This window comes from Haliotis rufescens, unplaced genomic scaffold, assembly GCF_023055435.1.
Source record: "Haliotis rufescens isolate VD_foot unplaced genomic scaffold, xgHalRufe1.0.p SCAF_14, whole genome shotgun sequence".
Lineage (NCBI taxonomy): Eukaryota > Metazoa > Mollusca > Gastropoda > Lepetellida > Haliotidae > Haliotis > Haliotis rufescens.
This window is the reverse complement of record NW_025963824.1, coordinates 16731661-16803749: the sequence shown is the minus strand read 5'-3', so window position 1 is coordinate 16803749 and position 72089 is coordinate 16731661. Positions and strand designations below refer to the sequence as shown.

At 39.0% G+C, this 72089-nt stretch overlaps 1 protein-coding gene and 1 long non-coding RNA gene across 2 annotated transcripts; both read right to left on the bottom strand.

Moving 5' to 3' along the window:
* Positions 1-14179: 14179 nt before the first annotated feature.
* On the bottom strand, positions 14180-29882 carry LOC124123074. The gene is made up of 29 exons (XM_048395436.1): positions 29295-29882; positions 28256-28457; positions 27960-28064; positions 27537-27739; positions 27224-27365; positions 26177-26830; positions 25830-25856; positions 25475-25537; positions 24419-24684; positions 23498-23777; positions 22684-22742; positions 22265-22447; positions 22131-22172; positions 21832-21918; positions 19765-19833; positions 19324-19406; positions 19034-19163; positions 18805-18837; positions 18626-18697; positions 18382-18435; positions 17517-17609; positions 17319-17347; positions 16999-17042; positions 16728-16834; positions 16282-16434; positions 15947-16008; positions 15677-15742; positions 15478-15554; positions 14180-14880 (listed from the first exon to the last, which is right to left on the bottom strand). The coding sequence occupies exons 1-29, from the start codon at positions 29880-29882 to the stop codon at positions 14873-14875; spliced, it is 3981 nt and encodes a 1326-aa protein (XP_048251393.1). The 3' UTR covers positions 14180-14872.
* A 320-nt stretch (positions 29883-30202) lies between these two features.
* Positions 30203-67760, bottom strand: LOC125379134. The gene is made up of 4 exons (XR_007220595.1): positions 67710-67760; positions 31420-31441; positions 31014-31179; positions 30203-30493 (listed from the first exon to the last, which is right to left on the bottom strand). It is a non-coding gene; the product is annotated as an uncharacterized LOC125379134 (long non-coding RNA).
* Positions 67761-72089: the final 4329 nt, after the last annotated feature.

The following is a 72089-nucleotide window of genomic DNA, read 5'->3' as shown; positions in this document are numbered from 1 at the left end:
GAACCTTACAAGATATTGAGCCAAAATGTTGTGGAGAGAACACTTGGTGACTGTAGTCCTCTCAGTTATCGGTTCATAGTAAAGGTCCAAGGTGAAGGTCAGCTACCATCAATAACGCGCATGTCCCCCGTTGGAAACGATAACGGCCTGACATTTCTTGCCCATGGAATAGACGAGTATGCGAATCACATCCTGGGGAATGGTAGCCCACTTGGCCAGCAACGCAAACATTACAGTTGGAACATGTTCAGCCATTTACTTACGTAAAATCAAGTAAGGTTCACAACCTAGCAGAGAAGTAAATACTGTAATTGTGTCCAATATTGACGTCAAGTCACGCCCAATAAGAATCCATAATTAAAATGAAGACTACATTGACATTGGCGATACGTCCGCCACCGGAACTTGCACACAGTCAGTGTGTATACATGCAATTATCAATGCCTTTAACTGATGATACAGTTATGTTTGCCTGGTCGAATATCATATTGCTAGTGTATGTGTTATTTAAAATGATAGGTCAGTAGAATCGGTTAAAGGCAAGGATTTATATTAACATCAGCAGGAACTTCGGTGTCAATTGTGACCAATATCCAGTAACGAGTAATAACCAAACTCACAGTTATGACAAAACTTTGGCTGTGACGCAACATTCAGCACTCAGACACTTATGATCCAACATTCAACAATGACCTGATATCCTTAAGGACCAGTGACATCATTCATAACAGTCAAGGCGTTGTTGAATACGCAGTAAGGTGAGGTGAAATGGGGATTAACGTCGCGTTTAAGATTACTGCCCTTATTCAGCGACGTGCATGCACGTGTGTGTGTGTGTGTGTGTGTGTGTGTGTGTGTGTGTGTGTGTGTGTGTGTGTGTGTGTGTGTGTGTGTGTGTGTGTGTGTGTGTGCTAGCTCGCTTTTACACCATGCCGCAGTTTAACATTAAAAGTCCCATCAGACACAGAATGCTGACTCCGAGGCGACCTGTCCTTGTTTTAGCCCTTTAATGCTGGGCGCCAGGCAGGGTACCAATACATGCCATCTTTTAACGTCTTTTCGCATTGCGCTCTCCGGAGCAGGCAGTAAGAGAAAATGAAGACATATTTATGTCGCTGAATATGACGGCTATGACCTTCTGTTTCAGCTGCAGATGGGGTTCCATGGGAGGGAAAAGGCGATGACTGAGGTTAGAAAATTCATTCTGATCCCTACTTGCTCTGGAATAAATCGGTCAACCGAGTTATATTTTGTTGTGCACGGCTCTTGAAGTTGTGGAATGTCGTTATGGATGTTGTTTCCCTGTTCAGCGGTAATGTCTTCGTGAGACGGGGCTAATAGATATTCTCCTTTCTCATTTAGCATGCCTTTAATGTTCGTCCGTGTAATTAGACAAGAATGTCACGATCGCTGATTCAATAACACCCCAGCTTTAGCAACTAACGATGCGTAGAAGGCAAAACGGTGATAACGTTAAGCAAAGAAATGGGTTCCCAGTTCCATGTGTGACACGTCCTTGACAACGACACACAACCGAACGGTTCAACAGACTCCCACAATATGGCTGATGCTGTCCTAAGTGTTATTGAAGGAATTAGCAACACCTGCCATGCTTACTAATAGCAAGAAGCAATCACATACTTTATCGCTGATTGTGCTTCAGATCAATATACTTACTATGTTATTAAATGTTCTTGTTAGCTCTAAGAACGTTGCAGTTGGGGGCGTTGGGCGTAGCCTTCTCATTAACCCTGCCAATGTGGCTCTACAGAAGATTTTAAAAAACATGTAATTGACAGATATTCACAGTGACAGTGATAGTGGCGTGATCCATCTCTCAGCATTATCTAAAAACATGACCGATCAATATAATCCACAAGAACTGATAATTCTTTTAGAAATTAAAGTTTCTTTTTGTAACTGCATTGAAGCCAATCCTAAAGTAAGGTGATTTATTCTACAATGTTTCTTTTGTTGTCATTTACAATTAATTATACTTCGTTGCCCCAGCAAAGTTTTAACCATTTAAGGACTCATTTGATATCTTCCAGTGTCATTTTGGAAGCAGTCATAGCAAACAAGCTTGAGAAAGGTACCATCTTCTGTGTCGAAACGTCACACTGCATGAATCGAAAAGTTGAAATACTGAAGTCAACTCTGTCTCCACTGAGACTAAATCAGTGTTAAAATGACATTTATTCTTAATGAAGATTTATCAAGTAAAGAGAGTTGGGCGTATTGCTGTCAACTGTTGATCAGGCTGTTCCATGTTTGATGTAACTATAATGTTTTATCCAGGGCATACTGGCTCAATTATTCTTTTACTCCCGAACGACGAAGCATAACAAAACGATTGAATCGTGATGGACGTAAGCATATATATTACGAATCCTTTAGCTGTGTGATTTACAACATTTGTCTCTGTGCGAGACGTGCATGGTGCAGTCGACTTGGTAACGTATTGGTATTCAATTAAAATCTCATTTGAACTGAGATAGATAATAAATGTCGTTTGGCAGCATGAGTGGGTGTTTATTGAACCAAATGCGAGCGTCGTTTTTCAACAGACCGTCATTCAACTTCCACCGAACAAGTTTGCATCTGTCTTCAATAAATATAACATTTATTTATGAAATTTTCAATTTTCGCCAGAAACACCAAATCAAAAAAAGGGAAAGAAGATTGTTTGATGGTTGCATCATCCGATTCGATGTTCAGGAAAACGGGAAATTATTGATGATATACATCCTACAATATGAAGTCAGTCATATTTTAAACTGACAGACGAAAGACAAAAACGGCTTTTCCGAAAAGAGATAAAAATATTCAAACCCAAGCAATTTCATTTAAAGGCACATTGTCACGTGTCATTTATACTTAAAGGGGCGGTCTGGTAGCCTAGTGGTTAAAGCGTTCGCTCGTCACGTTCAAGACCCGACACAGGCAAAAGTATGAAGGTGGGGTCAAGGGTTCAGCATTCGAGCAAGTAGACCTGTGAAGATCCGGGGAAGAATAGATCTTCAGCAAGTCATGCTTGCCGTAAAAGATTCTTTACAGACCGCCGTCATACAGCTTGTATATTGCTGAGAGCGGCCTTAAACAACAAATAAACAAATCATACACAATAAAGTCACCTTGTAGAGCAGGGATAACAGAGGTGCGTCAATGACGCATATGTCCTCCATTTGCACGAAAACATGCTATGGAACTGATAATGTCAGAAATGTGATGATGGCTTCTGGACACCGACGCTGTTTGCCTCTGTTTGGTACCTGGTCGTCCTACAGAAGGGGTCATGTCGGGCGATATTGCACGTCAGGGCAAGGCGTTGACGTTATTGACATGCTGACAATAAACATGGTCGAAATTATTGCCGTGAGTGGTCTGGCATTTTCTTGTTGGAATAGGTTCGTGTTTAGGTTCTGCTGCAGAAAGGAAGGACACAGTTCTATGTGATTATGAGGATTGAGAAATGCCTGTCTTTTTATAACGTTCATCTATTAGCAGTCGTATATCTGTCACCTTGGCTCTTCCTGTATGTTTTATAATAGGCTCCTACTACCCCGAACTTAGCAGACAAATACTGATCAAGTGGTTTCGATGAGCGACCACCCCTCATGTTACGTTGTCCATGGTGTTAATCACTGGTTGCCTTGCCCAAACTTCATAACTTACAGGGCGAAGCGAAAAACATGGAATTGTGTCGTGTGCGGCGTGAAACATCGTTCACATTACTAAACCAAAGTGTAAGGTTTATGTCAGTGAAGGTGACATAATGATGAAGTTACATGATTCTTGAAGAAAATGTTAATATCGTGTTGTACGACATTTCGTTCTAACGTTACTACCAATCTTTGCTATGAAACGTCACTACCAAACCTCCACGAAACACTGCTATTAAGCCTTTACGAACCGTTAATGTCACACGGTACTATAAGATGTCAATATTACAATTTACTAATAAGCGCCAAAATTAAACGTTATAAAGACATTTCACTATAAAAAAAATCACTATAAAACATGTATGGAACGTTGCTATCATACGTCGCTATCAAACGTCGCTGTCAAACTTTTTATGACACGTTACAATTAAATGTTACTATCAAAGCTTACTGTCTAACTCTACTTTGAAACGTTACTACACGACTCCAGTATTAAACGTTACTACTTAGCGTCAGTATGAATCATTTATGAAACGCTATTCTCAAACCCTACTATCAAAGTATATATGTGATCTTCAAATGTTATAACTATTAATTGCTATCACACGTTATTACTACCAAACATTGCTACCAAACATGAAGGACAAGCGTGAGGATGAAACATTACGTTCAAACGTTATCACCAAACGTTGGAATCAAATGTTTTCATAAACGGTTCATATTCAACTCCTACTGCAACACCTACATCGTGAGTTTAAGGGATGAAAGAAGAAATCAAACTCACTCATCTATATTCCCCCTTCTTAAAGCAATGACCGTATCTGTATTTAATGACCATATCTATCTGAAAACCGGTCAAGAAAATTGACCATTATACATCTATTTGAAGTATAGAACCGAGTTAAGAAAGACAGGCAACATCTGGCATTTACTGAAAGATGTCCTTGGTTCCACCATTACCCTAAGTAGATGAACTAATTATGTTAACTGACAACACAGAAAACCATATAACTTAACGGCTGGGAACAAACGTACCTCTGATAAATATTGTCTTTTGGAAGAAATATGTGTGAAACACCAAGTGAGAAATATTAAATTAAGGGTGCATTTGGGTCAGGGGACGACTGTAAACTAGTCATCTCTACTGTCAACAGTTAAACCATTTCCTTGCACCTTATATAAGGGAGTACTTCTTTGAACATCGTGAAAAGCAACATGTGTTGGCTGAAAACATTCCCCTTTGGAACCTGGGTTAGAATACATCTCCTGCATACGTTATTCGTAGTAACTAAAATTGAACAAGGCGGCAACGCGTTTTCATTAACAGGTCGTCAGTATGTATAACACAGCTGGAATTAAGCGGACTGCGGTCGTTTAAATATGGATTCGTGTTTATTATGCACTTTGAAATTATTGTTGTTTGTTTGTTTGTTGTTTTACGCCACACTCAGCAATATTCCAGCTATATGACGGCGGTCTGTCAATAATCGAGCCTGTACCAGACGATCAAGTGAATGAGAACATGAACATCGATCCACGTAATTGGGATCGATGATATGCATCAACCAAGTCAGCGAGCCTGACCACCCGATCCCGTTAGTCGCCTCTTACGACAAGCATAGTCGCCTTTTACGACAAACATGGGTTTGCTGAAGACCTATTCTACCCCGGTCTTCACGGGCCTGAAATTATTGAAAAGGCATTTGCCCGACGCGCAAACCAACACGCGGACAAGTCAGTGATGTAACGATAACAAATATGGGACTTTTTATTTCCATATGCCATGTTTTTGTTTGCTTGTTTGTTTGCTTAACACAGACAAAAAAATTAAACTCTGTGTGTCGTCTTTACCTGTGCAAGTGGAACATGTTCTCTGCCGCTGTTGCACGTGAGACCGCCTCCGTGGTCTTGTGGTAGAGCGTCCGCCCGGAGAGCGGAAGGTCCAGGGTTCGATCCCGGGCCGCGTCATACAAAAAGACGTTAAAAGATTGTACTTGTTGTTACCCTGTCTGGCGCTCGGCATTAAGGGGCTAAAACAAGGACTGGTCGGCTCGGAGTCAGTATACTGTGTCTGAGTGGGGTGTTCATGTTAAACTGCGGCATGGTATCTCAGTGAGCTAGCACTATAAATCGGCATCAGTCCGGACTAGTACAAGCAGCCACACTCATACACGTGCATGCACGTCGCTATATAAGTGCAATAATCTTGGACGCGACGTTAAACCCAATTGCACCTCACCTCACCTGTTGCACGTGAGCCAAGCTCCGTCGCAGGTTGATCTTCATTCACAATACATTGTACAAGGATCTTTACAATTTCGTAGAGTTCTAAACAGGTTTGTTTATTTGTTGTTGAACTCCACACTCAGTAATATTCCAGCTTTATGGCATATGTCTGTAAATAATCGAAAGAATAAAAAACTGACGACCAAATTGTCCATTCGTGAACAATTTCGGCATATTTAAACAACAGTGTGACGTCACAGTTGTGTTCTAACGTCAGACAAACATCGAAGTATGGCTTCCGGACAAAATCGCTCCACGTCACACGTCACACGGCAAAGAATATAATTATTGATAACTGTTCAATATGCGCTAGAGTCACTGGGGCATCCGTAAGAAAACGGTCTTAAAAGATCATTGAGCCAGCAGTTATTGACGACATCCTTTGTAAAACATGCTTTCATCTTCCTTCACTTACATATCCGAGCATATTAAAAGGCACAGGGTAATTTCCGAAATATTAGGGTTGTTGTCAAATGGATCGCGCCAATATCATTCCCCGTCATCTCATATCAATGCTTCATCAGTTCATGCTTCAGTTACATAGTTACAATGTTTGCTAATGTTACAAACTGTAGCATCACGTTTGCTGATTACCTTTGTTGTTTCTAACGTTGTCAGTTGTAGCGTCATGATATCCATGTTATTGTAAATAAAATGGCAAGCCCCACTGAGGTAAACGAAATGCCTCCTTGAAATACCGGAGCTATCCGATCAGCTTGGATAGCGTTTTCTGCTGTGTACATGCTGTTGGTGTGACGGCTGTTGGTATGACGGCTGTGGTGCGAAAGCTGTAGGTACTTCTGATGTTAAAGTGATATATCTCTGTTTATAATTACTAAGTCAAACACCGCGTCACTTTTAGTGGGGATGTTTGATTATATATTTTAGTGTGAAAGACTTATTTTTATGATTGAGAAATTGAAGGTGATAATTTCAATGCAGCGAACATAACACTTGATATTTCACTGCAGTGACCATAACACTTGATATTTCAGTGATGTGAACATAACACCTTTGACAGAACTATTGTCTTTCACAGAATTACCTCCCCGCCAATCAACTCCCTTTATCGTTAGTGTCTAGCCCGTACACAAACTGTTCACTGCCTATTTACGTTAGTTCCACATTGACATGGTAAAATAATGACAGATTCGTCTTTTATGGATTTAATATCGCTTATTGCCATTTGTTATTCTCCTGAAAATGTTTCGTTATAAACTGTCAATTTTTCATCCATAGGAAACTCGTCAATCGAGACTATTCGCTCGCAAAGCATCTTTTTGTGACTTTACCAGCGAGTATTATGTTGCTCCAAACGACGATCTCATATATTTCAAGAATATTTTTGTTAAGGACTTTGCAAACGTGGATCTACTTTTTATCTCACACTTAGATGTGGTGGTGAAACGTCCCTGTGTGTCAGGTAGGGATAATTTACGTTTCACGGTTTTACATTTGTTATAAACTAATTCAATTTTCCGGAAGACAACTGCACAAAAAGTATATAATAAATAGGTTATTAGCATGTGTCTCGTGAAATTATCCTTTTCCCCCGTCACTCGAGGAGAGGAACATGATATTTCACTCGCTCGGCACATGGAATATCCCCTGTCTCTTCACGAGGAATGCATGTTTATATGGCGCTACATGCGACTACAGCCCTTAAACGTTCACGTTAAAAGAAATTTCCTCAATGTGATATGGGCATAGAACTTATACGTTTTTAAAGCCAATACAATCTTTTTTTTCTACTTATCCATTCACAACACATCTATTGAACACATCATGTTTCCATAAGTGAAATCGATACTGAAAAAATCTATGAATATTAGCATTCATTTGTTGACCCATGGGACACGGGTGGCCCAGACTTTCCAATTCGATGTGCAGAGTTGCGTCCCTTGGGTACACCAGAAACCTATGATTGTGAGTTATAATCCTGGTTCGCCCTATTATGGGTTTGTCAGCACCATACTCTTGCTCGTGTATTTCACTAAAGTGGTAAACATCTGGGAATTGCATATCTTCGGGCTTTCCTCCCACAAGCTGACACGTCGCGTTATAAATGGAATAATGTTCAAAATGGCGATAAAACCAATTCAATCGCTCACGTATTCACCCATTCACTAAAAAAATTGGACACTGCATAGCATACCTTTAAATATATCACGATCGATTCCATTTATCAAGCATTTGCATCGCTGAGTAACAACTAGACGTTGTATGTGTATATTCCTTATGTTTGAAGTAAGTCATTGACTAACTGATTCCATGCAGACTTCAAAGATCTTGAAATTGGCAAAGTAAATCTATCGCAAAACACGATCTTTCCACTCGTTTGATCAAATTGAAGAGATTATTTCCCAAGATGACATCCTCCATGACGTCTTCGCAGAACAAGTTAAGCCTAACTATCATCAGATCAGGCCCTCACTTCTGGCAACACTACGCCCGCTCAGGCCTAACAGGTCAGGCCATGACTCCATGCAACATCGCTGCGCCCGCTCAGGCCTAACAGGTCAGGCCGTGACTCCATGCAACATCGCTGCGCCCGCTCAGGCCTAACAGGTCAGGCCATGACTCCATGCAACATCACTACGCCCGCTCAGGCCTAACAGGTCAGGCCATGACTCCATGCAACATCGCTGCGCCCGCTCAGGCCTAACAGGTCAGGCCGTGACTCCATGCAACATCGCTGCGCCCGCTCAGACCTAACAGGTCAGGCCGTGACTCCATGCAACATCGCTGCGCCCGCTCAGACCTAACAGGTCAGGCCATGACTCCATGCAACATCGCTGCGCCCGCTCAGGCCTAACAGGTCAGGCCATGACTCCATGCAACATCACTACGCCCGCTCAGGCCTAACAGGTCAGGCCGTGACTCCATGCAACATCACTACGCCCGCTCAGACCTAACAGGTCAGGCCGTGACTCCATGCAACATCACTACGCCCGCTCAGACCTAACAGGTCAGGCCATGACTCCATGCAACATCGCTGCGCCCGCTCAGGCCTAACAGGTCAGGCCGTGACTCCATGCAATATCGCTGCGCCCGCTCAGACCTAACAGGTCAGGCTATCACTCCATGCAACATCACTACGCCCGCTCAGGCCTAACAGGTCAGGCCATGACTCCATGCAACATCGCTGCGCCCGCTCAGACCTAACAGGTCAGGCCATGACTCCATGCAACATCGCTGCGCCCGCTCAGACCTAACAGGTCAGGCCGTGACTCCATGCAACATCGCTGCGCCCGCTCAGACCTAACAGGTCAGGCCGTGACTCCATGCAACATCGCTGCGCCCGCTCAGACCTAACAGGTCAGTTCGTGACTCCATGCAACATCACTACGCCCGCTCAGGCCTAACAGGTCAGGCCATGACTCCATGCAACATCGCTGCGCCCGCTCAGGCCTAACAGGTCAGACGATGACTCCATGCAACATCGCTGCGCCCGCTCAGGCCTAACAGGTCAGGCCATGACTCCAGGCAACATCGCTGCGCCCGCTCAGACCTAACAGGTCAGGCCATGACTCCATGCAACATCGCTGCGCCCGCTCAGACCTTACAGGTCAGACCATGACTCCATGCAACATCACTACGCCCGCTCAGACCTAACAGGTCAGGCCGTGACTCCATGCAACATCACTACGCCCGCTCAGACCTAACAGGTCAGGCCATGACTCCATGCAACATCGCTGCGCCCGCTCAGGCCTAACAGGTCAGGCCGTGACTCCATGCAATATCGCTGCGCCCGCTCAGACCTAACAGGTCAGGCCATCACTCCATGCAACATCACTACGCCCGCTCAGGCCTAACAGGTCAGGCCATGACTCCATGCAACATCGCTGCGCCCGCTCAGACCTAACAGGTCAGGCCATGACTCCATGCAACATCGCTGCGCCCGCTCAGACCTAACAGGTCAGGCCATGACTCCATGCAACATCGCTGCGCCCGCTCAGACCTAACAGGTCAGGCCGTGACTCCATGCAACATCGCTGCGCCCGCTCAGACCTAACAGGTCAGGCCGTGACTCCATGCAACATCGCTGCGCCCGCTCAGACCTAACAGGTCAGTTCGTGACTCCATGCAACATCACTACGCCCGCTCAGGCCTAACAGGTCAGGCCATGACTCCATGCAACATCGCTGCGCCCGCTCAGGCCTAACAGGTCAGACGATGACTCCATGCAACATCGCTGCGCCCGCTCAGGCCTAACAGGTCAGGCCATGACTCCAGGCAACATCGCTGCGCCCGCTCAGACCTAACAGGTCAGGCCATGACTCCATGCAACATCGCTGCGCCCGCTCAGACCTTACAGGTCAGACCATGACTCCATGGAACATCACTACGCCCGCTCAGACCTAACAGGTCAGACCATGACTCCATGCAACATCACTACGCCCGCTCAGACCTAACAGGTCAGACCATGACTCCATGCAACATCGCTGCGCCCGCTCAGGCCTAACAGGTCAGACCATGACTCCATGCAACATCGCTGCGCCCGCTCAGGCCTAACAGGTCAGGCCATGACTCCATGCAACATCGCTGCGCCCGCTCAGACCTAACAGGTCAGGCCATGACTCCATGCAACATCGCTGCGCCCGCTCAGACCTAACAGGTCAGGCCATGACTCCATGCAACATCGCTGCGCCCGCTCAGACCTAACAGGTCAGGCCATGACTCCATGCAACATCGCTGCGCCCGCTCAGACCTAACAGGTCAGGCCATGACTCCATGCAACATCGCTGCGCCCGCTCAGACCTAACAGGTCAGGCCGTGACTCCATGCAACATCGCTGCGCCCGCTCAGACCTAACAGGTCAGTTCGTGACTCCATGCAACATCGCTGCGCCCGCTCAGACCTAACAGGTCAGGCCATGACTCCTTGCAATATCGCTGCGCCCGCTTCCGTCAAAGCAGTTTTAAAGAAGGGGGCTCGTCTGGGAATCATGATAGTAGTAGCAAGTTTGATGTAAATGCACCTGCAGTTGTCCCTGACTAATAATATCCTACTCGGGACATCTGCTATACTGCGACTAGGACGATGGTTTAAAGGCGGACATTGTCATGGAATACTAATTTAGGATACAGTGACAAAAAGGGCTTTGGCTTCAATGACGCCGGCACACTTTTGATAGGCACTGTGGTCTAAAATCGGCAATCTCGACAAACGGACAATTCAACTTTATATTGATAAAAGAAATAAGCTTGATATTTTTTGTTGGAACTTAAATCTTTGTCTCAAAATAAATATTTTGAGAAAGCAGTTGTGAGTTGTGTTGTAATCCACATATAGCAATAACACTAGTCCACCCTTCACAGGGCAGCGGACACAGACAGGGCTTCAAGGAGAAGGTTTTATCCCCACTAAATCCTGAATAAGAAGTGTGACTGGATTAGCAAAGTGGATTGCTAGCAAACGTGTGAGTGCAGTAGACGAGAGTCTGTGTGTGCTCTGGGAAATGACAGTGTGTCAGCAAGGGAAATGTGTCGCTAACAGTTTCCGACAGGAGTAGGGGAAGGCTCCTATGTGCCGTGTGCCGGGAGCCACAAGGAAGTGCCAGTAAGCGTGAACCCAGGGGAGAGTTGGGTTACATAGACTGGCGGCAAGTCTCCCTCGCCAGATCCTTTATTACGAGGCTGTAGAAATACGGGACGCCCCTAACTCACATCCGTCTCCAGAACTCTCACGCCGACTTCTTGAGATAATTAAAATATTTTTTCAATGTTCTGCACTTTTTAATATAAATATAGTGTTTGTCAGAAAAGTTAGTTACATAGTTTACTTAATCAATTCTGGTTTATTTACGGTAGACGAATTTATATGACCATAGTGTTATTGCCAAACCCTTCAGTCAATTCTAATTGATCCAGACTGCACAATATCAGGGGAAATAATCATTACATCTCTGTAGTGTTTTGGTACCGTTAACAAAGGCGAAAATATTGCATTAGTGTGTCGCATCATGTATGACGAACAATACACAATAAATTACTAAAAATACAACATCTGGCCGATTCAAATAACGGGGATTGCTGATTGTAACAACCTGTAAATACCTCCCATGGTAGGTGAGACGCCGTTTATGCTCCTGATTAGAATCGGTCGTCAGCAACCCATGCATGTCGTAAAAGGCGATTAACAGGATCGGGTTGTCAGGCTCGCTGACTTAGTTGATGTATGTCATCTTATTCCAATTGCGTAGATAGATGCTCATGATGTTAATCACTGGATTGTCTGGTGCAGGTTCGATTATTTACAGACGCCGTCATATAGCTAGAATACTGCTGAGTGCGGCGTTAAACAACAAACAAATCATCATTTATCACCATGCATTTGGTGAAGTCTACCGTAAGGACGAGCGCAGGATTCTCTGGAATGCTGAGAACACCGCAATCTATGTGTACAAAGCTTTGGAATTCCCTTTGCCTCCAACATTTGAGAGAATTACCCTATCGCATCAGCATTGCAATTGCACATTCATCCAATGGGCTTTTGACGTTCAATGTGTATTGTGTAGTACAGTGGAATATCTGCTTCGGACTTCATTGCGTCATTGTTTTGACATCCAGGTGAAATGAACGTTTTACTTATTGTGGGGCCGAAAGTTAGTCTGATTTTTACAGAGGCCTGTGTTAGGAATATTATAGAAGTATTATTATGAATCATAGTATATTCGGCACCATTGATATCGCCTTGTATTACAAATGCTGATTAGTTAAAGTCCTGTCCCGACAGATTCCACTGTGCACGGTAATATTTGTAAATGTAATAGGTGTGAAGAAAATATGTCCATATTAGCGATAGGGTAGCTCAGTGTCTCAATCAACGCCTAAACTGTCGAGTTCGATTCCTTACATCGGGGTAATGTTTCGTTTGAAGCCCATTCCTGCAGCCCCCCGACGCCGTGATGTAGCCGTTGAAGCGTATAACACCATACACATGCATTAAGTGCACACAATGAACTCAAACTTTGGGGTACATGATAACAAAGACATTTATTCATAACAGAATAATAAACACATATAATATATCCATTGTAATAAAAAAGGTGTGTTAGGTATACCTGCTTCAAATAGCTTCACCAGCAAATATTAACACACTCGGGATACTGTGACACTCAATCAACCGAGTCACCGAGTCCGACCACCCAGTCCACGTAAGTCGCCGCTTACGACAAGCACAGGTTACTTGAGGCAACGCCTACTTCTTTAGGACTCCCCATAGGGTCACATCAACATTTAAGGCCATTAATACATTTATATTTGTTATTCAACGCCGCACTCAGCAATATTCCAGCTAATGACCACGGGTCTGTAAATAATCGAGTCTACACCAGACAATCCAGTGATTGACATCGTGAGCATCGATCACGCAAATGGTATACGATGATATGCATCCCGTTAGTCGTCTTTTACTACAAGCATGGGTTGCTGAAGACCAGTACATGTACTAACCCTCGCGTTCTTGGGGTCGTGATTACATAATTAAGAGAGTATTAGATATAAACACAGAGCAAGTAGTACAAATGACACAATTATTCAAATGAACAGTTCACTCATTCACGTTGCCCTAGCGACTGTCACTTCCGTCCATTACACATACGTATGGAAGTTCCTTCAGACGACACTGAACTGAACTTTATATACATTTGATGGCTAATGGTGGTATTAGACTAGATGTACAAACATATATCTACAAAATTGAAAATATGGAAAAGAGTAAACTAAGTGAAGAGCCTTTGACTTTAAGTGAAGTGATTCATGTATTAGGGGTGTTCTGTAAACGTCAGATCTGAGAATAAGTTTGTCGGCCTTTGACACAGTGCATGGGTTGTGTCTGTCTGGACTGCTTGAGTACTCAGCTCAATGATGCCCAGTTTGCCACTGGGTGCGTGAGTAGATCTCTTGTCCCCAACAATGATAACTCACCGGATGCCTTTTGTGTAAGTTCTATTCTTTGAATGACATTGTTATAAACTTGTCACAGCTGCTGCTGCTTAATAAACCGTAAGGTGCAATATATAGTTCTTTGTATTGTATTTATATTCAGGTTGGTATTTCTGCTATCCAAAGTGTGCAGTGAGGCCTTCTTATTCTTTATAGTAATTTTGGAGAAAAAAGTGCTAAGTTTATGAACACACAAATGTCATTTTAGAAAGTGGTCATATGTAACAAATGTTATATTTTGGATGACACCTCTTAGTAAAGTTCATAGCTTTCGGCCATGGGAGCTGTGCCAATTTACACTTGTCAGAACGGTACACAAAGTACGTGATCTAGACTACCAGTTGTCGTACTTCCATTTTTGCGTAAGCCTCGGTGGCTGAGTGGGTAATTAGATAGGGACTCAACCAAACAAAGTGCGAGAATTTGTACTTTACTAAGAAAGTGTTGTCCCAAATATGACACTTGTTACATATGACCACTTTCTGAAATAACATTTGTGTTTTAATGTGTTGTTTAGTTTCGGTTGTTTTGCTTGTACATTCCAGGAAGTGGGCAGTGTTCCCATATTTATAATGTATTGATTACAATCTAGTAGTAAATAGGGTTCATACACGACTTTTATATTTAATTTAGTCCCATGAATTGCACACTACATGTTCTTAATTTGCTGCAATTTCGCGTATTTGTTCATTGGAATATTTAGCTCTCTTTCACTTATCCAGCCTTGTAATAAGTGGATAATTTGTCAATTGCTTTACGCTAATTTCTATTAAACAAGTTTTCTATGGCCTTCCACTAAGCACAAACATCAAATATTCAATATTCAAACAACATATCTTCTTAATGTCACTCACTCATTCACTCCAGTATCAACCTTTCACTCACTCTTATATCAACCCGGTCCTCATTTTTTGTAATAGATATACTCTTATGTACTCATAACGCTTTCTCTTAAATAAGCGCATATCCAATCTGTCATGAATCTGAAAAAAAATAACGTACTAAAAGTTACATACATGACAACTGGACAAAATTGTAACTACATACGTGTATGAACAATTGGTTCAAAATCCATTTACAGCGTTGTTAGATGTGAGAAGAAATATACTACAAATAGGCCTATACATGCATGTATGTAGGAGAATTGCTCACAACTATGCGAGATGTTTATTTGCGCTTCTCAAAACTGTTAACGTGGCAAGCATTAAATATTTAAGTCAAATTTCGAGATAACGATATGTTATATCGTGTCTAATTAGACAGATGCGGGTAAATTTATATGTATTTGTATAGGCGGTCGCGACCACAGACAAGGTTCGACATATCGGTACATTCGACAAAACACGGTTCGAGTATACATGTTGAAAATGCAAAAGTAGTATATTTACACAAAATGGTTTCAACGAAGTGACAGTCATTTAAGGATTACATGACTTCGACCTACATGACTTCGACCTGCATGACCTCGGCATTTTCTCTCCTCTTTAATATGCTGACAAATCCTTTCATTTATTATTGGTATACTCATATCCACGAACATCACACTCACTCACTCACTCACCCACTCAAGAATTACATACCTGTGTGCCTTGTTTCGAAATGCTTTCTGGCATGGTAGAAAATGAAATCTTCCACCACTTTGAGGAAATAGTCGTTCCTGAAAAATATATGAATCGAGTGACAGCAATTTTTGTGATGGCTGAAGCCTCATGTTTCTGTCACCCGTACAACCATTAGGACAGAACTATGTATTACAACTTACAATCATCAGTCACATACCTTGGACGTCCAAATTGTAGTACAACATCGGGTAGTATCAGATTTCTTTTTGTGATGTCATAAAGTCTGAAAATGCAAATTAAATAAATCACTACATCATTTCTGTATATTTGTTGGTAGTGTATAGCGTAAAACTATCGGTCAGTTGTGGAAACAAAGCTTATTCGTTCTTAATACGCGCTTGATTCTTTTATAGTGATGACAAACAAACAGAAGCTTCTTGATGGAAAATTAAATATGTTCCTTAAGTTTATTTTATCCTATACTTACCTTGGACCTCTTGTCCTCGTCACCAAATGTGTCTCCATGGACTGCATCAGTATGGCATATCCCTGAAAGCAGTCATTCTATCATTAAGTCATGTCATGTACTCTCAGTATAAATTTACGTGTAAAAGTTTGGATCGAAAATATCTTCATATATGGGCATATCCGCTTTAGACAGAGGCCGGTTAGACAAATGTCACTGTAGTATGAACATATCTGTAAGCAAATTTAATATGTAACTCAGTATTTCTGTGTTGAGATGGTTATCAGTATTTCCAAACACTGGCAAATTAATAGGCGTTTTCAACATTCGTGAAGTCAAATTAGAGTAATATTTACAACAGCATTGAGGTGGGACATGGCCCTGCTCCTCTCCAGCTTCTTTCGTTGAAAATAAAGCACATGTCTCCTGAACTCTTCAGGTACTTCTTCTGTATCATTTGTTGGGTACCGGTACAGCCTGGGTACATCTTCATCAATTATCTTTTCCAACTAAAGGAACAAAACATTCCTAGTTATACCGTTCATCAAGTGTACACAGAAACATATTTATATAGTTACAAATCCAATGGAATAAAAACGTCATCAAAAATACGTTTTCATATTGTTATTCGTGACACATTTACTACAGTCTAGAGATTGGAAATTAACACTATCTATCTATCTATCTATCTATCTATCTATCTATCTATCTATCTATCTATCTATATTGAAACTCACAAGTTGTTATGCCAATATAATATTTACAACTGAAACTGTAGGTCAATATATATGAATGTTCATACCACATTTCGGAATTCTGATCGTTCCACAGTCCTCAGCTCCTCGAGATCATCAGCAAGTATGTTCACTTGTTGGTCACCATATTCCTTCATGTCTACTGCAGGAACCGCTATTTGTATTAAACAAACATATTCATACTTTGAGTTTATACCATGGGCATCTTTTTCTCTCTGTATGTTTGTCTGTGTGTGCATGTGTGTGCGTGCGTGTGCGTGCGTGCGTGCATGTGTGTCTTAATTCTTATATGAGGTTGGTTTCTAAACAAATACTCACGCATGGCTTTTCTTGTCACTGTCGTCTTTTCGACACATTTTGTGCTGCAATAATATGTAGTAAATTAATAATTATCTCTTGTATTCCCTCTTTCGCAACAGTAAATGCAATAAGTAATTATTCTTTCTCCAATATATTTTAATTGCTGTATGATAACTGCCTGCAAACTTATGTGACTAGTCGATGTGTATCAAGCGACACAAGTATAGAAATTTATTATTCACAAACTTATGATATCGTCTTAATCGTATCATGTTTCAAGCAAAGATTTATTATGATTATTAAAATGTTTTCATATATTATTGTCAAAAGTATCATACCTTTTAAGCTGCACCTCAGGATTCGGTTTCTAAATGAAATACAAACAATTCTATGGTCATTCACAAACCAATTTTTAACAAATGTATACTATTTATCAACCTAAGATACGAGCTGTACAACACTCTCGTAAGTTTTCTTGTGATGGAGCAAGAACAGAACATTCAGTTATTTCATGAATCAGATTTTACTTTCTGTACCTGTGTTTGGATCTTCATTGCCGCATATTCAGGTCTTCGTATTCGTTTCAATGGCAGAGGTTGGTCAGCACACCACGAATCCGAAAATCTCTTCTGATTCAGAAACATATAGAAATGTATTTGTGTCCTGAGTGTAGTAACAGAATTTCAGGAGCGAATAAATTTTATATGAAATTTTGAAACAGTGTACCATTATTACTAGTTATTATGTTTAATGAATTATAGTACGAATTAAATTACGTCAATTCTATATTACCTTATGAAACCAGAAAGTGCACGTGAATACAACATGTATATAGGGTCGCATCACTTCCATGCAAACTTATGGAGATAAATTCACTGAATAAAAGTCGGCAAGCACAGACCCCGTTTTTCCGAAAAGCATGGGTTGTTGAAGACCCTTTTCTGACCCGGATCTTCACGGGTGTATTTTAGGTATGAATCATAACAGTTTGTTGTCATGGGTACTTAATGCATTATGTGCATAACACATGCATGTGTACTAGTTGGTTGGTTGGTTTGTTGTTTAACGCCGCATTCAGCAATATTCCAGTTATATGACGGCTGTCTGTAAATAATCGAGTCTGGACCACTGGACCAGACAATCCAGTGATTAATATCATGAGCATCGATCCACGCAATTGGGATGGATGACATGCATCAACCAAGTCAGGGAGCTTGACCCCCAAATCCCGTTAGTCGCCTTTTACGACAAGCATAGTCGCCTTTTACGGCAAGCATGGGTTGCTGAAGACCTATTCTACCCGGATCTTCACGGGTCGCATGTATACTAAATGTATTTTCAGTACTACATGAAATGGAATCGACCATCTAGATGTATCAGTGAAACCTCATTATGTTTTACCACTGGAACTTGCTCCCGCAGTCCGTATTTGCTTCGTATTTCCTTTGTTGTATTCTGAAATGGAACGATGTTCCAAGTAGCACATATTTTATAAGTAGAATAGAATTGCATGTGAATTACTTATTGAATATTCGAAATACGGGGATATATTTGTGACACATACCTTTGGTTAGCTTACGAACAATAAACAGTAGCGTATATGCCCATTACTGTCACAATTATTCACAGTGCACAAATAAAGTACCTTTGGTTCCACATCCTTCACTGCATTCAAAATTTCTTTGGCTATGAAAGAACGGCAACTGCTCGGGTCACACTGCAAAATATGTCATGTTTTTATTTTAAAAATAATCATTGATACATATCGTCTGTAATATAACTGCTATACATTAGAACTTCAATACACCAAAAAAACGGTCGTACCTTCTTGTCCTTGCTGCATTCGTTCCACGCATACTGAAACACGAAATCATATTCAATGTGACCATTAAATCACTCACTATTCCAGGTATTCTTGAATTTACATAAATTTAAAAAAAATATTTTCTTCATAGTAACCGTGAATAAGTCAAAGTGTAATCAGTGGCGAGATAATATTTAATCGTTATTATTCAGTTTTGAACAACTCTTTCTAAGACCTTGCTGTACTCACTATGCATATGCAAACACCACAGCTTGTAGCATCCGTCTGTGTGGTGTACTCATGACTGACCTCTACGTTGAAGTTTGATAGGTCAATTGCATCATCTGGTACATTCTGAAGTCTGTATTCCATGTACTCCCTTTGAAGAAAAGTGCAAATGCAATGAGTTTGGACCGACAGGCAACGCAGCAGTTCATAGTAATAACGTAAGCAGCCATGTACTTGTAAGGCTATAAAACTACTTCATTTATTAATATAGATGTGGCCATATAGGGCATTTACTTATTCAGCAACCCTACCTTGTTGTGTTGACCACTTCTTCGTCTAATCTCCGGTTCAAGGGGTCATAGAAGCGCATTCGTTTGGCTTGTACATCCAACACCTGCGTCAGAAATAAGGAGTGACAGTAACTGTTGTACGTCTATATGTGACCTTCACATAAAGGTAAACTGAAAATCAAAGACGACGCCAGGTTTTTACGAAAGGGGTAAGCATGTCTCCCCAAATGGAAGCAACTGCCATTCACACAATTTGCACAAAAACGTATGTATTTGTTGCCATCCGACGTGGGCCTGTACACAAATCTGAGGATCAAGTGATCGACCCGAAATTCAGTCACACGATTGAAATCCAACACACGCCCACACACTTCGACGTGAGTCACACAACTACACACATACGATAGGCACCATTCATGTGTGGTCAATTTCTGTCTCAAATACCTAGGAAATACAACTTACCAGCAATGTCCAATGGCTTCCATGTCTGTGAATCGGTATAAACACTTTCTCTGCTTCCGAGAGTTTTTCCTGAAATACAACGAACATGGTCCTTTACATTCGGAACAATACTCAAATACCTACAATCTACAGTACAGGACTAAGGTTGTGCTGTCTCACGGCATTGTGTACTTAATCTCAGCCTACAAACGGTATCTCATGTCGTCCCTTGAACATCTCTGGTATCATATGTATTAACAGGCAATCGGTTGTTCACATATATTATTGAGGACATTAAATTTTGTTTTCTTTATTAGTGTAGCGAGTCTTTCACAGTAGCCTATGTTGTTGTGTTGTGGCAATTTTCAGTTAGCCATAAAATATTTCATTGAATAAAATATCACTGGTAAATTATATCTATGTTCATCTCATGTACATAGTTCGTTTCCATGTCATTATGTTAAAACATCAACCATCAAAAGAACTGCATCTATCTTCTATTAAAACGTTTCTTATGACATTCACTGCCCATATATATCTGACAACTGAAGACAGTATAACAACATGCATCCATCTTGAAAACATACCTTTTGTTTCATACCGTACCTCATATTATATTGTTAATCTAGAAGTAGTTCCAACAGTAGCATGTACATGATTAAAACGTCGCCATATACCTAGACTATTGTTTATTGTGGCATTACAACAACAAACAACATAATATCCCGTCTTAAGGTTTCATATATGTGCAACGATTAGACTTGATATGTATCCAGTTACCTGTTGCTACATTAAGGGAATGTTTGTCTTCATCAACTTTATTCAATTCATTCAATTCATTTCCTCAATATGTCGGCGTCTTTCGGCGGTTCAGAAACTCTTCCAGTGCATCTTATCTCACTTATGATACTGTCAATTTCAGAAAACGCTTTTTCTTGAAGATTTAATTTTCTTTTCTCAATAATGACAAGCCTTGCAAGGCTAGGCGATTCTTATTCACCAACCGACAGTGAATGATATCTTCTCCTCAACGTCATCTTCGAAATATTCTTCTCTTTACCCATTCCCACTTTATGACAAATAGAGAATACTAAACGAGCTCCTTTGTAATACTTATCGTATGAAACGAGTGAATAGTTCTGGTATCTCACGATCGAAAGGGAGTCCGATACAAGAAACTATTCACGAGTTTCATAAAAATGTTATTAAACAGGAGCGAGCTTAGTAATTTATTTATTACTTGCCGTTTATAACTTTTCTAAATATGTTACTGACCCACTTTTACAAATATGGAAATGTCATAGAACAAACCAGATGATGTCATACTTGGGTTTTGACTATTTGTTAGGATAGGGATAGGTGACGTCATGTTCAATAGTGACGTCATCTGGTTTGTTCTATGGCGTTTCCATATTTGTAAAAGCGGGTCAGTGACATTCGTGTTGATTGCAGTAAATGTTTCAAAACCGATATCGTTGAATCTTTTTATTTGATAACAAATTCCATCCTTTTTAGCTATTATAACGGTAACGCTATTTTTCAGGGCATTATCATTTGCAGAAACCCTCGGTCTTAATGGAAGATCTCGGGCTTCTGCAAATGATAATGCACTGAAAAATAGATTTACCCTTATAGTAACATAAACTTACGTCTGTCGTTGCTCTACTATCGACTTGTGGAACAGGATGCTGCATCAAAAAGATTACAACACGTCACAATACCCTCTGACGTAATATGTAGAATATTGTTACAAGATCCAACCACGAAACAATGTCATGTGACGTCAGCATAGCATCAGGGTTGAGAGGGTCATTGCGTGTGCACACCCTCTCAGTGATCTATCGTCACTACACGCAATGTCGTTGAATAAGCCCAGGGATGTTGGGCGTTTTCAATATTTGTTACTGAAACTTGTTCCCGCAGTATATAAGCACGCGCTTTGGTATTATACAACGTGTTATACAGCTGTATGTTTATTAAACGGGTGATCTCTTTACGGGCGAATAAAAAAAACTATATATTCCCTTGGCATATTTTGTCTTCAGTTTAAAATTGTAACTGCAGATATTTCTAAAAAGCAATTCTGACCTTTTGAACAAGTGGCGCCCGGCGTCTCCTTTTGGACTTGAAATGTTGCCATCCCTCTATAACTTGGCTTGATAAAGCTGCGTTTCTCTGCTTACCCCGAAACAAATAACATATTCTAAAATAGCAAGTGATATATTCAAGGACGAATATTGTTTTGGTATTTGCACACATTATCACAATTTGTAACAAAGTTGATTAATCTATTAATGAATGACATGGCATCTTGTAAACATATCTACATATCATTTTGTACATATCATATGTATATATCACGGTATGTTGAATATCCTGTCACTTACCCCCCACCTTTGACACAGCACATACAAGAAGACGTTTATTATCTGCAAAGAAACATAATATTATTAACGTTATTGTTCCACTTTATCACCGTTTAATAAATGTACTTCATGTGTATACAGTGGTGTACACATACCTGATCATTTAACCAGCCCACAGTCCATCTGGTCTCTTTGTAAATTTTCACTCTCAGCTGGTCTTCTGTTTCTTTCGGAAGTATTGGTGCTATTGTCAGAATATCCAATTTTGATATTCGGTAGGGACCTATCGTCACTACTATTTCGTCCAATCTTCTGTCATCATTACAGATATCTTGAAACTGAAAAACATACAACAAATTATATCTATATATCAAAGATATCATTGTATCCGCCAAGTTTATATTTCCTTTAAATATTGTAAGTGTACTTAGTTATAGGTTACAAGTAACAGTTAAAGTTAAACCGCCCTGTAATAATTAACATTATTACATGACTCTCTACCTTAAGGCAGTTCGTCCTGTATCGTAAGCATATTTGTAAAGACGAAAATATCAATATGTTTCATCACACTCACCACATCCTCCGCCGGCAATGGTGATGAATCTGCTTGCGCGGTGGAACATTCCACTTGTCCTAAAATAACAATGACGGATTGTTTCGGCAACAGCTTGCTAAAATGACATATACGTCATGTATACTTTTTTTATTACTTGTACTTATATACATTGCAAGTGATTCCATGGCATTTCATTGACTAACCAAGGAATTTTAGGCGGAAACAATTACCGAAAAATATTTAGGTCACTAACGAACAACTGTGTTATGATTGGCTTATGAAGTGTGTGCGCTGTTTTAGCTCGAAATGTTGGCTACAGTTGTGTGTTTAATGAACAGTCTGTGAAGTTACTATCGTTGACGTACTTATTTATGCTTATGTACACAGTGTGCAAACCGGTTTTTACCTTTATACCAACATAAAAGCAAAAGATATATATTGAAGTTAATTCTTAAATGTAACACGTCAACGACAGCGATTAACCAGTCTCGATAATCTGACGAAACAGATTCCACTGGGCGTAAAAGGCTCAATAGTGGTGATAGTTAAAGGAAATATTCCGCGTTGTATGCGGTTGTATTAGATTCTATACTTTGTATTTATTTAGAATAAGTCGCCAGCGCTTGTCTTAAGAGACGACTAAAATGTATCGGATGATAACACTTATTATGCCAACCACTGGCCCAGGTTCTTGAATTAGAAGAATTGATATAGAAGAACTGTTGGTGAAAGCAAATGTGTGGCAAAAGTGGGTACTTATTTCATATTTGATCTTTTAGTTACTTATACATGAAACCCGTATGAATGAAAATATTGAATATAGAATACTTACCAGCACGTTGGAAATCTAGACTTTGATAATGTGCTTCATGATAGTGACCTAACATAATAGCCGCTCCTGGTCCACCACATATCATTACAACATTGCTGTCGGACGCGGTTCCATCTTCGGAACTTGTGAAAACGGCAATGTCCTTTTTGAGAAACTGCGATGTTCTCTGTACTACAAGGTGATCAACGTATTCACCCGGTGTAGACATGGCCTCCAAGTAAAGGTTCCAGGTTTTGTGCCGTTGCACATCGACAAAATTGGATAGGTGTGTGCCTCCTTCCTATAGAAAACATGTATATATAATTGACGTTACACAAGCAGGTTTGGTAGAATTTTAATTAGTAATTCATCATATATCAATTTTAGGCACACTTGGGGTGTGGGCGTAGTATTGTGGCTGAAACGTTTGCTTGTCACGCCGCAAGCCATTGTTACATTTCCCACATGAGTACCATCTATGGATCTAATTTCTGAGGTCATCAACGGTTCCATTGACCGGCTAAAACCACGATCACTCTCTGAAATTAAACACCTACATGCGCCTTAAACTCTTATCATAGCGAGGTGAGGTTGAATGGGGCGAGGAACAAGGAGCTGTCATCTATTCGCTGTGCAGAGTTACGTCCATTAACCATGTTAGAAAATACCGACCATGTACACAGCTATAGAACTGACCTTATCCTCCACTTTAGTCGGCATGTTTTATGCCAGTCGTGGAACTGCCTTGTCCAGCGAAATTTCGTACCTCCACCTGAACCCCACTGAATACCTGTGTTATGAATTTGAATGATGTGCGCAGACATCCTGTATCATCTGTATTCACTTATCGAGTGTATCTGCACCCGAAGGGCAACCCCAGTACCCTCACCAGACCAATAACACGTAACATATGCACAAATATATGGTCCGGTGTGCACTTACATAAGGATACCTCCGTAGGCTGTCAACTACTGCCATCCTTAGTCCCCTGTGGTCAAACACTGATCTGGCATCGAGGCGTTGAAGCTGATCTACAACTGCGTGGAAAAAACAGTTGCCATCTCCGGGAGTTCTCCCTCTAAAACGCAGCCCGTGTTCGGTTACCGAGGCCAGAAGTCGTTCTGATGTCCCTTGGCAAAACGTTGTCACGTTTGATGGACTAGCCTTCTGCAGTGCTTCTTGCAGTTGTTTCAAGGTAACTTTGTGATCTGTATCATACAAAAGTACAATAAAAAGTAGGCAATATGTGTGTGTGTGTATATATATATATATATATATATGTGCGTGCGTGTGTGTGTGTGTGTGTGTGTGTGTGTGTGTGTGTGTGTGTGTGTGTGTGTGTGTGTGTGTGTGTGTGCGTGCGTGTGTGTGTGTGTGCACATGTATCAATCTAGGCACGGATCGAGTCTATAGTCTGTGTGTGCATATCTTTAAATATTATGTTCACTAGGATGAGTCGTAACGAGGATATTCCATCACTGCCATACAGTCAAACACTTGTATGCAGAAACCCTAAGTTCAAGATGAAAATGCCCAAATGATCAATACTGACACTTCTCAATTCTTCGTGATAGAGAATTCCCAGGAGTTTCCCATGGGGATGTGGAAGAAGTCCGCCATTGTTTACGACAATTTCTGAAATACAGTCTCATGAAGACATGCATCTAAATTTCAATGTGTGTTGTTCATACGCTTATAAACGTCAGTTTCGTGGTCATGTGACCGGCCTCTTGACATGATATGTGACTTCATGACATGTGAACTTCACATTAAAACATTATATTAATGTGTTAAAAAATACATGCAGGTCAACAGATTCATCAGTGAAATGACTAATATTTGATGCCGCTGTTAGCACTATTCTAGCAATATCCCATACAGGGACATAAGACATTTGCTTCATGCATTTCCCACGTGTGAAATCGGACATTGACCATCGGGAAGAACACCGACCTCTAGGGTACCACACTGCCCAACAGATACATAAATGTTACTTACATTTGAGCGATATTTTCTTGTGCTTCTGTGCGTCTTCAGTCCTCGTCCAAAGGTCTGTTTTCTCTGTAAATATGAAAGGTCAACACCAGAACGATTATCTCGATTATCCGACGAAGCAGATTCCATTGGTTGTAAAAGGAACAATAGCCTTGAAAATTATATGAATGGATCACTGAAAAACAACAGATAAAGTTTAACATACCATTGTAAAAGTTCAAATAAAATACAACAAGAGCCTTTATTATTTCTTGTCATCTAACTTATAATTAGACATGGCACGTAATGGATCTTAAATCATGCTGCATGTTTAGGTACATGTATGTCAACATGTTAGAAATAAATTGTATCAATTTACCTTCTTTTTCTGCTGCATTGTCCAAATCTGGAAGGTAAAATGTCACTTTGGAAATGAAATACGACGCTTGTGCGTGCTGATTGGCGTATATCGTCAAAATATTGTCAACCTATTATATTGTATTCAATTTCTTCATATGGACGGTGGAGTACCCTAGTGGTTAAAACGCTTGCTGGTCACGCTGAAGACCCGGGTTCGATTCCCACATGTGAAGCCTATTTCTGGTGTCCCTCGCCGCAATATTGCTGGAATATTGATGAAAGCGGCGTAAAACCATACTCACTCACTCGCTTCCCAATAAACGTCATATATGATCATGTCATAGAATGCCACTTATAAGTTCTTACCTGAAAGATGCAGGCGGCCAAACTTGTCATGACGTATTTCACCATACGAAATGTCTGTGTTCAGTTTTCCTTTGATTGCTTCTGTCATTTTCCTGTTTGTATGTTCATTGTGAAAATGTAGAAGCAATCGCAGGACAAACATGTAGTTACCCGGCGACATCGAATCTAGAAAGTAGTTGTTCCGGTTCATTTCCCTGTGCAGCTGCTCTTCAACTTGTGAATTTATTGAGCCCTTCATTTCGGGAACAAACGTTATACGCCTTAGGAGTTCCTCATCTGATTTTGTATTCCCTTCATGAAACCTATCCAGCAAACAGAACGTTTCATTTGAGGTTGGCAAATCATTGTCGGAGACTGGTGCTACTGTCACCCATTCCTTCATGCAAGGTATACTCTTTGAAAATACCCCCTCCTTAGCTTTTTTTATGTTGTCTGCAGTCGCTTCACCCAAGCGTCCTTCGTTGGGCGAGAACATGTTCTTCCGCCGCTTGTTACCATGGCGTGACATCATTGGGGCTACGTCACTAATGATGACTGGCGGTTGTCTTGACATAGATAGAATTATGTCGACATGGTCTCTGACACTTTCAGGCCTCAGAATAGCTTTGAACGCGTACACTATTCTATGGGGGCAGGACGCTGATACCCATCCACCTGAATGAACATTAACATAGTGATGGGACACATTTGGTTTAACCTTGCTTTTAATAGTATACTATATCCTCCAGTAGTCAGAATGTGCTCGGATCCGAGCAGAGATTGTGGAGTTTCAAGTTACAAAATGACATTCCATTAACAGACTCAGTGCTGGTTCTTATGCAGAGGGGGCTGGGGATGGCTTATCTTGAAGACATTTAACGAAAATAATATTACCAATCAAAAGCCACTGTGTTACAAAGTAAGTAGTTATTTTGCATCATTTGGTCTGGCACTTGAATGTGGGAACACACACAGCGTACACATACATTGAACAATACCCTAAATTGCATGTTTATATTAATAATATGTTTTATTCATCATTTTAAATGCAATAGTAGGCATAATTACCAGAATGGCCCCATATGCTTGAAAATAACTTGTTGAAGGTTGATTTGCTTTTCAACTTTTCCTTCAAGCTGTTGATCATCTCTAATTTGGTCCCTTTGGCGTCTACTTCCATCTTTGTACACCAGTGCCGTACATCCAGAACCTACATGATATGATATAGAAAATGTCGAAAACATGAGTGACTATGCTTATCATATCATATCATATCATATCTCAATTTGTAATATTACTACCTACGCATATCAAGATTGCAAGAATTATACAAATGTGCCTAGTTGATATCAATAAGGCCTTTCGATTATGTCATATTTACCTTCTTTTCACATAACATTTGGATCAGGAAATCTTCAGTCAGTTCCTTATCCCCTGTATCAAAATCTGTATCTTGAAGATGGGTTCTGAGAGATCGTAATTTTTCAGCTTCAGTGTTGAAAGCATTTTCATCTTTTCTGGCTAATCCAATGAAAGGAGCCCAGTTGTCATAACTAGGTGTAACACGCCCGACGTTGGCTGCTTCTGCCAGGGAATGAAATGATAAATACATTATAGTGTATATAAACAATATCCTTACAGTAAGTTTAATTTTAGTTCCCCCCCCTCTCTCTCTCTCTCTCTCTCTCTCTCTCTCTCTCTCTCTCTCTCTCTCTCTCTCTCTCTCTCTCTCTCTCTCTCTCTCTCTCACACACACACACACAGACAAGATGAGTCATTTATAATACAATATGAGGATTTGCACCTTTTCCAAAACCTCGAAGTAAAATAGACGCCTCCACCGTTTGGCTCCAAAACACATCCATGTTGATTCCATCTGTAGCTGTTTCTGTCCCTGGTACTTGTGACACTGTAAGCAATACATGTTTACCATAACAGACGAGAGAACAGGGATAAGGAAACATCATTATGCGATATTGTTTGTGACCAACCATGAGATAATGGACCTTACATTTTTGCTTTCCATTTTTATATTTTGAAACTACATCGTTAATGCGCTTATACATTTCTTAGACACTGGAAGTTATAAAATAGACTTACATGCTAATGGAAATGCACATTTCCTATTTGCATCTGTCACCAGGCAACATGGAAAACGGCCACAGATGTCACAGGTAAAGTTGTACTTGTGATCGCACATTGCCTCAAAGTGCAGATATCCCTGTAACATTTTGTCTCCGGGAAAATGTAAGCCGGAATCTTCTGATAAGATATCGGCAGCCCTTCCTACGGCTGTATGATTCTGAAACCATTAAGCAGGCGAAATTGATCACATTCATTATGCCGATATTTTAAACTAATCCTAAGTTAACAGTCAAAAGTGTTTAAAGTCCGAATGTCACCGGCCCACATCAAGTGCATATATCAAACAATGCGCCATACAACAATCAGATATCACGATCACATAAATATGCAAAGTGTTGTTTTGGAGAAGGGAGTCGTCCATAAACTAACTAAATTAGGTATAATGTACCTTCAAGTTAACTCTGAACCAGTGGCACAGGCGAACTGACAGGAACACGTGGTCGTCAAAATTGTGTATACCATCCCTGTGCTCTTGGTACCTGTAGAAGTGACCGCACGCTTTGCACTTCTTTATGAAAACAGCTACATCTGACAATGAAATAATGTAATTAAAACATTGTAGAGAAAAGTCATATTCAAAATCATACTATTATGATACACTATACAGACAATCGCAACCTTGTGTTTTTTATGCCAACTATATCAACACGGTTCAATAACAGTTTAAATCGCCATAGCTTGCCCAGTTTCGATGGTAGACAGATTAGTTATGCCATTAGATAGTTATGTTGTGACAACTTATGACGTCACAATAGTCTGGAAAGCATTATGATGCAGTTTCATTGAAGCAATATGTCCTAGGTAATATCGCATCATCTCACCCAAGCAATATCACCTGTCGTATTACAAATTACAGTCCACATTCATAAATTGGCTCTCATTTGCAAGGAAGTAATTTTCATTTGTTTGCATAAATTGTTGTAAGGTATTTACGGTCACCATACATACCTGTATACACATGACCTTTATCGTATATCTTCCCCTTTCTGGTTACCAGATACTGGTCAAGTTCTCCTCCATCTGCACACATTACACAATGTGTTTCGATAGGCGACAGGTTTTCTAGATGTCCTAATTGAGCATTTTCCGGAACTTTAAAATCTGGTGGTATTTTCTTCCTGGACATTAGATAATTGGCCATTAAACGTGCACCTTGTCCGGATGGTGGGTATGTCTTACAGAAGCTGCTTCCGGAATCTTGTAAGGTTCGGGTTTCAAAGGTGACCGATGTTGTTGGTTCCTCGCTACGATAATGTCCAACTGATACCCCTTCATTCTCACTACAGATGTAACCGCTTCCCTTGGAGCTAATGTGCAGCAACTCTGGGTGTTCCTGTGCCAAATACCATTTGACAAGAGTCTTGTGTACGCAAGATTTGGTGGTTTTACAGCAAACGCAATTCAGCTGTCCTTTGTCCTTGAAGAATGTGACTACAGCGCGACCGAGTTTAGCCCAGTATTCCTTCGTTCCATCATACACGGAGAAATAAACGCTGTTTACAGAGTGCTTCTGCTCCCATAAAACGACGACAGGTATTTTGCTTTGTTCTGCAGTGCCTACAAGCTTCTGGGCAACCTGCATGTTTGTAGAATGTATTACCTTCTGTTGACAAAGATTTTCAGCATGTTCTGACTGGAGGTGTACTTCTTTCGGGCATTCACTTGCAAACATAACTGATTGCAAATGGGGGCACTGATAAATACCTACATTGCCCCTTGCTGCAACACCCAAAGCTAAATTGCAATTTTCATGTTCACATTGTATCTGCTGTGTGACAGTGTTCATTTGTACATGAAGTGGGTAATCTGGACCGATACTGGACTTGCTGATCATGTAGAGACCGCGGTGTTTATCAACGCATATTCCACGTTGGTATGACTTGGTTTTCACTTTATCCCGTGCATTGTGTGTCTCAATATGTCTTTTAATGTTTTTCTTAGAGATCATTGCATTGCAGACAAAACATGTCTCTTTCGGAACTTGCTCTCTCTTCACTTTTTGGATGTTAGGGGACTCTGCTGAAGTTCTTTCCTCAGAAGCTGTCTGGTTTGTTGTCAGAACAAAAGGGCAAACCGTGGTCGTGTGTCGGACAAATGTGAACTTTCTCCGAAAGAGTTTACCACACGGGCAGTGGTAATGGCACCGGTCTTGTTTCGGAGTACAATCCAAAAAGCAGCTTAACACCCATAAATCTGCAAGGACACAAATACGGATTATTATACCGGACCGCCTCCGTGGTCTAGTGGTAGAACGTCCGCCCGGTGAGCGGAAGGTCCGGGGTTCGATCCCCGGCCGCGTCATACCAAAAGATGGTACTTGTTGTTAACATGTCTGGCGCTCGGCATTAAGGTGCTAAAACAAGGACTGGTCGGCTCGGAGTCAGTATGCTGTCTCTGTGTGGGGTATTCATGTTAAACTGAGGCATGGTATCTTAGTGAGCTAGCACTATAAAACGGCATCAGTCCGGACCAGTACAAGCAGCCACTCACACAAACACGTGCATGCACGTCACTAAATAGTGCAATAATCTTCGAGGCGACGTTAAACCCCATTTTACCTCACCTCACCTCACTATTATACCAGATAAAATGGTGCGTTGGGCTTGTGAGGTTGTGTAATGGACACCGTTTTACACGTATGCGTAATGCCACGTATACGCTAGGTACATACCACGCAATATTAGATTAATAACAAACACCAATTTATACATACCCCCAACTTTGACGGCATGTTGTGTGTGCTTGTTTATGTGTCCTTCCTTGACATTGTACCGCCGTGACGTTGATTCTGGACACAGTTTGCACTGGAATATTCCATCAACTTTAGCCAGTAAACTCTTACATGTGCCGAGCTCTTTTGTGTGCCATATGTCTTCATTCTGTAGACAAAGGTAGAAAGTGTAAAATCAACAAGTTTTCAAAAGAAGTCCTATTTTTCTATTGCTTGAGACTCCCGGACACTGAGTGGTGTAAAGCCACTTACATTTATGAGTACTAAATGAAACATAACGCGTCGATATCCATTATCTTCGCCGTGCATTTATGAAAACCTGTAACCAACTGAAGGTAGGGTGCTACAATGTCTAGGTTACATGGCCACTGTAGATAATAATACTCACGTTTGTTTCACAACGTCCATGCCTGGAAGAAATAAAATAATGACAATATATAAACATTTGAAGAAATGTGTACAACCATTAGAATTCTTAAATTTATGTTAACACTGTTACCAGTTTTTAGCACAAGGTGTAGGCAGTTTCAACTAGAACCAATGTCTTTATAACTAGGAATATATGCTCTTGGTTTATGTATATCACAATTCCATTAACGAGTTTCAGCCATCTCTTTCTATAACCATATATAGTACGAACAATATAGTTAACATATACCATTACTTTAATTTTCTTATTTGTGTGTTAGTGAGTGAATGAGTGCGTGCGTTCGTGTGTTCGTGTGTACGTGTGTGTGTCTATGCAAACGTCCCAATTGAAATAGCCTGAAAACTTAGTGGCACATCTGTGAGGCTCACATGTTTCGCATCGAAAAGGTTTAATATACGGGTTTGAAATATTATAAATATTATTATCTCTTTCCTTTACCATTTAGGCATAAAATAACTTTAAAACAGTCGCTCTATACCCCCTTTTAGAAACTATATTGCTTCCCTTTACTACATGGGGTTGTCAATGCAAACGTTCTTATGGAAATAGCCTGAAAACTGAGTGGCACATCTGGGAGCCTCGCATTTTTCGCATCGAAGTAGTTTAAAATACGTATTTGAAATACTATTTTCTCCTTCCTTAACTGTTTAGCATAAATAACGTAAATGTATTCGCTCTACATCCCGTTTGGAACGCTAAAATACGGGTTTAAAATAGTATTAGTTCTTTTCACATTCATTTAGGCATCAAATAACTTAAAAAGAGTTGTTTAAAAACGCACTTTGGGAAGATATATAGCTTCGCTTTGACACGATCATCGATCCCGATTGCGTGAAGAGATGCGCATCATATTAATTACTGGATTGTCTGGTCCAGACTCGATTATTTACAGACCGCCGTCAAATAGCTCGAATATTGCTGAGTGCAGCGTTAAACAACCAAACAACCAACCAACCCAACGAACACGAGGGGCTGTCTATGCAAATGTCCCTTTGGAAATGGCCTGAAAACGTAGTGGCACATCTGGGAGCCTCGCATTTCTTGCATGCAAATAGTTTACAATACGTGTTTGAAATACAATGTTCACCTTCCTTAACTAGTTAGGCATAAAAAAAAGTAAACGGAATCGTTCTGTGCCCCGTTTGGAAAACTATATTTGAAATACTATTTTCTCCTTCCTTAACTATTTAGGTATAAACAAACGTAAAAGGAGTCTCTCAATACCCCCTTTGGAACACTATATGGCTTTCCTTTAACACGGGGGAGATTATCTACACAACATCCCTTTGGAAATAGCCTGAAAACTTAGTGGCAAATCCAGGAGCATGGAAATAGTTTCAAATGCGGGTATGCAGCATTATTATCTCCTTCCTTCCATAAGAATGTTTAATGACATAACATAACATAACATAACATAACATAACATAACATAACATAACATAACATAACATGAGAAAAAGTAATATTCAAATGAATGTATTTTACATAAAAAGAACAATAGATACTCATTTCCACTGCGCATATGATAAAGTCAAACCTAAACGCCCTTCACCCTACCGTCATTCAATACGTATTGTCCCCGACATGAAAGATACGTGGAGTGCTCTTCTTTATGAAATTTTAATATTTTACGTTTCACATGCGAGCACATACTAATCGAAAACCATTTGAAACCCATTAAACAAAACTCTGGACATATTATACCCGCAAACATGGAGAAAAGAAACGCCTCTATTTTAATAAATTACTAAAAACTAACACGTGACAATGTACATGTTTCCCAAAGTGGCATTTTGAAAGCAAATCCTGCTTCCTATCCACGTTGCACGAAAATTTAAAAAAATAGTACGTACCTTGCAAGAAATATTTTTTTGGACATGATCCAGTCTTGAAAGTTACATAGCCCTGTTTTTGAGTTCTCAGCGCTCTGTAAATATCTGAGTCTTATTGAGAGTCTGTTGTGAGATGCCCTGGGTATGTTAAAGGCTGACCACGGCCTAAGTTTCAAACATCTGTAGCTAGCTGGTGTTAGCACTTTTATCATGAGGCAGGATGTTCCTTGTTTATATGTATCAGTTAGCCCTGTCAACTTCATGAACCTCATTCTTACAGAATGTCAACCGCATGCCCCATTCTGGGTTTCAGGTAGTATGTGCTTATCTTTTAGGATCTCACAGAAGCACTAAATGTGTTATCCAGTTATTGCTGTGACATCTCAAACTCCCTAGAAACTCCTCTGGGATCTGGAACTTGCCACAGAATGTATCACGTCACAATTAACAAACAAGTCCCCTAACAGACCCTAAAAGGAAAGAGTCTAGAGTGTCTAGACTTCTTGTTTCCAAAAATGAACATATTCATTCTGGATTAAGAAAGGGCTACCGAACATCAAGTAATGTATTTGTTCATAAAATATTTATTTAATAGTTTTAACAAAAAGTAAAAAGAAAAATGTATACACTTCCTTTGTAGACTTTCAAAAGGCCTCTGATTCAGTTGACAGAGCACTACCCCTAACAAAGCTATTTCAAATAAAATGTCAGGAAATAGTTCTTATAAAGTGAAAATTGACGGGGCATTTCACAACCCTTTAAATCCAACATCGGCATAAGACATGGGTGCATTTTGTCTCCCAGATTATTTAATATATTCCACAATGATCGTCCACCACATATCAAACAAGAAAATAACAAAATAACACTTAATGTTTTAAACATTTGTCATTTGTTGTTTGCCGATGACTTTGTACTTTTTGCCACTTCCAAAAATTTTGCACGAGTTATTTGATGGTCTAAGAGTATTTCGTGTAACAAATAACCTAAAGATTAAAGGTGAAAAAACAAATGTTGCAGTGTTTGGCAAATCAAGTAAAATAGAAGAAACGAATACTTGGACCTTGGTTGGTGCAAAAATTCTAGTTATGGATAGATATAATTATTTATGAATAACATTTGAAGCAAATGATAAACTTAATAATAGCGCCAAACCTCCCTTGAAATAGGGCCTAGGTACTACCATAAGCTTCAGTCTACCAATAATCTACCCAAATCTGGGGTATAGACGCAACACCCCTAGTCTGAACAACTTTGATTAATTAATCCCCGAGAAACTGCGGCGCCGATGTTGTGTATCCATGTTAGGTGTCAACAAAACAACACACAATTGGGCAAGGCGAGCAGAACTAGGATTCTATACTCTTATGTACACAGTACTAATATAAATTACGAATTGCTATCACTATGATGGTTCTTCAACATAGTGAAATTCTGCTTTACCTACTAGGCTACCCGACCGCCCCGTTCCATGTGATAGGAAAGCCCGAAGTGATGCAGGTGTCAGACGTTAACCACTTCGGTGAAACCCACGAGCACGGTTGTCGTACTGACCAAATCTAGAAACATAATCGGGGCGAACCGGGATTCGAACCCACGATCATAGATTTCTGGCGTGCCCAAGGGACGCGCTTTTCTGCACAGCGAATTGCTGCGCCTCAGACGACTCGGCCAACCGTGCCCCAAAAGGTGCAAGAAAAAACTGAGGACATTCAGGACAGTTAAAAATGAAATAAAATTAGAATCATATTTCAGTCACTGTAAAATAAGAAAATATCGAGTGCACTTTTCTAAACTAGGAGTAAGTAACCATAAATTAACTATAGAACTTGGAAGACATACAAAGCCACCCACCCCACTACATCAGAAACTATGCTCTACATGTTCAACCATTGATGAGGAAAGACACTACCTACTTTATTGTATCAAACACACGAAAGAAAGAAATATACTCTTTGGAAAAGTATCCACACAAAATGTAAATGTCCACAATAATGAAAACATATTATTTCACCACATCCTCTCAAATATTGAGCCATCAACATCAATTGCATATTTTTCAAATGGATGATGTCAAGCAATAGATTCCCGTGGATCAACCTATGACATTTTATGTATAATATCATCAAATCTGTACTGTTGATATTTTCTATGCATTAAATTATTTCTTTGTGTTTTCAGGTATGTATGTCTGTCTGTATATGTGTATGTATGAATTATGATGTGTTTTTTTCGGGAATGGAATGTTTTCTGCAATAAATATCCTTTCCAGATACAAATAAATCAGACATAATCCTATTGTACCTATGCTGTCATACAGATCATGAAACAAATATATCCATTACAGTCCCTTCCAAGCCTATGATATTTGGCAAGTCTAGATTACTGCAGTATCAGGGTCTGTACAAATCTGCTGAATTCACAGGCCTTGTAATCATCAGTTAATCTCCAGCTGGCATTAGTGACACCACACCAAGACCTCCTGCTCCTGCTCTTCCCCCTGCCACTCGAGCTCTGGCCAGACATGTGTGATGACATTGGAGACCTGGTGACATATACAACCTTTGTATTTGTTTTAGTTGTTTAATTGGTTGGCATTTCTGGTTAAAAAATAATAGGAACATTCACAAGTTGGCTTAAAGTATTGTCCACTCAAGTTGCCTCACCTAGACATGGTCGGGACACGTTATGTGAAGAACATTTTCGATGTACTGCTCTTTGAAAACTTTGCAGTCAGAAGAAATGTCTCTGTCTTAGTACTTCTAATAAAAACGTATAGTCTGTCATACAACAATCAAGTCTCGTTAATCCGACAATCGGCTTTATCCGACACTAATGATGGGAACCTATTTAGACCCGTTAATCCGACAGTCTAGCACTCCGACTCCGACACACCTAATTTGCAACGAATTACCGAAATCACTCATTAATCAGTCTCGTTAATCCGACACAGTGATCAGCGTACTCCGTGGTCATCTGCCCTTTACTTCTATTTTTTAGTGAAAGAATTAATAATTATCTAGAAAATATTGGTGCTTTGGACTATGGCAAAAATTAATAAAAACAAATGTACAAGGTAAACGTTTCGAGATCATATTTAACATGTATCAAGGCATAAAGTCGTGTGAAGATTCATCGTTTTTCTCTAGTAATATCGGAGTAAGACAGGGGGAAAATCTATCGCCAATCCTGTGTGCTCTGTACCTAAATGACCTTGAAGAATATCTACAACAGGAAATACGTAAAGGTATTGATGTTATATCGGAAGATGAAGTAGTTAGAATCTGTAAAAATATTATTGTTTTGCAATATGCAGATGATACTATTATACTTGCAGATAACCCCTGTGACCTAAGAGAAAAATAATATGAATGTTTTATTATGAATATTGAAAACAATGGAAGTTGAGTATTAATATTGATAAAACTAAGGTGGTTGTATTTGGATCAAGAAAGAACAATAATGTGTTTAGGATAGGCGATAATGTTGTTGAAGTAGTAGATCACTATAAGTACTTGGGTCTGGTTTTTAAACGAACTTGAAATTCCCTAGCAGCCAAGATGTCGTTAGTAGCTCAAGCTAGAAAAGCTTAGCACTTATATATATTAGAATACGTAATCTTGACTTGCCAATAGACTGCCAGCTATTATTATTTGATCAAACAATCGTGCCTATATTAACATATGGTTCCGAAATTTGGGGATTTGATAAACTAGATATGATAGAAAAGGTGTACACAGATTTCTTAATATATATACTAAGGGTAAAAAAAGCACACCCCACTATTTTTTATATGGAGAGCTGGGAAGAACCCCTTTTACGGATTTAATTAAACAAAGAATGTTGACATATTGGTCTAAGATAACTTATAATAAACCAACGTGTACTGTTATGTATAATGTATTATTTGCAGACTGCTGTAACCATAAATATGTTAAAGGACTATTTGATAGATTAGGCCTTAGTTTTATACGGACCCAACAATTCATGCCAAATATAAACGGATTAAAATGTGTTATTAAAGAATTATCTTTGATCAGTGTAGCCAGACGTGGACAAGTTATGTAAACAACTCTCCCAAGGCAGTATTTTACCGAATATTTAAACATAAACTCCAGTTAGAAAATCATCTGCTGTCGCTACCCTGAAGACTCGGTATCCCGATTACTAAAATAAGATCCACAAACCATAGATTACCAATAGAAAAGGGGCGATGGGAAAATATACCGCGGGAAGACAGAATTTGTAGTCATTGTAATAAACATGACTTAGCTGACGAATATCACTATCTACTAATATATCCTTTTCTGCATAACTTGCGTAAGTTATATCTTCAAAAGAAGTATTTTACAAGACCTAGTGCGATACCACTTGATATGTTACTCAATACTGAAAGTTTATCAGAACAAAGAAAACTAGCACAGTTTGTAAAAGAAATCCTCAAAATGCTTAATTAAATGTATGAGTTTGTTGCAGTTAAACGTATAGTCTCCTGCCTCGTGTCACCATATACGAAATATACGTTTGTTGTTGTTGCCCGCGAGTACACAGCCTTGTGTTTTGATGCGAGACGAGTCGGCGAGAAGCTGCATATTTCAACGGCTGCAGAGATAAACTTGCTCAACAATAAACAATTACTGCTTTAAATAAACAAAACAGGAATAATCACATGCCTAGATTACCTCAATCTCATAAAATCGGATTCAAGTTCTCGCTACCACTGAGGACATCCCATTACAAGTATAGTGCAAACAGAATCTTTAGATTTTGCAGAAATATTGAATAACTTTGAAATCGTTGTCGGATTTTTCGAGAGATTTCTGGACATTAGACTGACAGTGAGAGTGTGCGTGTTTGGGGAGAGGCAGTAGCGTCAGTAAATGATCCTGTCAGACACACTTTCAGTGGCCTGTCAGTGATGGGTGATAGCACGGACGTACATACATCTGTGTATACGTCTTTGGTGATAGCAATCTTTACGTGTGTTGAGAATTTCCAGGCAATTATAGCTCTACAGATTTGTTTAGTCCCTGAAAATGAAGAGAGTTTTATTATTAATATATTTCATAACTAATATTTAACAACTGTTTATATCTGTAAAATATGTTAATTTCAGAGAAAAGATGTTCGTCTAAAACATATCATGTCGTCATTGTTACGGTTTGTGGCTGTTTTAGTTTTGAGGCACACTCACCAAGAAAGGGTGATGACCAACAGTAACACACCCCGAGACACCAACCAATTCCAGATGTGAAACGCAGAGATTGTATAAGAAGATATGAAGATAAGATGGAGTAAAAGATATAGCAGAATCACTGCAAACCCCTCACCCCGACTCCTCACCTCCAACCCCCACCAGAGGGAAGCAATATAGTTTTCACCAGGTGGTATAGAGCGACTCTTTTTACGTTAGTTTATGCATGAAAGATTAAGGAATCAGAAAATATTATTTCAAAAACGTACTTAAAACAATTTCCATGCCAAAAAGCTAGGCTCACAGATGTGCCACTATGTTTTCAGGCTATAGTTTCAAAAAGGGGGTATAGAGCGACTGTTTTAAAGTTATTGTATGCCTAAATGGTTAAGGAAAGAGATAATAGTATTTCAAACCCGTATTTTACTCTATTTCATTGCGAAACATGCGAGGCTCCCAGATGTGCCACTAAGTTTTCAGGCTATTTCCATAGGGACGTTTTGTATAGACGACCCCCTGTGTTAAAGGGAAGGTATAAAGTTTCCAAAAGGGGATATAGAGCGACTGTTTTAAAGTTATTTAATGCCTAAATTGTTAAGGAAAGAGATAATAATATTTCAAACCCATGTTTTAAACTATTTCCATGCGAAAAATGCGAGGCTCCCAGATGTGCCACTAAGTTTTCAGGCTATATCCATTCGGACGTTTGTATAGACAACCCCTTGTAGTAAAGGGAAGCGATATAGTTTCCAAGAAAGGATATAGAGCGACTGTTTTAAAGTTATTGTATGCCTAAATGGTTAAGGAAAGAGATAATAGTATTTCAAACACGTATTTTACTCTATTTCCATGCGAAACATGCGAGGCTCCCAGATGTGCCACTAAGTTTTCAGGCTATTTCCATAGGGACGTTTGCATAGACAACCCCCTGTATTAAAGAGAAGCTATATTGTTTCCAAATGGGGGTATAGAGGGTCTGTTTTAGAGTTATTTTATGCCTCAGTGGTTCAGAAAAGAGAAAATAATATTTCAAACACTTATTTCAAACTATTTTCATGCGAAAAGTGCGAGGCTCCAAGATGTGCCACTAAGTTTTCAGGCTATTTCCATTCGGACGTTTGTATAGACAACCCCCCGTGGTAAAGGGAAGCTATATAGTTTTCACCAGGTGGTATAGAGCGACTTTTTTTAAAGTTATTTAATGCCTAAATGGTTAAGGAAAGAGATAATAATATTTCAAACCCGTATTTAAACTATTTCCATGCGAAAAATGCGAGGCTCCCAGATGTGCCACTAAGTTTTCAGACTTTTTCCATAGGGACGTTTGTATAGACGACCCCCTGTTTTAAAGAGAAGCGATATAGTTTCCGAGACAGGATATAGAGCTACACCTTTTACTTCATTTTATGCCTAAATGGTGAAGTAAAGATATAATAATATTTTAAACCCGTATTTTAAACTATTTCCATGCGAAAAATGCGAGGCTCCCAGATGTGCCACTAAGTTTTCAGGCTATTTCCATAGGGACGTTTGCATAGACAACGCCCTGTGTTAAAGTGAAGCAATATTGTTTCCAAATGGGGGTATAGAGGGTCTGTTTTAGAGTTATTGTATGCCTAAATGGTTAAGGAAAGAGAAAATAATATTTCAAACACGTATTTCAAACTATTTCCATGCGAAACATGCGAGGCTCCCAGATGTGCCACTAAGTTTTCAGACTATTTCCATTCGGACGATTGTATAGACGACCCTCTGTGTTAAAGGGAAGCTATAAAGTTTCCAAAAGGGGATATAGAGCGACTGTTTTAAAGTTATTGTATGCCTAAATGGTTAAGGAAAGAGATAAAAGTATTTCAAACCCGTATTTTACTCTATTTCATTGCGAAACATGCAAGGCTCCCAGATGTGCCACTAAGTTTTCAGGCTATTTCCATAGGGACGTTTTGTATAGACGACCCCCTGTGTTAAAGGGAAGGTATAAAGTTTCCAAAAGGGGATATAGAGCGACTGTTTTAAAGTTATTTAATGCCTAAATGGTTAAGGAAAGAGATAATAATATTTCAAACCCATATTTTAAACTATTTCCATGCGAAAAATGCGAGGCTCCCAGATGTGCCACTAAGTTTTCAGGCTATATCCATTCGGACGTTTGTATAGACAACCCCTTGTAGTAAAGGGAAGCGATATAGTTTCCAAGAAAGGATATAGAGCGACTGTTTTAAAGTTATTTAATGCCTAAATGGTTAAGGAAAGAGATAATAGTATTTCAAACACGTATTTTACTCTATTTCCATGCGAAACATGCGAGGCTCCCAGATGTGCCACTAAGTTTTCAGGCTATTTCCATAGGGACGTTTGCATAGACAACCCCCTGTATTAAAGAGAAGCTATATTGTTTCCAAATGGGGGTATAGAGGGTCTGTTTTAGAGTTATTTTATGCCTCAGTGTTCAGAAAAGAGAAAATAATATTTCAAACACTTATTTCAAACTATTTTCATGCGAAAAATGCGAGGCTCCAAGATGTGCCACTAAGTTTTCAGGCTATTTCCATTCGGACGTTTGTACAGACAACCCCCCGTGGTAAAGGGAAGCTATATTGTTTTCACCAGGTGGTATAGAGCGACTTTTTTAAAAGTTATTTAATGCCTAAATTGTTAAGGAAAGAGATAATAATATTTCAAACCCGTATTTAAACTATTTCCATGCGAAAAATGCGAGGCTCCCAGATGTGCCACTAAGTTTTCAGACTTTTTCCATAGGGACGTTTGTATAGACGACCCCCTGTGTTAAAGAGAAGCGATATAGTTTCCGAGACAGGATATAGAGCTACACCTTTTACTTCATTTTATGCCTAAATGGTGAAGTAAAGAGATAATAATATTTTAAACCCGTATTTTAAACTATTTCCATGCGAAAAATGCGAGGCTCCCAGATGTGCCACTAAGTTTTCAGGCTATTTCCATAGGGACGTTTGCATAGACAACGCCCTGTGTTAAAGTGAAGCAATATTGTTTCCAAATGGGGGTATAGAGGGTCTGTTTTAGAGTTATTGTATGCCTAAATGGTTCAGGAAAGAGAAAATAATATTTCAAACACGTATTTCAAACTATTTCCATGCGAAACATGCGAGGCTCCCAGATGTGCCACTAAGTTTTCAGACTATTTCCATTCGGACGTTTGTATAGACGACCCTCTGTGTTAAAGGGAAGCTATAAAGTTTCCAAAAGGGGATATAGACCGACTGTTTTAAAGTTATTGTATGCCTAAATGGTTAAGGAAAGAGATAAAAGTATTTCAAACCCGTATTTTACTCTATTTCATTGCGAAACATGCGAGGCTCCCAGATGTGCCACTAAGTTTTCAGGCTATTTCCATTCGGACGTTTGTATAGACAACCCCCAGTGGTAAAGGGAAGCTATATAGTTTTCACAAGGTGGTATAGAGCGACTGTTTTAAAGTTATTGTATGCCTAAATGGTTAAGGAAAGAGATAATAATATTTCAAACCCGTATTTTAAAATATTTCCATGCGAAAAATGCGAGGCTCCCAGATGTGCCACTAAGTTTTCAGGCTATATCCATAGGTACGTTTGTATAGACAACCCCTTGTAGTAAAGGGAAGCTATATAGTTTCCAAGAAAGGGTATAGAGCGACTGTTTTAAAGTTATTTAATGCCTAAATGGTTAAGGAAAGAGATAATAATATTTCAAACCCGTATTTTAAACTATTTCCATGCGAAAAATGCGAGGCTCCCAGATGTGCCACTAAGTTTGCAGGCTATATCCATAGGGACCTTTGTATAGACAACCCCTTGTAGTAAAGGGAAGCTATATAGTTTCCAAGAAAGGGTATAGAGCGACTGTTTTAAAGTTATTTAATGCCTAAATGGTTAAGGAAAGAGATAATAATATTTCAAACCCGTATTTTAAACTATTTCCATGCGAAAAATGCGAGGCTCCCAGATGTGCCACAAAGTTTTCAGGCTATTTCCATAGGGACGTTTGCATAGACAACGCCCTGTGTTAAAGTGAAGCAATATTGTTTCCAAATGGGGGTATAGAGGGTCTGTTTTAGAGTTATTGTATGCCTAAATGGTTCAGGAAAGAGAAAATAATATTTCAAACACGTATTTCAAACTATTTCCATGCGAAACATGCGAGGCTCCCAGATGTGCCACTAAGTTTTCAGACTATTTCCATTCGGACGTTTGTATAGACGACCCTCTGTGTTAAAGGGAAGCTATAAAGTTTCCAAAAGGGGATATAGACCGACTGTTTTAAAGTTATTGTATGCCTAAATGGTTAAGGAAAGAGATAAAAGTATTTCAAACCCGTATTTTACTCTATTTCATTGCGAAACATGCGAGGCTCCCAGATGTGCCACTAAGTTTTCAGACTATTTCCATTCGGACGTTTGTATAGACAACCCCCCGTGGTAAAGGGAAGCTATATTGTTTTCACCAGGGGGTATAGAGCGACTGTTTTAAAGTTATTGTATGCCTAAATGGTTAAGGAAAGAGATAATGATATTTCAAACACGTATTTTAAACTATTTCATTGCGAAAAATGCGAGGCTCCCAGATGTGCCACAAAGTTTTCAGGCTATTTCCATAGGGACGTTTGCATAGACAACGCCCTGTGTTAAAGTGAAGCAATATTGTTTCCAAATGGGGGTATAGAGGGTCTGTTTTAGAGTTATTGTATGCCTAAATGGTTCAGGAAAGAGATAATGATATTTCAAACACGTATTTTAAACTATTTCCATGCGAAAAATGCGAGGCTCCCAGATGTGCCACAAAGTTTGCAGGCTATATCCATAGGTACGTTTGTACAGACACCCCCTTGTAGTAAAGGGAAGCGATATAGTTTCCAAATGGGGGTATAGATGGTCTGTTTTAGAGTTATTTTATGCCTAAGTGGTTCAGAAAAGAGAAAATAATATTTCAAACACGTATTTCAAACTATTTCCATGCGAAACATGCGAGGCTCCCAGATGTGCCACTAAGTTTTCAGACTATTTCCATTCGGACGTTTGTATAGACGACCCCCTGTGTTAAAGGGAAGGTATAAAGTTTCCAAAAGGGGATATAGAGCGACTGTTTTAAAGTTATTTAATGCCTAAATTGTTAAGGAAAGAGATAATAATATTTCAAACCCATATTTTAAACTATTTCCATGCGAAAAATGCGAGGCTCCCAGATGTGCCACTAAGTTTTCAGGCTATATCCATAGGTACGTTTGTATAGACAACCCCTGTGTTAAAGTGAAGCAATATTGTTTCCAAATGGGGGTATAGAGGGTCTGTTTTAGAGTTATTTTATGCCTAAATGGTTCAGAAAAGAGAAAATAATATTTCAAACCCGTATTTCAAACTATTTCCATGCGAAAAATGCGAGGCTCCCAGATGTGCCACTAAGTTTTCAGGCTATATCCATAGGTACGTTTGTATAGACAACCCCTGTGTTAAAGTGAAGCAATATTGTTTCCAAATGGGGGTATAGAGGGTCTGTTTTAGAGTTATTTTATGCCTAAATGGTTCAGAAAAGAGAAAATAATATTTCAAACCCGTATTTCAAACTATTTCCATGCGAAACATGCGAGGCTCCCAGATGTGCCACTAAGTTTTCAGACTATTTCCATTCGGACGTTTGTATAGACGACCCCCTGTGTTAAAGGGAAGGTATAAAGTTTCCAAAAGGGGATATAGAGCGACTGTTTTAAAGTTATTTAATGCCTAAATTGTTAAGGAAAGAGATAATAATATTTCAAACCCATATTTTAAACTATTTCCATGCGAAAAATGCGAGGCTCCCAGATGTGCCACTAAGTTTTCAGGCTATATCCATTCGGACGTTTGTATAGACAACCCCTTGTAGTAAAGGGAAGCGATATAGTTTCCAAGAAAGGATATAGAGCGACTGTTTTAAAGTTATTGTATGCCTAAATGGTTCAGAAAAGAGATAATAGTATTTCAAACACGTATTTTACTCTATTTCCATGCGAAACATGCGAGGCTCCCAGATGTGCCACTAAGTTTTCAGACTATTTCCATTCGGACGTTTGTATAGACAACCCCCCGTGGTAAAGGGAAGCTATATTGTTTTCATCAGGTGGTATAGAGCGACTTTTTTTAAAGTTATTTAATGCCTAAATTGTTAAGGAAAGAGATAATAATATTTCAAACCCGTATTTAAACTATTTCCATGCGAAAAATGCGAGGCTCCCAGATGTGCCACTAAGTTTTCAGACTTTTTCCATAGGGACGTTTGTATAGACGACCCCCTGTGTTAAAGAGAAGCGATATAGTTTCCGAGACAGGATATAGAGCTACACCTTTTACTTCATTTTATGCCTAAATGGTGAAGTAAAGATATAATAATATTTTAAACCCGTATTTTAAACTATTTCCATGCGAAAAATGCGAGGCTCCCAGATGTGCCACTAAGTTTTCAGGCTATTTCCATAGGGACGTTTGCATAGACAACGCCCTGTGTTAAAGTGAAGCAATATTGTTTCCAAATGGGGGTATAGAGGGTCTGTTTTAGAGTTATTGTATGCCTAAATGGTTCAGGAAAGAGAAAATAATATTTCAAACACGTATTTCAAACTATTTCATTGCGAAACATGCGAGGCTCCCAGATGTGCCACAAAGTTTGCAGGCTATTTCCATAGGGACGTTTTGTATAGACGACCCCCTGTGTTAAAGGGAAGCTATAAAGTTTCCAAAAGGGGATATAGAGCGACTGTTTTAAAGTTATTTAATGCCTAAATTGTTAAGGAAAGAGATAATAATATTTCAAACCCGTATTTTAAACTATTTCCATGCGAAAAATGCGAGGCTCCCAGATGTGCCACTAAGTTTTCAGACTATTTCCATTCGGACGTTTGTATAGACAACCCCCCGTGGTAAAGGGAAGCTATATTGTTTTCACCAGGGGGTATAGAGCGACTGTTTTAAAGTTATTGTATGCCTAAATGGTTAAGGAAAGAGATAATAATATTTCAAACCCGTATTTTAAAATATTTCCATGCGAAAAATGCGAGGCTCCCAGATGTGCCACTAAGTTTGCAGGCTATATCCATAGGGACCTTTGTATAGACAACCCCTTGTAGTAAAGGGAAGCTATATAGTTTCCAAGAAAGGGTATAGAGCGACTGTTTTAAAGTTATTTAATGCCTAAATGGTTAAGGAAAGAGATAATAATATTTCAAACCCGTATTTTAAACTATTTCCATGCGAAAAATGCGAGGCTCCCAGATGTGCCACAAAGTTTTCAGGCTATTTCCATAGGGACGTTTTGTATAGACGACCCCCTGTGTTAAAGGGAAGCTATAAAGTTTCCAAAAGGGGATATAGAGCGACTGTTTTAAAGTTATTTAATGCCTAAATTGTTAAGGAAAGAGATAATAATATTTCAAACCCGTATTTTAAACTATTTCCATGCGAAAAATGCGAGGCTCCCAGATGTGCCACTAAGTTTTCAGACTATTTCCATTCGGACGTTTGTATAGACAACCCCCCGTGGTAAAGGGAAGCTATATTGTTTTCACCAGGGGGTATAGAGCGACTGTTTTAAAGTTATTGTATGCCTAAATGGTTAAGGAAAGAGATAATAATATTTCAAACCCGTATTTTAAAATATTTCCATGCGAAAAATGCGAGGCTCCCAGATGTGCCACTAAGTTTGCAGGCTATATCCATAGGGACCTTTGTATAGACAACCCCTTGTAGTAAAGGGAAGCTATATAGTTTCCAAGAAAGGGTATAGAGCGACTGTTTTAAAGTTATTTAATGCCTAAATGGTTAAGGAAAGAGATAATAATATTTCAAACCCGTATTTTAAACTATTTCCATGCGAAAAATGCGAGGCTCCCAGATGTGCCACAAAGTTTTCAGGCTATTTCCATAGGGACGTTTGTATAGACAACCCCCCGTGGTAAAGGGAAGCTATATTGTTTTCACCAGGGGGTATAGAGCGACTGTTTTAAAGTTATTGTATGCCTAAATGGTTAAGGAAAGAGATAATGATATTTCAAACACGTATTTTAAACTATTTCATTGCGAAAAATGCGAGGCTCCCAGATGTGCCACAAAGTTTGCAGGCTATATCCATAGGTACGTTTGTACAGACACCCCCTTGTAGTAAAGGGAAGCGATATAGTTTCCAAATGGGGGTATAGAGGGTCTGTTTTAGAGTTATTTTATGCCTAAGTGGTTCAGAAAAGAGAAAATAATATTTCAAACACGTATTTCAAACTATTTCCATGCGAAACATGCGAGGCTCCCAGATGTGCCACTAAGTTTTCAGACTATTTCCATTCGGACGTTTGTATAGACGACCCCCTGTGTTAAAGGGAAGGTATAAAGTTTCCAAAAGGGGATATAGAGCGACTGTTTTAAAGTTATTTAATGCCTAAATTGTTAAGGAAAGAGATAATAATATTTCAAACCCATATTTTAAACTATTTCCATGCGAAAAATGCGAGGCTCCCAGATGTGCCACTAAGTTTTCAGGCTATATCCATAGGTACGTTTGTGTAGACAACCCCTGTGTTAAAGTGAAGCAATATTGTTTCCAAATGGGGGTATAGAGGGTCTGTTTTAGAGTTATTTTATGCCTAAATGGTTCAGAAAAGAGAAAATAATATTTCAAACACGTATTTCAAACTATTTTCATGCGAAACATGCGAGGCTCCCAGATGTGCCACTAAGTTTTCAGACTATTTCCATTCGGACGTTTGTATTGACGACCCCCTGTGTTAAAGGGAAGGTATAAAGTTTCCAAAAGGGGATATAGAGCGACTGTTTTAAAGTTATTTAATGCCTAAATTGTTAAGGAAAGAGATAATAATATTTCAAACCCATATTTTAAACTATTTCCATGCGAAAAATGCGAGGCTCCCAGATGTGCCACTAAGTTTTCAGGCTATATCCATTCGGACGTTTGTATAGACAACCCCTTGTAGTAAAGGGAAGCGATATAGTTTCCAAGAAAGGATATAGAGCGACTGTTTTAAAGTTATTGTATGCCTAAATGGTTCAGGAAAGAGATAATAGTATTTCAAACCCGTATTTTAAACTATTTCCATGCGAAAAATGCGAGGCTCCCAGATGTGCCACAAAGTTTGCAGGCTATATCCATAGGTACGTTTGTACAGACACCCCCTTGTAGTAAAGGGAAGCGATATAGTTTCCAAATGGGGGTATAGAGGGTCTGTTTTAGAGTTATTTTATGCCTAAGTGGTTCAGAAAAGAGAAAATAATATTTCAAACACGTATTTCAAACTATTTCCATGCGAAACATGCGAGGCTCCCAGATGTGCCACTAAGTTTTCAGACTATTTCCATTCGGACGTTTGTATAGACGACCCCCTGTGTTAAAGGGAAGGTATAAAGTTTCCAAAAGGGGATATAGAGCGACTGTTTTAAAGTTATTTAATGCCTAAATTGTTAAGGAAAGAGATAATAATATTTCAAACCCATATTTTAAACTATTTCCATGCGAAAAATGCGAGGCTCCCAGATGTGCCACTAAGTTTTCAGGCTATATCCATAGGTACGTTTGTATAGACAACCCCTGTGTTAAAGTGAAGCAATATTGTTTCCAAATGGGGGTATAGAGGGTCTGTTTTAGAGTTATTTTATGCCTAAATGGTTCAGAAAAGAGAAAATAATATTTCAAACACGTATTTCAAACTATTTCCATGCGAAACATGCGAGGCTCCCAGATGTGCCACTAAGTTTTCAGACTATTTCCATTCGGACGTTTGTATAGACGACCCCCTGTGTTAAAGGGAAGGTATAAAGTTTCCAAAAGGGGATATAGAGCGACTGTTTTAAAGTTATTTAATGCCTAAATTGTTAAGGAAAGAGATAATAATATTTCAAACCCATATTTTAAACTATTTCCATGCGAAAAATGCGAGGCTCCCAGATGTGCCACTAAGTTTTCAGGCTATATCCATTCGGACGTTTGTATAGACAACCCCTTGTAGTAAAGGGAAGCGATATAGTTTCCAAGAAAGGATATAGAGCGACTGTTTTAAAGTTATTGTATGCCTAAATGGTTCAGAAAAGAGATAATAGTATTTCAAACACGTATTTTACTCTATTTCCATGCGAAACATGCGAGGCTCCCAGATGTGCCACTAAGTTTTCAGACTATTTCCATTCGGACGTTTGTATAGACAACCCCCCGTGGTAAAGGGAAGCTATATTGTTTTCATCAGGTGGTATAGAGCGACTTTTTTTAAAGTTATTTAATGCCTAAATTGTTAAGGAAAGAGATAATAATATTTCAAACCCGTATTTAAACTATTTCCATGCGAAAAATGCGAGGCTCCCAGATGTGCCACTAAGTTTTCAGACTTTTTCCATAGGGACGTTTGTATAGACGACCCCCTGTGTTAAAGAGAAGCGATATAGTTTCCGAGACAGGATATAGAGCTACACCTTTTACTTCATTTTATGCCTAAATGGTGAAGTAAAGATATAATAATATTTTAAACCCGTATTTTAAACTATTTCCATGCGAAAAATGCGAGGCTCCCAGATGTGCCACTAAGTTTTCAGGCTATTTCCATAGGGACGTTTGCATAGACAACGCCCTGTGTTAAAGTGAAGCAATATTGTTTCCAAATGGGGGTATAGAGGGTCTGTTTTAGAGTTATTGTATGCCTAAATGGTTCAGGAAAGAGAAAATAATATTTCAAACACGTATTTCAAACTATTTCCATGCGAAACATGCGAGGCTCCCAGATGTGCCACAAAGTTTGCAGGCTATTTCCATAGGGACGTTTTGTATAGACGACCCCCTGTGTTAAAGGGAAGCTATAAAGTTTCCAAAAGGGGATATAGAGCGACTGTTTTAAAGTTATTTAATGCCTAAATTGTTAAGGAAAGAGATAATAATATTTCAAACCCGTATTTTAAACTATTTCCATGCGAAAAATGCGAGGCTCCCAGATGTGCCACTAAGTTTTCAGACTATTTCCATTCGGACGTTTGTATAGACAACCCCCCGTGGTAAAGGGAAGCTATATTGTTTTCACCAGGGGGTATAGAGCGACTGTTTTAAAGTTATTGTATGCCTAAATGGTTAAGGAAAGAGATAATAATATTTCAAACCCGTATTTTAAACTATTTCCATGCGAAAAATGCGAGGCTCCCAGATGTGCCACTAAGTTTGCAGGCTATATCCATAGGGACGTTTGTATAGACAACCCCTTGTAGTAAAGGGAAGCTATATAGTTTCCAAGAAAGGGTATAGAGCGACTGTTTTAAAGTTATTTAATGCCTAAATGGTTAAGGAAAGAGATAATAATATTTCAAACCCGTATTTTAAACTATTTCCATGCGAAAAATGCGAGGCTCCCAGATGTGCCACAAAGTTTTCAGGCTATTTCCATAGGGACGTTTTGTATAGACGACCCCCTGTGTTAAAGGGAAGGTATAAAGTTTCCAAAAGGGGATATAGAGCGACTGTTTTAAAGTTATTTAATGCCTAAATTGTTAAGGAAAGAGATAATAATATTTCAAACCCGTATTTTAAACTATTTCCATGCGAAAAATGCGAGGCTCCCAGATGTGCCACTAAGTTTTCAGACTATTTCCATTCGGACGTTTGTATAGACAACCCCCCGTGGTAAAGGGAAGCTATATTGTTTTCACCAGGGGGTATAGAGCGACTGTTTTAAAGTTATTGTATGCCTAAATGGTTAAGGAAAGAGATAATGATATTTCAAACACGTATTTTAAACTATTTCATTGCGAAAAATGCGAGGCTCCCAGATGTGCCACAAAGTTTGCAGGCTATATCCATAGGTACGTTTGTACAGACACCCCCTTGTAGTAAAGGGAAGCGATATAGTTTCCAAATGGGGGTATAGAGGGTCTGTTTTAGAGTTATTTTATGCCTAAGTGGTTCAGAAAAGAGAAAATAATATTTCAAACACGTATTTCAAACTATTTCCATGCGAAACATGCGAGGCTCCCAGATGTGCCACTAAGTTTTCAGACTATTTCCATTCGGACGTTTGTATAGACGACCCCCTGTGTTAAAGGGAAGGTATAAAGTTTCCAAAAGGGGATATAGAGCGACTGTTTTAAAGTTATTTAATGCCTAAATTGTTAAGGAAAGAGATAATAATATTTCAAACCCATATTTTAAACTATTTCCATGCGAAAAATGCGAGGCTCCCAGATGTGCCACTAAGTTTTCAGGCTATATCCATAGGTACGTTTGTGTAGACAACCCCTGTGTTAAAGTGAAGCAATATTGTTTCCAAATGGGGGTATAGAGGGTCTGTTTTAGAGTTATTTTATGCCTAAATGGTTCAGAAAAGAGAAAATAATATTTCAAACACGTATTTCAAACTATTTTCATGCGAAACATGCGAGGCTCCCAGATGTGCCACTAAGTTTTCAGACTATTTCCATTCGGACGTTTGTATTGACGACCCCCTGTGTTAAAGGGAAGGTATAAAGTTTCCAAAAGGGGATATAGAGCGACTGTTTTAAAGTTATTTAATGCCTAAATTGTTAAGGAAAGAGATAATAATATTTCAAACCCATATTTTAAACTATTTCCATGCGAAAAATGCGAGGCTCCCAGATGTGCCACTAAGTTTTCAGGCTATATCCATTCGGACGTTTGTATAGACAACCCCTTGTAGTAAAGGGAAGCGATATAGTTTCCAAGAAAGGATATAGAGCGACTGTTTTAAAGTTATTGTATGCCTAAATGGTTCAGGAAAGAGATAATAGTATTTCAAACCCGTATTTTAAACTATTTCCATGCGAAAAATGCGAGGCTCCCAGATGTGCCACAAAGTTTGCAGGCTATATCCATAGGTACGTTTGTACAGACACCCCCTTGTAGTAAAGGGAAGCGATATAGTTTCCAAATGGGGGTATAGAGGGTCTGTTTTAGAGTTATTTTATGCCTAAGTGGTTCAGAAAAGAGAAAATAATATTTCAAACACGTATTTCAAACTATTTCCATGCGAAACATGCGAGGCTCCCAGATGTGCCACTAAGTTTTCAGACTATTTCCATTCGGACGTTTGTATAGACGACCCCCTGTGTTAAAGGGAAGGTATAAAGTTTCCAAAAGGGGATATAGAGCGACTGTTTTAAAGTTATTTAATGCCTAAATTGTTAAGGAAAGAGATAATAATATTTCAAACCCATATTTTAAACTATTTCCATGCGAAAAATGCGAGGCTCCCAGATGTGCCACTAAGTTTTCAGGCTATATCCATAGGTACGTTTGTATAGACAACCCCTGTGTTAAAGTGAAGCAATATTGTTTCCAAATGGGGGTATAGAGGGTCTGTTTTAGAGTTATTTTATGCCTAAATGGTTCAGAAAAGAGAAAATAATATTTCAAACACGTATTTCAAACTATTTCCATGCGAAACATGCGAGGCTCCCAGATGTGCCACTAAGTTTTCAGACTATTTCCATTCGGACGTTTGTATAGACGACCCCCTGTGTTAAAGGGAAGGTATAAAGTTTCCAAAAGGGGATATAGAGCGACTGTTTTAAAGTTATTTAATGCCTAAATTGTTAAGGAAAGAGATAATAATATTTCAAACCCATATTTTAAACTATTTCCATGCGAAAAATGCGAGGCTCCCAGATGTGCCACTAAGTTTTCAGGCTATATCCATTCGGACGTTTGTATAGACAACCCCTTGTAGTAAAGGGAAGCGATATAGTTTCCAAGAAAGGATATAGAGCGACTGTTTTAAAGTTATTGTATGCCTAAATGGTTCAGAAAAGAGATAATAGTATTTCAAACACGTATTTTACTCTATTTCCATGCGAAACATGCGAGGCTCCCAGATGTGCCACTAAGTTTTCAGACTATTTCCATTCGGACGTTTGTATAGACAACCCCCCGTGGTAAAGGGAAGCTATATTGTTTTCATCAGGTGGTATAGAGCGACTTTTTTTAAAGTTATTTAATGCCTAAATTGTTAAGGAAAGAGATAATAATATTTCAAACCCGTATTTAAACTATTTCCATGCGAAAAATGCGAGGCTCCCAGATGTGCCACTAAGTTTTCAGACTTTTTCCATAGGGACGTTTGTATAGACGACCCCCTGTGTTAAAGAGAAGCGATATAGTTTCCGAGACAGGATATAGAGCTACACCTTTTACTTCATTTTATGCCTAAATGGTGAAGTAAAGATATAATAATATTTTAAACCCGTATTTTAAACTATTTCCATGCGAAAAATGCGAGGCTCCCAGATGTGCCACTAAGTTTTCAGGCTATTTCCATAGGGACGTTTGCATAGACAACGCCCTGTGTTAAAGTGAAGCAATATTGTTTCCAAATGGGGGTATAGAGGGTCTGTTTTAGAGTTATTGTATGCCTAAATGGTTCAGGAAAGAGAAAATAATATTTCAAACACGTATTTCAAACTATTTCCATGCGAAACATGCGAGGCTCCCAGATGTGCCACAAAGTTTGCAGGCTATTTCCATAGGGACGTTTTGTATAGACGACCCCCTGTGTTAAAGGGAAGCTATAAAGTTTCCAAAAGGGGATATAGAGCGACTGTTTTAAAGTTATTTAATGCCTAAATTGTTAAGGAAAGAGATAATAATATTTCAAACCCGTATTTTAAACTATTTCCATGCGAAAAATGCGAGGCTCCCAGATGTGCCACTAAGTTTTCAGACTATTTCCATTCGGACGTTTGTATAGACAACCCCCCGTGGTAAAGGGAAGCTATATTGTTTTCACCAGGGGGTATAGAGCGACTGTTTTAAAGTTATTGTATGCCTAAATGGTTAAGGAAAGAGATAATAATATTTCAAACCCGTATTTTAAACTATTTCCATGCGAAAAATGCGAGGCTCCCAGATGTGCCACTAAGTTTGCAGGCTATATCCATAGGGACGTTTGTATAGACAACCCCTTGTAGTAAAGGGAAGCTATATAGTTTCCAAGAAAGGGTATAGAGCGACTGTTTTAAAGTTATTTAATGCCTAAATGGTTAAGGAAAGAGATAATAATATTTCAAACCCGTATTTTAAACTATTTCCATGCGAAAAATGCGAGGCTCCCAGATGTGCCACAAAGTTTTCAGGCTATTTCCATAGGGACGTTTTGTATAGACGACCCCCTGTGTTAAAGGGAAGGTATAAAGTTTCCAAAAGGGGATATAGAGCGACTGTTTTAAAGTTATTTAATGCCTAAATTGTTAAGGAAAGAGATAATAATATTTCAAACCCGTATTTTAAACTATTTCCATGCGAAAAATGCGAGGCTCCCAGATGTGCCACTAAGTTTTCAGACTATTTCCATTCGGACGTTTGTATAGACAACCCCCCGTGGTAAAGGGAAGCTATATTGTTTTCACCAGGGGGTATAGAGCGACTGTTTTAAAGTTATTGTATGCCTAAATGGTTAAGGAAAGAGATAATGATATTTCAAACACGTATTTTAAACTATTTCATTGCGAAAAATGCGAGGCTCCCAGATGTGCCACAAAGTTTGCAGGCTATATCCATAGGTACGTTTGTACAGACACCCCCTTGTAGTAAAGGGAAGCGATATAGTTTCCAAATGGGGGTATAGAGGGTCTGTTTTAGAGTTATTTTATGCCTAAGTGGTTCAGAAAAGAGAAAATAATATTTCAAACACGTATTTCAAACTATTTCCATGCGAAACATGCGAGGCTCCCAGATGTGCCACTAAGTTTTCAGACTATTTCCATTCGGACGTTTGTATAGACGACCCCCTGTGTTAAAGGGAAGGTATAAAGTTTCCAAAAGGGGATATAGAGCGACTGTTTTAAAGTTATTTAATGCCTAAATTGTTAAGGAAAGAGATAATAATATTTCAAACCCATATTTTAAACTATTTCCATGCGAAAAATGCGAGGCTCCCAGATGTGCCACTAAGTTTTCAGGCTATATCCATAGGTACGTTTGTGTAGACAACCCCTGTGTTAAAGTGAAGCAATATTGTTTCCAAATGGGGGTATAGAGGGTCTGTTTTAGAGTTATTTTATGCCTAAATGGTTCAGAAAAGAGAAAATAATATTTCAAACACGTATTTCAAACTATTTTCATGCGAAACATGCGAGGCTCCCAGATGTGCCACTAAGTTTTCAGACTATTTCCATTCGGACGTTTGTATAGACGACCCCCTGTGTTAAAGGGAAGGTATAAAGTTTCCAAAAGGGGATATAGAGCGACTGTTTTAAAGTTATTTAATGCCTAAATTGTTAAGGAAAGAGATAATAATCTTTCAAACCCATATTTTAAACTATTTCCATGCGAAAAATGCGAGGCTCCCAGATGTGCCACTAAGTTTTCAGGCTATATCCATTCGGACGTTTGTATAGACAACCCCTTGTAGTAAAGGGAAGCGATATAGTTTCCAAGAAAGGATATAGAGCGACTGTTTTAAAGTTATTGTATGCCTAAATGGTTCAGGAAAGAGATAATAGTATTTCAAACCCGTATTTTTCTCTATTTCCATGCGAAACATGCGAGGCTCCCAGATGTGCCACTAAGTTTTCAGACTATTTCCATTCGGACGTTTGTATAGACAACCCCCCGTGGTAAAGGGAAGCTATATTGTTTTCACCAGGGGGAATAGAGCGACTGTTTTAAAGTTATTGTATGCCTAAATGGTTAAGGAAAGAGATAATAATATTTCAAACCCGTATTTTAAACTATTTCATTGCGAAACATGCGAGGCTCCCAGATGTGCCACTAAGTTTTCAGGCTATTTCCATAGGGACGTTTTGTATAGACGACCCCCTGTGTTAAAGGGAAGGTATAAAGTTTCCAAAAGGGGATATAGAGCGACTGTTTTAAAGTTATTTAATGCCTAAATTGTTAAGGAAAGAGATAATAATATTTCAAACCCGTATTTTAAACTATTTCCATGCGAAAAATGCGAGGCTCCCAGATGTGCCACTAAGTTTTCAGGCTATATCCATTCGGACGTTTGTATAGACAACCCCTTGTAGTAAAGGGAAGCTATATAGTTTCCAAGAAAGGATATAGAGCGACTGTTTTAAAGTTATTGTATGCCTTAATGGTTAAGGAAAGAGATAATAGTATTTCAAACCCGTATTTTACTCTATTTCCATGCGAAACATGCGAGGCTCCCAGATGTGCCACTAAGTTTTCAGACTATTTCCATTCGGACGTTTGTATAGACAACCCCCCGTGGTAAAGGGAAGCTATATTGTTTTCACCAGGGGGTATAGAGCGACTGTTTTAAAGTTATTGTATGCCTAAATGGTTAAGGAAAGAGATAATAATATTTCAAACCCGTATTTTAAACTATTTCATTGCGAAACATGCGAGGCTCCCAGATGTGCCACTAAGTTTTCAGGCTATTTCCATAGGGACGTTTTGTATAGACGACCCCCTGTGTTAAAGGGAAGGTATAAAGTTTCCAAAAGGGGATATAGAGCGACTGTTTTATAGTTATTTAATGCCTAAATGGTTAAAGAAAGAGATAATAATATTTCAAACCCGTATTTTAAACTATTTCCATGCGAAAAATGCGAGGCTCCCAGATGTGCCACTAAGTTTTCAGGCTATATCCATAGGGACGTTTGTATAGACGACCCCTTGTAGTAAAGGGAAGCGATATAGTTTCCAAGAAAGGATATAGAGCGACTGTTTAAAAGTTATTTAATGCCTAAATGGTTAAGGAAAGAGATAATAATATTTCAAACCCGTATTTTAAACTATTTCCATGCAAAAAATGCGAGGCTCCCAGATGTGCCACTAAGTTTTCAGACTTTTTCCATAGGGACGTTTGTATAGACGACCCCTTGTAGTAAAGGGAAGCTATATAGTTTCCAAGAAAGGATATAGAGCGACTGTTTTAAAGTTATTGTATGCCTAAATGGTTAAGGAAAGAGATAATAATATTTCAAACCCGTATTTTAAACTATTTCCATGCGAAAAATGCGAGGCTCCCAGATGTGCCACAAAGTTTTCAGGCTATATCCATAGGGACCTTTGTATAGACAACCCCTTGTAGTAAAGGGAAGCTATATAGTTTCCAAGAAAGGATATAGAGCGACTGTTTTAAAGTTATTTAATGCCTAAATGGTTAAGGAAAGAGATAATAATATTTCAAACCCGTATTTTAAACTATTTCCATGCGAAAAATGCGAGGCTCCCAGATGTGCCACTAAGTTTTCAGGCTATATCCATTCGGACGTTTGTATAGACGACCCCTTGTAGTAAAGGGAAGCTATATAGTTTCCAAGAAAGGATATAGAGCGACTGTTTTAAAGTTATTTAATGCCTAAATGGTTAAGGAAAGAGATAATAATATTTCAAACCCGTATTTTAAACTATTTCCATGCGAAAAATGCGAGGCTCCCAGATGTGCCACTAAGTTTTCAGGCTATTTCCATAGGGACGTTTTGTATAGACGACCCCCTGTGTTAAAGGGAAGGTATAAAGTTTCCAAAAGGGGATATAGAGCGACTGTTTTAAAGTTATTTAATGCTTAAATTGTTAAGGAAAGAGATAATAATATTTCAAACCCGTATTTTAAACTATTTCCATGCGAAAAATGCGAGGCTCCCAGATGTGCCACTAAGTTTTCAGGCTATATCCATTCGGACGTTTGTATAGACAACCCCTTGTAGTAAAGGGAAGCTATATAGTTTCCAAGAAAGGATATAGAGCGACTGTTTTAAAGTTATTTAATGCCTAAATGGTTAAGGAAAGAGATAATAATATTTCAAACCCGTATTTTAAACTATTTCATTGCGAAACATGCGAGGCTCCCAGATGTGCCACTAAGTTTTCAGGCTATTTCCATAGGGACGTTTTGTATAGACGACCCCCTGTGTTAAAGGGAAGGTATAAAGTTTCCAAAAGGGGATATAGAGCGACTGTTTTATAGTTATTTAATGCCTAAATGGTTAAAGAAAGAGATAATAATATTTCAAACCCGTATTTTAAACTATTTCCATGCGAAAAATGCGAGGCTCCCAGATGTGCCACTAAGTTTTCAGGCTATATCCATAGGGACGTTTGTATAGACGACCCCTTGTAGTAAAGGGAAGCGATATAGTTTCCAAGAAAGGATATAGAGCGACTGTTTAAAAGTTATTTAATGCCTAAATGGTTAAGGAAAGAGATAATAATATTTCAAACCCGTATTTTAAACTATTTCCATGCAAAAAATGCGAGGCTCCCAGATGTGCCACTAAGTTTTCAGACTTTTTCCATAGGGACGTTTGTATAGACGACCCCTTGTAGTAAAGGGAAGCTATATAGTTTCCAAGAAAGGATATAGAGCGACTGTTTTAAAGTTATTGTATGCCTAAATGGTTAAGGAAAGAGATAATAATATTTCAAACCCGTATTTTAAACTATTTCCATGCGAAAAATGCGAGGCTCCCAGATGTGCCACAAAGTTTTCAGGCTATATCCATAGGGACCTTTGTATAGACAACCCCTTGTAGTAAAGGGAAGCTATATAGTTTCCAAGAAAGGATATAGAGCGACTGTTTTAAAGTTATTTAATGCCTAAATGGTTAAGGAAAGAGATAATAATATTTCAAACCCGTATTTTAAACTATTTCCATGCGAAAAATGCGAGGCTCCCAGATGTGCCACTAAGTTTTCAGGCTATATCCATTCGGACGTTTGTATAGACGACCCCTTGTAGTAAAGGGAAGCTATATAGTTTCCAAGAAAGGATATAGAGCGACTGTTTTAAAGTTATTTAATGCCTAAATGGTTAAGGAAAGAGATAATAATATTTCAAACCCGTATTTTAAACTATTTCCATGCGAAAAATGCGAGGCTCCCAGATGTGCCACTAAGTTTTCAGGCTATTTCCATAGGGACGTTTTGTATAGACGACCCCCTGTGTTAAAGGGAAGGTATAAAGTTTCCAAAAGGGGATATAGAGCGACTGTTTTAAAGTTATTTAATGCTTAAATTGTTAAGGAAAGAGATAATAATATTTCAAACCCGTATTTTAAACTATTTCCATGCGAAAAATGCGAGGCTCCCAGATGTGCCACTAAGTTTTCAGGCTATATCCATTCGGACGTTTGTATAGACAACCCCTTGTAGTAAAGGGAAGCTATATAGTTTCCAAGAAAGGATATAGAGCGACTGTTTTAAAGTTATTTAATGCCTAAATGGTTAAAGAAAGAGATAATAATATTTCAAACCCGTATTTTAAACTATTTCCATGCGAAAAATGCGAGGCTCCCAGATGTGCCACTAAGTTTTCAGGCTATATCCATAGGGACGTTTGTATAGACGACCCCTTGTAGTAAAGGGAAGCTATATAGTTTCCAAGAAAGGGTATAGAGCGACTGTTTAAAAGTTATTTAATGCCTAAATGGTTAAGGAAAGAGATAATAATATTTCAAACCCGTATTTTAAACTATTTCCATGCTAAAAATGCGAGGCTCCCAGATGTGCCACTAAGTTTTCAGACTTTTTCCATAGGGACGTTTGTATAGACGAACCCTTGTAGTAAAGGGAAGCTATATAGTTTCCAAGAAAGGATATAGAGCGACTGTTTTAAAGTTATTTAATGCCTAAATGGTTAAGGAAAGAGATAATAATATTTCAAACCCGTATTTTAAACTATTTCCATGCGAAAAATGCGAGGCTCCCAGATGTGCCACTAAGTTTTCAGGCTATATCCATAGGGACGTTTGTATAGACAACCCCTTGTAGTAAAGGGAAGCTATATAGTTTCCAAGAAAGGATATAGAGCGACTGTTTTAAAGTTATTTAATGCCTAAATGGTTAAGGAAAGAGATAATAATATTTCAAACCCGTATTTTAAACTATTTCCATGCGAAAAATGCGAGGCTCCCAGATGTGCCACTAAGTTTTCAGGCTATATCCATTCGGACGTTTGTATAGACGACCCCTTGTAGTAAAGGGAAGCTATATAGTTTCCAAGAAAGGATATAGAGCGACTGTTTTAAAGTTATTTAATGCCTAAATGGTTAAGGAAAGAGATAATAATATTTCAAACCCGTATTTTAAACTATTTCCATGCGAAAAATGCGAGGCTCCCAGATGTGCCACTAAGTTTTCAGGCTATTTCCATTCGGACGTTTGTATAGACAACCCCCCGTGGTAAAGGGAAGCTATATAGTTTTCACCAGGTGGTAGAGAGCGACTGTTTTAAAGTTATTTAATGCCTAAATGGTTAAGGAAAGAGATAATAATATTTCGAACCCGTATTTTAAACTATTTCCATGCGAAAAATGCGAGGCTCCCAGATGTGCCACTAAGTTTTCAGGCTATTTCCATAGGGACGTTTTGTATAGACGACCCCCTGTGTTAAAGGGAAGGTATAAAGTTTCCAAAAGGGGATATAGAGCGACTGTTTTAAAGTTATTTAATGCCTAAATGGTTAAGGAAAGAGATAATAATATTTCAAACCCGTATTTTAAACTATTTCCATGCGAAAAATGCGAGGCTCCCAGATGTGCCACTAAGTTTTCAGGCTATATCCATAGGGACGTTTGTATAGACAACCCCTTGTAGTAAAGGGAAGCTATATAGTTTCCAAGAAAGGATATAGAGCGACTGTTTTAAAGTTATTTAATGCCTAAATGGTTAAGGAAAGAGATAATAATATTTCAAACCCGTATTTTAAACTATTTCCATGCGAAAAATGCGAGGCTCCCAGATGTGCCACTAAGTTTTCAGACTATTTCCATAGGGACGTTTTGTATAGACGACCCCCTGTGTTAAAGGGAAGGTATAAAGTTTCCAAAAGGGGATATAGAGCGACTGTTTTAAAGTTATTTAATGCCTAAATTGTTAAGGAAAGAGATAATAATATTTCAAACCCGTATTTTAAACTATTTCCATGCGAAAAATGCGAGGCTCCCAGATGTGCCACTAAGTTTTCAGGCTATATCCATTCGGACGTTTGTATAGACAACCCCCCGTGGTAAAGGGAAGACATATAGTTTTCACCAGGTGGTAGAGAGCGACTGTTTTAAAGTTATTTAATGCCTAAATGGTTAAGGAAAGAGATAATAATATTTCGAACCCGTATTTTAAACTATTTCCATGCGAAAAATGCGAGGCTCCCAGATGTGCCACTAAGTTTTCAGGCTATTTCCATAGGGACGTTTTGTATAGACGACCCCCTGTGTTAAAGGGAAGGTATAAAGTTTCCAAAAGGGGATATAGAGCGACTGTTTTAAAGTTATTTAATGCCTAAATGGTTAAGGAAAGAGATAATAATATTTCAAACCCGTATTTTAAACTATTTCCATGCGAAAAATGCGAGGCTCCCAGATGTGCCACTAAGTTTTCAGGCTATATCCATAGGGACGTTTGTATAGACAACCCCTTGTGTTAAAGGGAAGCTATATAGTTTCCAAGAAAGGATATAGAGCGACTGTTTTAAAGTTATTTAATGCCTAAATGGTTAAGGAAAGAGATAATAATATTTCAAACCCGTATTTTAAACTATTTCCATGCGAAAAATGCGAGGCTCCCAGATGTGCCACTAAGTTTTCAGGCTATATCCATAGGGACGTTTGTATAGACGACCCCTTGTAGTAAAGGGAAGCTATATAGTTTCCAAGAAAGGATATAGAGCGACTGTTTAAAAGTTATTTAATGCCTAAATGGTTAAGGAAAGAGATAATAATATTTCAAACCCGTATTTTAAACTATTTCCATGCGAAAAATGCGAGGCTCCCAGATGTGCCACTAAGTTTTCAGGCTATATCCATAGGGACGTTTGTATAGACGACCCCTTGTAGTAAAGGGAAGCTATATAGTTTCCAAGAAAGGATATAGAGCGACTGTTTTAAAGTTATTTAATGCCTAAATGGTTAAGGAAAGAGATAATAATATTTCAAACCCGTATTTTAAACTATTTCCATGCGAAAAATGCGAGGCTCCCAGATGTGCCACAAAGTTTTCAGGCTATTTCCATAGGGACGTTTTGTATAGACGACCCCCTGTGTTAAAGGGAAGGTATAAAGTTTCCAAAAGGGGATATAGAGCGACTGTTTTAAAGTTATTTAATGCCTAAATTGTTAAGGAAAGAGATAATAATATTTCAAACCCGAATTTTAAACTATTTCCATGCGAAAAATGCGAGGCTCCCAGATGTGCCACTAAGTTTTCAGGCTATATCCATTCGGACGTTTGTATAGACGACCCCTTGTAGTAAAGGGAAGCTATATAGTTTCCAAGAAAGGATATAGAGCGACTGTTTTAAAGTTATTTAATGCCTAAATGGTTAAGGAAAGAGATAATAATATTTCAAACCCGTATTTTAAACTATTTCCATGCGAAAAATGCGAGGCTCCCAGATGTGCCACTAAGTTTTCAGACTATTTCCATAGGGACGTTTTGTATAGACGACCCCCTGTGTTAAAGGGAAGGTATAAAGTTTCCAAAAGGGGATATAGAGCGACTGTTTTAAAGTTATTTAATGCCTAAATTGTTAAGGAAAGAGATAATAATATTTCAAACCCGTATTTTAAACTATTTCCATGCGAAAAATGCGAGGCTCCCAGATGTGCCACTAAGTTTTCAGGCTATATCCATTCGGACGTTTGTATAGACAACCCCCCGTGGTAAAGGGAAGACATATAGTTTTCACCAGGTGGTAGAGAGCGACTGTTTTAAAGTTGTTTAATGCCTAAATGGTTAAGGAAAGAGATAATAATATTTCAAACCCGTATTTTAAACTATTTCCATGCGAAAAATGCGAGGCTCCCAGATGTGCCACTAAGTTTTCAGGCTATTTCCATAGGGACGTTTGTATAGACGACCCTCTGTGTTAAAGGGAAGCTATAAAGTTTCCAAAAGGGGATATAGAGCGACTGTTTTAAAGTTATTGTATGCCTAAATGGTTCAGGAAAGAGATAAAAGTATTTCAAACCCGTATTTTACTCTATTTCATTGCGAAACATGCGAGGCTCCCAGATGTGCCACTAAGTTTTCAGACTATTTCCATTCGGACGTTTGTATAGACAACCCCCAGTGGTAAAGGGAAGCTATATAGTTTTCACCAGGTGGTATAGAGCGACTGTTTTAAAGTTATTGTATGCCTAAATGGTTAAGGAAAGAGATAATAATATTTCAAACCCGTATTTTAAACTATTTCCATGCGAAAAATGCGAGGCTCCCAGATGTACCACAAAGTTTTCAGGCTATTTCCATAGGGACGTTTTGTATAGACGACCCCCTGTGTTAAAGGGAAGGTATAAAGTTTCCAAAAGGGGATATAGAGCGACTGTTTTCAAGTTATTTAATGCCTAAATTGTTAAGGAAAGAGATAAGAATATTTCAAACCCGTATTTTAAACTATTTCCATGCGAAAAATGCGAGGCTCCCAGATGTGCCACTAAGTTTTCAGGCTATTTCCATTCGGACGTTTGTATAGACAACCCCCCGTGGTAAAGGGGAGCTATATAGTTTCCAAAAGTGGGTAAAGAGCGACTGTTTTAAAGTTATTTAATGCCTATATGGTTAAGGAAAGAGATAATAATATTTCAAATCCGTATTTTAAACTATTTCCATGCGAAAAATGCGAGGCTCCCAGATGTGCCACTAAGTTTTCAGGCTATTTCCATTCGGACGTTTGTATAGACAACCCCCAGTGGTAAAGGGAAGCTATAAAGTTTTCACCAGGTGGTATAGAGCGACTGTTTTAAAGTTATTTAATGCCTAAATGGTTAAGGAAAGAGATAATAATATTTCAAACCCGTATTTTAAACTATTTCCATGCGAAAAATGCGAGGCTCCCAGATGTGCCACTAAGTTTTCAGGCTATATCCATAGGGACGTTTGTATAGACAACCCCTTGTAGTAAAGGGAAGCTATATAGTTTCCAAGAAAGGATATAGAGCGACTGTTTTAAAGTTATTTAATGCCTAAATGGTTAAGGAAAGAGATAATAATATTTCAAACCCGTATTTTAAACTATTTCCATGCGAAAAATGCGAGGCTCCCAGATGTGCCACTAAGTTTTCAGGCTATTTTCATTCGGACGTTTGTATAGACAACCCCCCGTGGTAAAGGGAAGACATATAGTTTTCAACAGGTGGTAGAGAGCGACTGTTTTAAAGTTGTTTAATGCCTAAATGGTTAAGGAAAGAGATAATAATATTTCAAACCCGTATTTTAAACTATTTCCATGCGAAAAATGCGAGGCTCCCAGATGTGCCACTAAGTTTTCAGGCTATTTCCATTCGGACGTTTGTATAGACAACCCCCAGTGGTAAAGGGAAGCTATATAGTTTTCACCAGGTGGTATAGAGCGACTGTTTTAAAGTTATTTAATGCCTAAATGGTTAAGGAAAGAGATAATAATATTTCAAACCCGTATTTTAAACTATTTCCATGCGAAAAATGCGAGGCTCCCAGATGTGCCACTAAGTTTTCAGGCTATATCCATAGGGACGTTTGTATAGACAACCCCTTGTAGTAAAGGGAAGCTATATAGTTTCCAAGAAAGGATATAGAGCGACTGTTTTAAAGTTATTTAATGCCAAAATGGTTAAGGAAAGAGATAATAATATTTCAAACCCGTATTTTAAACTATTTCCATGCGAAAAATGCGAGGCTCCCAGATGTGCCACTAAGTTTTCAGGCTATATCCATTCGGACGTTTGTATAGACAACCCCTTGTAGTAAAGGGAAGCGATATAGTTTCCAAGAAAGGATATAGAGCGACTGTTTTAAAGTTATTGTATGACTAAATGGTTCAGGAAAGAGATAATAGTATTTCAAACACGTATTTTACTCTATTTCATTGCGAAACATGCGAGGCTCCCAGATGTGCCACTAAGTTTTCAGACTATTTCCATTCGGACGTTTGTATAGACAACCCCCCGTGGTAAAGGGAAGCTATATTGTTTTCACCAGGGGGTATAGAGCGACTGTTTTAAAGTTATTGTATGGCTCAATGGTTAAGGAAAGAGATAATAATATTTCAAACCCGTATTTTAAACTATTTCATTGCGAAACATGCGAGGCTCCCAGATGTGCCACTAAGTTTTCAGGCTATTTCCATAGGGACGTTTTGTATAGACGACCCCCTGTGTTAAAGGTAAGGTATAAAGTTTCCAAAAGGGGATATAGAGCGACTGTTTTAAAGTTAGTTAATGCCTGAATTGTTAAGGAAAGAGATAATAATATTTCAAACCCGTATTTTAAACTATTTCCATGCGAAAAATGCGAGGCTCCCAGATGTGCCACTAAGTTTTCAGGCTATATCCATAGGGACGTTTGTATAGACAACCCCTTGTAGTAAAGGGAAGCTATATAGTTTCCAAGAAAGGATATAGAGCGACTGTTTTAAAGTTATTTAATGCCAAAATGGTTAAGGAAAGAGATAATAATATTTCAAACCCGTATTTTAAACTATTTCCATGCGAAAAATGCGAGGCTCCCAGATGTGCCACTAAGTTTTCAGGCTATATCCATTCGGACGTTTGTATAGACAACCCCTTGTAGTAAAGGGAAGCGATATAGTTTCCAAGAAAGGATATAGAGCGACTGTTTTAAAGTTATTGTATGACTAAATGGTTCAGGAAAGAGATAATAATATTTCAAACACGTATTTTACTCTATTTCATTGCGAAACATGCGAGGCTCCCAGATGTGCCACTAAGTTTTCAGACTATTTCCATTCGGACGTTTGTATAGACAACCCCCCGTGGTAAAGGGAAGCTATATTGTTTTCACCAGGGGGTATAGAGCGACTGTTTTAAAGTTATTGTATGCCTAAATGGTTAAGGAAAGAGATAATAATATTTCAAACCCGTATTTTAAACTATTTCATTGCGAAACATGCGAGGCTCCCAGATGTGCCACTAAGTTTTCAGGCTATTTCCATAGGGACGTTTTGTATAGACGACCCCCTGTGTTAAAGGTAAGGTATAAAGTTTCCAAAAGGGGATATAGAGCGACTGTTTTAAAGTTAGTTAATGCCTGAATTGTTAAGGAAAGAGATAATAATATTTCAAACCCGTATTTTAAACTATTTCCATGCGAAAAATGCGAGGCTCCCAGATGTGCCACTAAGTTTTCAGGCTATATCCATAGGGACGTTTGTATAGACGACCCCCTGTGTTAAAGAGAAGCGATATAGTTTCCGAGACAAGATATAGAGCTACACCTTTTACTTCATTTTATGCCTAAATGGTGAAGTAAAGATATAATAATATTTTAAACCCGTTTATGAAACTATTTCCATGCGAAAAATGCGAGGCTCCCAGATGTGCCACTAAGTTTTCAGGCTTTTTCCATAGGGACGTTTGCATAGACAACGCCCTGTGTTAAAGAGAAGCAATATTGTTTCCAAATAGGGGTATAGGGGGTCTGTTTTAGAGTTATTTTATGCCTCAGTGGTTCAGAAAAGAGAAAATAATATTTCAAACACGTATTTCAAACTATTTCCATGCGAAACATGCGAGGCTCCCAGATGTGCCACTAAGTTTTCAGGCTATTTCCATAGGGACGTTTGTATAGACGACCCTCTGTGTTAAAGGGAAGCTATAAAGTTTCCAAAAGGGGATATAGACCGACTGTTTTAAAGTTATTGTATGCCTAAATGGTTCAGGAAAGAGATAATAGTATTTCAAACCCGTATTTAACTCTATTTCCATGCGAAACATGCGAGGCTCCCAGATGTGCCACTAAGTTTTCAGGCTATTTCCATTCGGACGTTTGTATAGACAACCCCCCGTGGTAAAGGGAAGCTATATAGTTTTCACCAGGTGGTATAGAGCGACTGTTTTTAAAGTTATTTAATGCCTAAATGGTTAAGGAAAGAGATAATAATATTTCAAACCCGTATTTTAAACTATTTCCATGCGAAAAATGCGAGGCTCCCAGATGTGCCACTAAGTTTTCAGGCTATATCCATTCGGACGTTTGTATAGACGACCCCTTGTAGTAAAGGGAAGCTATATAGTTTCCAAGAAAGGATATAGAGCTACACCTTCTACTTCATTTTATGCCTAAATGGTGAAGTAAAGATATTATAATATTTTAAACCCGTATATTAAACTATTTCCATGCGAAAAATGCGAGGCTCCCAGATGTGCCACTAAGTTTTCAGGCTTTTTCCATAGGGACGTTTGTATAGACAACCCCTTGTAGTAAAGGGAAGCGATATAGTTTCCAAGAAAGGATATAGAGCGACTGTTTTAAAGTTATTGTATGCCTAAATGGTTCAGGAAAGAGATAATGATATTTCAAACACGTATTTTAAACTATTTCCATGCGAAACATGCGAGGCTCCCAGATGTGCCACTTAGTTTTCAGGCTATTTCCATAAGGACGTTTCCATAGACAACCCCTAGTGGTAAAGGGAAGCAATATAGTTTCCAAAAGGGGGTATAGAGCGACTGTTTTAAAGGTATTTTATGCCTAAATTGTTATGGAAAGAGATAATAATATTTCAAACAAGTATTTTAAACTATTTCCATGCGAAACATGCGAGGCTCCCAGATGTGCCACTAAGTTTTCAGGCTATTTCCATAGGGACGTTTTGTATAGACGACCCCCTGTGTTAAAGGGAAGCTATATAGTACCCGAGACAGGATATATAGCTACTCCTTTTACTTCATTTTATGCCTAAATGTTTAAGTAAAAAGATAATAATATTTCAAACCCGTATTTTAAACTATTTCCATGCGATTCATGCGAGGCTCCCAGATGTGCTACGAAATTTTCAGGCTATTTCCATTGTGACGTTTTGATAGAGAAAACCCTATGTTAAAGGGAAGACATATAGTTCCCGAGTGAGTGAGTTAAAAGTTAACGAGAGAGGTTGTAGATCGAAATGATTTACCAACAATTTTACAGGTTGGGAGTTATGCAGAAGAAGCATATGATGTGACTGTAATTCTCTTGACTTTACTACTAAGATAATCTAGTTTACCCTTTCTTTACCAATGTGTTGTATTTAACTTAGATTTTATGGTAATGTTGCAGCCATGTTTCTTATTTTGTTTCCGATGAAACTTTGATCATTGGTAACATTACATAACATTTGCAAAGGATGGGCATACAAAAGAACTACACAAAGGTCAAACTACTGATCATATGAATCATATTATATATAGTAGCTTCACGCGATGTATGCTCAGTTGCTTTATAAGATTATTTGATGAGAAACAAATGCATTATAACACAAGAACATACTGATATATATCTTTACTATCTATATGGCTACTTTACCTATTTGACACGCTTGATGATAAAATAGTTGGAACTAATTGAAGATGATATTGTATAATAAAATTCATTCCCAGCCGGAAGTAAAGAACGTGTCGTCTGTTACAGACAGCTTGCAGATTAATTATCCAGCCGTCCTCGTCTTTATCAGTTAGGAGGTGGGAGATTTGTTCATGTGAACCTTCACTGAAGGGATTTGTTCCGGGGCCGCGCTGCAGTTTATTTGGAGATGTCGTATCAGATTACAAAAGTGCTGTCATCATTTGGCCTTGACGTGTTGACGGGAGAATGGCGTTGAGCAGTCGGCGGAGAGGGGTTCTTATTTAAGATGACCCAGACTGGAGAAATAGAATAAAAACGCATAATTGAATTCAATAGAAAAACACTGGAACATGCATGCTGAAACAGAACAGTGAACTAAAATGTACCTAAATATAGGTGGCTGGAGGGGTTGGTGCAGCGTTCGAAATACCTGCCTGCCCGACCGTCCGAGACGGGTTGATTTTAACTCGGGCTGTGAGATTTTCGAATCCCCCTGCCCGACGGTCGGGTTATATTTTATAGGTGAAAATATTCTAAATAATTCCCGATGATAAGCATTAATTCACATGTAAAGATGCTACAAGCAATCAGTTTTCATATTTTTAATTAAACTATCCTGAGAAACATATGATTATAGCGGGCAGGCAGGTTTTGGTAAGGGCTGGCAAGTATTTCTGCTAGCCAGTCCTGTGGTCTGGCTGAAATTTTTGGGAGTTTCATACCCTGGTTGGTGGTGGGGAAATTAAAGGAAACATTATTCAGGAGCTCTTAACTGTTTGGACAATATTTTAAAAGAGTTCAATTTAACTATAAACCCCCACAGTATAGACTTTCTTGGTCAAACTCCTCTCACGGTATTTACTTTCGAAACAAGAATATTATATGAACAGGGTGTTATATACTACCTAGTATGCACTAGACAAATAATGTAACATGTGAATAAGTATAAGATATGTGAATAAGTACTATAATAAGACACAAAAATGTTATCAATGCTTTGGGAAAAGCCTGTGTAAGTCTATGTCTCCTGACCCCGGGTTCTATCAGATAAGGGACAGTCTCGCCACAACACAGCTGTTGCTAAAAGGGGATATAAACAATAACACAGAGATGTGGGTCAGCTCACTGGCACTTTTTACTGGCACATGTGCCGATCAGTGGCATGAGCCTTCCCCATATGTCCGACAGGCCCGTCAATGCAAACATCAGTTCCAGGCGTGAAGGAAATTAGCTGCGATGTGCAGACAGGGCTGTATATTATCCGTATCTAGCAGAGACGTACTTACATACACTCTTTGTGTACAAAGTAGATTCATTATTGACACTGTTATCCTGATTGAAAATATAGTTATACCTATACAGTACTACATAACGGTCGAGGTTGTTTTTCAGAAACATAATAGAGTAGAAGTTCGTTGATGAAAAAACAAAGGTTTGTCATTTCCACATCTCGAAAAACAAATAACTGTCTCGTCCACTTCACGTATGTGGACACAGAGAATGGATTTCATGCCATGCGTTGTACCCATGACAATTTGAACCCGGGTCTATATCACTGCAGAGTTTACTATAAAAAGGATCTATATATATATTTCCCACGAAACGGAAAATATACCTGTTTTCGAAGGGGTTCATGGCAATGATATTGCACATTAAATACAGTTAATGCAGTCTGAAGATGAGTGACATCATTGTAAAGCAAGCTCATTGCACTGGTAGACATTTGATTGTGGTTTGTCGTTCCATTTTAGCGCTTTTAACATACTAGGCTATGGATTTGGCGCGATATAGATATGCATTAGCAGCGTCACTTGATCGCGGTACACAGAAGCCAAGACTGGTGTTTATAACACTTGTGTCTTTTACAGAAAGGGTGACTTACTAAGATCTCATGATACTTTTGCTTCTGGCTGTGGGTGTCACTCGAGGACTTTCCATATTTTCATGAGTGGAGGGTAACCAAATCACAAATTTACTTACTCATTCATAAACCTACCGAAATCGACTAATGTTTTTAAACATATCTCATTTCCCCAAATTACAGAAAACTAGATGAAGGTATGCATTTGTTAGAATTGTGTTTGTTTGTTTGTCGTTTAACGGCGCGCTCAGCAATATTTTAGCTATATGGCGGCGGTCTGTAAATAATCTAGTCTGGACCAGACAATCAAGTGATTGACAGCATGCGCATCGATCCACGCGATTGGGATATGATGACATCCAACAACCAAGTCAGATGCCTGACCACCCAATCCCGTTAGTCGCCTCTTACGACAAGCATAGTCACCTGCATATGCTTGGACCTATCAACAACAATAAAAAACAATAAAATAATATGTTAAATCATTCACACCTCTATTTTTTTTATATGATCTGAACTCACAGTGCTATGTTTGCAGAAATAGTTGAAAGGATGATTAAATGGTCGATACGCCAGTCTAATTCTTATGGCTAAAGTTCATTTTATTTGGTCTGCTAAACTGCGTGATACTTAAATGAAAGAAAATGAACTTTCTCAGATAGACCTTCTTTTCGGAGACACCAGACATCTTGTGTTGACCTATTATTCTGGAAATGTCAAATTGGCATAGGAATTGTGTTAAAGACTAATCTAACACAGACGTTCAATTCCTATTACCTGTGTTAGGTGTATCACGTGATACAATTGCACAATTGCCTGACCTTTCTTGAAGTAATCCTACCTTTCTCAGAACGTGTAAGTGACATATCCGATACTATGTAGAGTTAGAGGTTTTGACAGAAGAAGGTCTACAGGTGACGCGTTGCGACGTTCTATCTGCACTATCTTTGTCTGGCTTCTTGGTCGAGCAGCGTTGTTATATTCTCTACGTACAGTGAAGGACCTGTTGCACATTTAGACATGGATTCAAAGAACTTCCTTATATTCAGATGCTGTAATAGAACATCTGCCACCCTTGATTAACATGACTTGTGGTGTGAGTGTGGGACTGGGAGGGAGAGTCAGTGTGGTGTGAGTATGGGACTGGGAGGGAGAGTCAGTGTGGTGTGAGTATGGGACTGGGAGGGAGAGTCAGTGTGGTGTGAGTATGGGACTGGGAGGGAGAGTCAGTGTGGTGTGAGTATGGGACTGGGAGGGAGAGTCAGTGTGGTGTGAGTATGGGACTGGGAGGGAGAGTCAGTGTGGTGTGAGTGTGGGACTGGGAGGGAGAGTCAGTGTGGTGTGAGTTTGGGACTGGGAGGGGGAGTCAGTGTAGCGTGAGTGTGGGACTGGGATGGAGAGTCAGTGTGGCGTGAGTGTGGGACTGGGAGTGAGAGTCAGTGTGGTGTGAGTATGGGACTGGGAGGGAGAGTCAGTGTGGTGTGAGTTTGGGACTGGGAGGGGGAGTCAGTGTAGCGTGAGTGTGGGGCTGGGAGGGAGAGTCAGTGTGGTGTAAGTATGTGACTGGGAGGGAGAGTCAGTGTGGTGTGAGTATGGGACTGGGAGGGAGAGTCAGTGTGGTGTGAGTGTGGGACTGGGAGGGAGAGTCAGTGTGGTGTGAGTGTGAATGTGGCGTGCACGTGAGTGTCGGCATGATCAACGCCAGGTTATCGGGGCATGGAGACACAAAGTCTTGTTGTGTTCATAAAGTTTAACTACATAAATCTGTTTTCCTACATGATCTGTATTTGCAAGTAGACGTCAAACTATCCATGACGTCATATTGGAGAAGGTCTATGACGTCATATTAGCAATGACGCCATAGCTTTACTCTTTAAAGCATAAGTTGAACAAGCATATCCGGTAATGTAGTGCTAAAACAAAGGACTCTGCCGGATGAAGGCCGGGAAGCCAAAAAAGCTTACATTAATACGAAGTGTACACAGGAATATGATCATGGTACTGGACATGGATCACTGGTGTTTTTGCTACGAAGTAACTGCGAATTGCAACTGGTATTCCATTTTATTCCAGAGCTCTGTATGTTCAAATACTGTCAATATTTATACGTTCGCCCTTTGTTTAAACGTCCAAGTGCGAAATGTGCGTGCTTTAGTTGATGGGAATTAATGAAACCTATATGTACTATCAGTATTGGATATCAGAGAGTTGTAAAGTTTGCAAAAGTATCCCTGTATGGCATGGGTTTAGTCATCTTGTGATACGCCGTTTGATTAATTGTTGATTATTTGTTGTTTAACGCCACACTCAGCAATATTCCACTATATGACGGAGGTCTGTAAATAATCGAGTCTTGACCTTACAGTCCAGTGATTGACATCATGAGCATCGATCCACGCAATTGGGATTGATGACATGTATCAACCAAGTCAGCGAGCAAGGATAAGGATATACTATTGGAATCAATCTTTAGACGTATT

What these genes read in the sequence shown, in the direction of transcription:
- LOC124123074 (XM_048395436.1), bottom strand. Translation starts at nt 29,882, where the DNA reads ATGCAGGTTGCCCAGAAGCTTGTAGGCACTGCAGAACAAAGCAAAATA. An exon ending in TCTAGATTTCCAACGTGCTG is followed by an intron (nt 22,743 to 23,497) that starts GTAAGTATTCTA and finishes TTGTTATTTTAG; the next exon opens with GACAAGTGGAATGTTCCACC. An exon ending in TGCTGTGTCAAAGGTGGGGG is followed by an intron (nt 21,919 to 22,130) that starts GTAAGTGACAGG and finishes CGGGGTAAGCAG; the next exon opens with AGAAACGCAGCTTTATCAAG.